A 72,089-nucleotide genomic window follows, 5' to 3' on the forward strand; every position below is an offset into this window, starting at 1 on the left:
AAAAATGCCAAAATTTCTGGTTTTCTCTACTCCAACTGATAAGCTCTATATATATTATCCAAGGTTCATTATTGCAGTTCTTAACACCAACAACTGAAAGATACACAAAGGCTTCTCATCTTCGTTCTTCATCATCTCCAACACAATTACACATAATCATTCTTGCGTTGAGGGTTAGTGATCGAGTTCGATAACGTCCATGGAACGGAATTGAAGATTCCTAGTGGGTGAAGATTTGTGGGGTTTTTGGTGAATAAAATCCGCGGGTTTTGTCCTCCAAGATAGGTATTTCTTGGGGGTTTTTATCAAGAGGTTTCATCGAGGATCAAGCTGAGTGTGAAGATTGAGGAACTAGGGTTCAAGCAATTCAAGACACTGCAGAAAGGATCAAAGTGAAGCTCTTGGAACACCTTGATCTGGCTCAAGATTAAGGGGAAAGAAGATTCAAAGGATCGACATAATTGGTTTATCGTTTATCGCTTTGTTAATCTTCTTTGTATAAACTGTTTTCATAGTAATGGAAAACTTCCCAATTCCCGTTTGGAATTGGGGGCAGATGTAGTCGTAGCGAGGACGATCGACGAACTGCCTCATCAAATATCGCGTTCTTATCGCCTTTATATTTCTGTTTATGTTTTGTTCATACTTGGTTATAATTGCAATTTGATAAACGATTCAGGTGTTAAAATTGTGCATTAAGAGTTTGTTTAAACATCACAATTCACCACACATTGAATCACCATCAATTGAGATTATCACCAAGTGTTTGTCGTTTTGCTTCAACCGTTATCAAAGCATTGCAAACAACGTATATCAAATTAAGAAGTTAATCGATTCTCACTAGAGCGACGTATTGATTCTATAGGGTATCCTTTTATCGCTAATCTCAAACTGTTTTGTGGTTTTTAACACATATACAATCTTTTCAATAGCGGTCCGGAATAGACGCGAGTCGATTCAGAACCGCTTTCGCTTAAAGTTCAAATAATTCCGAAAAACTCTGAGAGATCTATTCACCCCCCTCTAGATCCTTAGGCCAGCGTCTAACAGAAACCAGAAAAATACTTTCATAACGAATACGCTAATAGTGTTACTAAACCCATAAGTTATGTGATCTTACATACCGGTATAATTAATTTAGCCGGACATAGTATTAAATGTTAAACTAGAACAGAAATAGCAGATTAATAGCAATCGAAACATATATTCAACAAATCAAAGTAAGCAATAATTATGACTGAAAATAAAAACCTGGAATTAAATATGAAAATTGAAACGACAAATCTTCTAGTACCAAACGAATGTACTCCTCCACAGACTAGTAGGCTCTACTTTGATCCAGATGTAATACGGTGGGAGAACTGACTTTTTATATTTAAGCAAGCAATGTTGCGGTGAGCAAGAGTCGCCACCGACTTTTATTTTATCCAATTTATAGAAAGGCTAAAAGAACCGAAAAAAACCTTTTTAAAAGACTTTGAGTTCGGGGGGTAAGTTATACAAAGGGAAGGTTTAAAACATCCTTTGTATCCATGGTTATCCATGGGCTCTTAATTGCTCATCTCACTTTGTTTTCAAAATGTTTGAGAAGTTTGAGAAAAAGGATTTGAATAAGGACTTTAGCTTGTAAAATAAGCGTAGCCTTTTTGAAGGTTTTTGAAAGAGGAAAGTTGAATTTAAACCAGAGCAACCAATAATTAGTAGCAACTACCCTAAGTTTTGAAAAAATGTTCTTTTAGATTTTCAGGGCTATCCATACCATAGGAGGGTAGGAAGTCCTTTTATTGGATGTAAAGGGTCATTGAGGTTTATCGTTTGCCATAAGACTGACTCTGCCATAAAGAGGGCAGGTAGTCTAAGGGGAGGATATAATAGTCATTTGATCTTTTTAGGCAGCAGGCGAGGATACCTTAGCAATTGGGACAAATCATCATTTACCGAGGCAACATCGAGGGACAAATTGATGATGAATGAACTGAGGGCAACATTTGCTTTAGGTATCCTCGAAATCGAGGGACTTGACTATTTTGGAACAATAAGAGGCAACAAAGTAATAAGGCAATAAGGCAGCAAATCATAAGGCAACAGGCAACAAGAGGGGTTACCCAAAAGTGTGTGTGTGTGGCACAATTAGGTGGTTCAATTCGGTGATATTTATCTTATAAGTTAGTTATTCTAATTCAATTCAGGGTTGCACTCCCTAGGATTACTAACCACATCAATTAATATTAAGGCAAAATAAAAGGCGGAAAAAGAATAAAATCCTACGTTATTACAATAAACACCTGCGGGGAAGGGGATATCAAAAACAAAAAAATAATAATAAGGGCAAGAAAAATAAGAGGCAAATAAATGCCAATGCCTCGAGCCTTCATCGAATTCTTGATCAACCCTGAAAAATCAAGAATGAAGAAGAGAAAGGTTAGTGCATTTAAAGATCAACAACCCTAATTGATCGGGACAAACCAGGGTTAATACAATGAAAAATAAAATTTAATATTTAAAATGACCATTAAAGGGTAAAAACGAAGGTTCGATTAAATATAACAATTAAATAATTATTGGATTAAATCCTAATTATTTAATTGATTAAAAGTATATATTAAAATAAAATTGAATTTTTTATTAATATATAAAAAACAAATATTAATAGAATTATAAAAATCGAACTTTCGATAAAAAGTAAATAATTATAAATTTATTATGAAAAAACTAATTTATTAGAATAAATAAAAACAATTATAATAGTAAAAATAAAATAAATAAAAGCATTTATGTAATTAAAACTAAAAAAAATTGAAAAACTTAGCTTTTGATCCAGTGTGGCATGGCTGGAGGAGTCCATGGTACGCCAGCGCATTCTGGATTGTTGGATCAGCTTGGAAGATGATCTGAAGGTCACTGGTACGAGGGCGCACCGTATGCGCAAGGACGAGACACATTAAATCAGTCTTCGCCTCCAAACACGCGCGCCAAACAAAATTTTTGAACTGGGCCAATAGACGCGTGACACGTCTTCGTCTTCTCCAACCAGCCGTCGCCTTAGACTCTGGTTTCTACCTACGGAGATTTTTCGTCGCCATAGCCCCTGCCCATCTTGATCTTGCCATATAGCAACAATAAATTACCAAGGAGACCACGGTTCTACTCAATTTTTCGTCCTGAACCCAATGGTGGTCTCCTTTTAAGCCAATTTCTCCTGAAACATGAAATCCTAAAACAAAAACCCTAAAACCTATTATGGCAAGCTTCGATTCCGAGGGTTAAACACAAATTAAACAGCCCAGAAACATTCATATCATCATGGGGATTGTAAATATGCAACCAAGTTGTATGTAAGATGCGTAAACTAATAGGATTTGAATTCAAGTTTTAGAAAGCAAACCGTGAGTTCTTAGAGGTTGATTATGGTCTTGTTACTCAAATTTGAAGATCTGGATCGCTTCAGAACACCTTCAGGAATGTGTCAAGATCAACAAAACACCTTGAATTGGTTTGTACCTTGGAATCCGAATTTGACTTTTTCTTCAAATTTTAAGAACTCAATTAGGGTTCTTGTGGCCAGCCAAATCCTCTCTTTGCATCTGGAATGATTAGGTACTTGTAGATGAATAAAATAGGTCAACAAATGTGGAGAGAATCCACTTGAATCTTGATTTGCAAGTTATGAAAATTTGACTGAAATTTGGTTCCTAATCTTTCTATTTTTGTCCAATATTTGATTCAATTGTTCCAAATAAGATTCGACGGAATTTGATTGGTATTTTGGTGTGAATGGTGATTGGATTTGATTCCCATATGTTTCCAAATCAAATATTTGATTTTACACCATTTATATGAATTAATCATCATTTTTAATTGACTAATAATTCATAAAAAATCAAATAAAAATCAAAAATTCGTGGCAATAACATTTGGGAGTCTTGGGTAACTTGTGGATGAAGATTGGGCCAAGAAAGATTGGGTCCCTTTGCAAAAAGATTCATTTTGGAGCATTTTATTTCACATTTTTCTTCTCAAAATTGTCCGACTTTGACAAGGCATATCTCCCTCAATTCTTAAGATATGAAGGAGTTGTAGGACTTTTTGGAAACCTCAAGATGTCTTATACAAGCCACTTTGGAAGCTTTTTTCCATTTGATAATTTTATCTTGATGATATGGGCTTTAACAAAAAACTACTTTTGGTTGACTTTCAAAAAAGACCTATAATCTTTTGATCCATATCTCTCAAATGAAGCATTTCTAGCCTTGGCATGTGAGAGACAAAGTTGTAAGGAATTCAATTTCCTTAAAAATGAGCTTTGGATGGGAAATTTTTTATGTTCCATGTGAAAGTTATGGCTGTTCAAAGTTTAGTTGACTTTTAGGTCGAAAACCCTAATTTAGAAACTTTGAGTTTTGTTGATTTCTGAAATTTCCTTGATGAATCATGATCAATCCTTGATCAAATGAGGAATGATACTTCAAAATGAGGATGTTGACCAAAAATCAGGAATTTTGACTGTACTTTGACCATAGTTGACTTTTAGGTCAAACTAGTCGACTGTTGACTTTCTGAGCAATTGACTGAGCAATCCTTGGAATTGAAGCCTGAATTTTGTCATGGAGATAGTTTGAAACATCATAAGTCATCTGAAATCCATTGGGGACCTTGATTTATTAATTTTCTTCAGAGAAATCAAAACCCTAGTTTAGGAGGTCATTGTTTAGGAGAGTATGTCCTTAAGTCTTGAACCTTTGTCTGAGATTGAAAAGTGAAATGAGATGGGAAAATTTTGGGGTATGACAGATGCCCCTGTTCAATCTTCTTAAACCGGAAGATGTAGAGTGGTTTGTATGCCAATCGGTATCTGAAGGTGGAAGAGGATTGAACACTAGAGTACCCAGAAATTTGTACCATCGGGGGATGGGCTTGAAGATGCCATCTGGTTTTGATAATATGAGAGTCGGAATGAGTCGTCCATTAGACTATATCCGAGCTCAGAGTATTGAGAAGTGTTTGTTGGAGATGGGCTCAAAGATGTCATCCGGGCGTTGACAGAAAGTTTATCGGAGATGGGCTTATAGATGCCATCTGGATGTTGGGAGTATGAAGTGAATTGATTGTAGTGACTCTATTGTCATGACTCCATTGTCGTATTGTCGTGACTCGATGGTCATGACTCTATTGTTATGATCGTTTTTGAACTGAATACCGGGATTAGATATGTGACTCTATTGTCGTGACTCAGTTGTCGTGATTCCATTATCGTGACTCAGTTGTCGTGATTCCATTATCGTGACTCAGTTGTCGTGATTCCATTATCGTGACTCAGTTGTCGTGATTCCATTATCGTGACTCGGTTGTCGTGACTCCATTGTCGTGACTCAATTGTCGTGATTCTATTATCGTGACTCAGTTGTCGTAACTCCATTGTCGTGACTCAGTTGTCGTGATTCCATTATCGTAACTCAGTTGTCGTGATTAAGTTTGTCTCTTTCTTTGATCGTGTCAGCACCGTTCGTGGTGACCGAATTAGATCTTTAAATGTTGATTGGGTCAGTACCGTTCATGGTGACCGAATTAGATCTTGGAAGGATGATCGTGTCTACACCGTTTGTAATGATAGAATTAGATCTTTGAAGATTGATCGTGTCAGCACCGTTCGTAGTAACTGAATTAGATCTTGGAAAGATTATCGTGTCTACACCGTTCGTGATGATAGAATTAGATATTTGAAGGTTGATCGTGTCAGCACCGTTCGTGGTAACTGAATTAGATCTTGGAAGACGACCGTGTCTACACCGTTCGTGATGATAGAATTAGATCTTTGAAGGTCGATCGTGTCAGCACCGTTCATAGTAACTGAATTAGATCTTGGAAGATGATCGCGTCTACACCGTTCATGATGATAGAATTAGATCTTTTGAATGTTGATCGTGTCAGCACCGTTCGTAGTAACTGAATTAGATCTTGGAAAAATTTTGATTACTGCCAGGGGACTGATGTAGATATCATTGCCAGGGGACTAATATGATAATAGCCAACTGATCACTGCCAGGGGGATAACATGATGAGAAGGATTTTCATTACTGCCAGGGGACTGATGTAGACATATCATTGCCGGGGGACTAACACGATAGGGAGATAACTTAATACTGCTCGGAGACCAATGTAATAAGTTATAGTTGTATATCATCGCCAGGGGACTAACATGATAGGAGTAGTTTTTGGTTACTGCCAGGGGACTGGTGTAACATATCATTTCCAGGGGACTAATGTGATATTTCACTGCCAGGGGACTAATGTGATGAGAGTTTGATATGAATGATTATCAGAACGAATATTCGTCTATATTTCTTTTGGAGAAGAAAATTTGATTGTTAGAGTTGATAAGTTGTTTGATGATATTCGTCCGCTTGGGAGCTTACCTGAAAAACAAAGTTAGAAGCATGCAATGTCATGATGCATGGTATGTATTTGTGTAATGATTGATTATGAATGATGTATGTATGCAACATGTTATCGATGATGACAGTAGATCATAGAATAGTCTGGCGAGGAAAATAAATCTCTGACTGTTGTGAAGAATACAGAGTATAAGTCTTCTATTTTAGTAGGAACTCCCACTCCATGCTCGAGGATACTCAGCTGGGGATCTTTGACTTCTGCTTGGGGATGAAAGCAATTTGAATGATTGATCTGGACGTACCCTGACTGGTGTTGCACCCCAAAATTTGCCCATCCAATTTTTCTACTAACTGGCTTAAACATTGCATTCATCTGCATACCTCTATTAGGCCATAAACACATCATACATTCATTAAACAATGGTCTTGGAATTGGGATCGGGTATCTTGAATCAAATAGGATTTCTCCACTACTTTGAGATTCCTCATCTTCATCCAAGGACTATTTGAAGTGTTCATTGTCATCCGAATTTATCAAGAATAAAGATTAAGTTTATTCTCCTACAAAAGGATAAATAATCAATGTTTCTTATCTTTTGCGCTTAAATATGGCTAAAAGTTTTCCTCTAAAGATCATACGGTTAAGGCTACATCATTATGTCTCGAGCTCCTCATTCGCAAGGATTTCTAAAGGCGAATCGATTTTTGGCTCAGATTGTGAGAATTGAATTTAGAGACTCATTGAAAATGCGTTAAAAGTGGATTTGAAAATGGAAGCACAAGATAATGTGAGTTTTGTTCATCAGAGTCAGATTCTAATTGATCAACAGGGACCAATGTTTCAATGATCTAGTTATGGTTCGTGTAATTGTTTGTTGTAAGAATTGATCCAAGGGATTCATTCAATTGTTGCAATATGGAGAAATATTTGAGAATTTAAATAGATGCATATTGAAGAGAAAGGAAGACTTCAAATTGTACAGAAGGTCAACCATTTCAATTACAAAGATTCAAAGTTCAGTTTGATTACAAAAGAGGGATCCATTACATATTTCAAAGAAAACTATACAAAAAGATCCAACAACGAAATTGCTGCCCTGCAACATACTAAACCCATTGCAGCCCCATATCATACATACATAAGCACTCTAACCACATAATTATTACCAAAATCTCATTACAAAGTCAAACTATACAAAAATTGCTTCAGCCTATTGTTTGTTTCTAACCCTAAGCTGTCATCAATGATAGGTTTGCACCCTTTGATTCCATCTTCGTGACTGTGTGCCCTATGCCCGTACCCTATCTCTGGTCGAAAGACCTTTTCTTATCCTTCCTTTATTCCAGGTTTTCTGATATTCCTTTCCCTCTTTGGGATAAATATATTGGTGGCGACTCTGTTCACATTTCGCGAGCGTGCGACAGCTGGCGACTCTGCTGGGGATGTGATAGACCTGTGCTGGTCCATTCTTAGCGAGTCGATCCTAGCCTTTGTTTGTTTCTTTTCTTTGGGTGTTTTTATTTGTTTATTTATATGCTTACATCCTGTGTATATATGTTTCCGTATCATGTTTATTTCTGTTTGCATATCCTATTTACTTTCCGCATGCATCTGGACTATATTATGGGTCCCCGTGGGGACCACATATTTTCTCTGTTTGCAGGTTGGGTGGGATGATTCTATGAGGTAAAAGGCCCAATACCCAGGCCATGAGTGATACCTTAGGAACTAGGAATAGAGTGGCCATGACGGACAGAAGACGTATGTCTGATTGATCCGATCATGTATCCACGGACAGAGCTTGGTTGAAAGAGGCAATATCGTATGATTACGCCTACTTCAATCCTCTGTTGGCTTTTTGACCTACCTTATACTAGATCACACCTGTGAGAGGGGTTGGGAAATTTTGTTTTGTAGGAAAACATGCCTCCATCCTACCCTAAGCCATTCAGACTATCTATCATAATCAACGTCGAACCTCTGAATCTGGAGGTTTGACTTTATGTGACTTATGCAAAGGTTATCTATCAGAATCAACGTCGAACCTCTGAATCTGGAGGGTTCGACCATCTTTGACTTATGCACAAGCTATTTATCCAGAAAGCAACGTCGAACCTCTGAATCTGGAGGATTCGACCATATCTTTTGACCATGAGAAGTTATTATCACAAGAGGCCTCGATCCTTGATCCTGATTTATGATACATTTGCATCTTCATTAACATTTTTGCATTCATGCATATGCATCCATGGTTACCAAGACTCTTACCACTCTTCCTCTCCATCAGATCAATCAAGACGATTCCTCCACACCGATATCTGACAAGAGCTCACAGAAGAAGAATCATGGAGAACTATGAACAAGATCAAGCTGCCATTAGAGAAGAGATGGACCAAATGAAGGGCAAGGTTGATGCTATTTTGGAAGCCCTCCAAGCTTTGAGGAATGAAAGGATTCCTGTTGCACAAGAGATTCCTGTTGATGCTAATCAAGCTGCTGCTAGTCAACCTGATGTCATTCCACCTTCTACTAATCCACCTGAGTTCCAACCAAGGACTAATGCTACTCTTGGGATGCCATTTAGCTTCATGACTGCTGATACTCTTGGAGCTTCAAACCAAGGAGGGTCCATGCCCTTAACCTCTGGAGTGCCAACTATGAATGGGCCTGTTTTCCCATTTCCTACTCCACCTCCTCATTCAGAAGTTCCTCATCCTGCTTTTTGTGGTCCTCAGTTTGCTAATCCAGAAATGCATCCAATACCAACTGCTGAAAGAGCTCAACCTGTTGAGAGATCTGCTGAGAAGTATAGGATTCTTGAGGAAAGGATCCGAGCTATCGAAGGTTTTAGTGCCTATGGGATGAACGCTGAAGAAATGTGCTTGGTTCCTAATCTGGTTGTTCCTCCCAAGTTCAAGACTCCCGACTTTCAGAAATACAAGGGTTTAAGCTGTCCGAAGAGCCACATTATCATGTACTGTCGTAAGATGGCTTCTCACATTCACAATGAACCATTGCTCATCCATTGCTTTCAAGATAGCTTGTCTGGGGCATCTCTGAACTGGTATATGAATCTGGAGCGTAATAGGATCCGATCTTGGAAGGATTTGTATGATGCCTTTCTCAAGCAATACCAATACAACATCGACATGGCACCGACTAGGTTGCAACTTCAGAATCAAGCACAAAAGACCAATGAGACATTCAAAGAATATGCCCAAAGGTGGAGAGAAATGGCTGCTCAAGTTAATCCACCACTTTCTGAATCCGAGCTGGTTGATATGTTCATGAACACTCTTCAAGGACATTACTATGAAAGGATGGTGGGTAGTGTTTCTTCTGGCTTCTCCGATCTAGTTAGGATTGGTGAAAGAATTGAGAATGGCTTGAAAATTGGTAAGATTCAGAATCCCGCCAATGCTACTGCTGCTAATCCATATGGGTACAAAAAACCTCAAGGTAATTTCATCAAAAAGAAAGAAGGTGAGACTAGTGCTGCTTCTGCTCAAGATCAAGCTCCCTACTATCAAGTGAACGCCACCGCTCCTCAAGATTATGTGGCACCTGTTGGTCAACAACCTTGGGTTCCGTATCAGCAATATGTTCAACAACAACAACAAGGTCTCCAACAACAAGGTTATCAACAGAGACAAGGTCAACAGAGGCAGAATAGGCCAAAAAGGGTGTATGATCGTGTACCAATGACTTATAGCCAAGTTCTCGCTGCCTTGCTTGACCGCAAACTGATTCAATTAGCGGAAGCTAGGCCTCCTCCTGATCCCCTCCCTCCAAATTACAAGATTGATGCCAAGTGTGAATTCCACTCAGGAGGATCTGGTCACACTACTGAAGAGTGTAGAGTTCTAAAAGACAAGGTTCAGGATTTGCTTGATGCAAAAGAGATTACGTTTGCACCTGTGGCACCTAATGTGATCAACAATCCCATGCCACCTCACAATGGAGCTTCCACCAGTGGACCATGAAGACTTTATGTTTGTCAGAGAACATTTCATTTGCATTAGAATAAGGCCAAGCTTGCCATTGTATAGATTTCTTTAGTATTTTCAATTGTATTACTTTTGTTGTTATCAAGTACTTCTCATTGTAAGAAACTCATTCTGTTTGAATAAATAAAAATAATGTAATATACATGTTTTTCTCAAATCATTTCATCTTTGTCATTATGTTCATTGATACTTCACTCATTTGTCTTAAGCAACTAAAAAAAGGAGAATGATGAAAATCAAAAAAACACATGAACTACTAACCGTATGCTTTTGGAATAAAGATCCTGCTGATGATGTACAGGCATTGTTTCAATTCCTAAACACTGGAGTTATAAGGGAGTGAAACCTTCGTTAACCCCTTTGAGCCTAAGGAGTAGTAGTTCTTTTCAAAAAAATACAAAACCCTCAATCTTAACCAGGGGCAGGGTAGACTTCAGTTAGTGCGACCGAGCGCTCAATTTTCAGGTATTCCATCAGAGGATCAATCATATTCTATCTCTCACAACAAAGAAGAAGAGCACAATCCACAATGGATGTCTCTCATTCATTGAGAAAAAGGCAGTCACAACTTTTTCAACAAGTCAATCATCAAAGTCATACAACTTGTTCCCAAACGAGACAAAAAGAAAAAAAAGAAAGTTATGAATCATGATCAAAAGAAAAAAAGAAAGAAGCAATAGCCCGCTAAGTCAAAAAAAAACAACAACAAAGCTTTGAAGCAAATGACTTAGGCAAAAATTAGGGCATATCCCGCTGGACAACGAACACCAATATCAAAAGAAACTTTCTGTCCAGGCAAAAGTTAGGGAAAGCAAAAGGCAAAGCACAAGAAAGAAATCCTCCAAGGGACAAGTTGTTGTGACCATCAACAAAAGCATCAAAGGGTGGCTGCCACCTCCATCAAAGCCATAAAGGATCCTCATTCATTACAACCCTTCCTGAAAGGTGAACACTCGTGTCAAGCTAACTGAACGTAGGACTGGAGAACATCACGAAGAGGGGTGGGTTAAGTAGAATTTGAGCCTTTATCCTTTGTTTCTTAAACCGTGAACCCGGCCACGTTACAACCCTCAAAAGTCCTAATTGAAGCAGGGTTCGCTCCAAAAGCATGCAAACTGTAAAATCATGTCAAACTGACTCCTAATGTTGCTGTGTCATTTGTGTTAGTATCAGTACAACCTTGTGACAAATAAAACTCTTCTTTGAGATTAACATGTGCATTGCATTTCTCATTATCCTTTTTCAAAACAGAATTGTCTCTAACTTGAAAGTAAGTACTTGATACCAAGGAAAGTTCAACATTGAAGTTCCATCGAGTAATCTTACAAGGGCAAAGTTTGGTTATCCGCAAAGCAAATATCTGAAGAATCCATTTGGTGGAACAATTCCCTTCAATCTGAGGCAATCATTCCATGATCAACACTGGGGCAGACCATTACAAATCTCCATGATTCAAGCACATCAAAATTCCATCTCAAAAGATCATACAAGCTGGGGCAAGATAGAAACAAGTCATTTCTTCATCTTCAATCAAATGTCAGATATCGAGACAAGTGTCGAGGAGTCAAGCCAAACACCTCGCCTCCACAAGTTCTATCCTTCAAGCTATGATCCTTTCCGCAAGGGCATCCTCCATCCACTTATATCTTGGAAACAATCATTTCATTCATACATTCATCATACATGTCATTGCATCCTCATTGGCATTTATCCCTTAATAATCCAATCATCAATAAAGCAGGGGCATCCACCTCACCTTGATCCTCAAACAAAGTTTCAGAACTTCATCCAATCTATTCCCCACAAAAGCAGAAACCCTGACCATCCCATCAGTACACCGCATATAGAAATCATTGCATTGCATCTCTAGAAGTGCATAAAACAAATCAAACATTGCATGTGAAGCATAAGCTAAGTTACTCATCAGATGAGGTCCCTACAAGCGTTCAATCGATGTTCCACTGGATCACTCAGAGTTACCATTGTGGTGTCATCTCCCATAGTCAATCAGGTTCATCTTTCTTCAACCCAGAGTTGATGTTTTTGTGTTCAACCTAGAGTTGATGCTCCTTTCATCCTTTAACCCCGAGTTAATTATCGTTTCCCAATCAACCCGGGGTTGACGGTCATCACTTGCCTTCTCCCACTCAACCCAGAGTTGACGGTCATCCTTTGTTCAATTCAAAATTGACTTCTCTTTCATTTTCCCACTCAACCCAGAGTTGACGGTCATCCTTTGTTCAATCCAGAATTGATTTCTTCTTTCCCACTCAACCCAGAGTTGACGGTTATCTTTTACTCAATCCAAAATTGATTCCTTTTCCCACTCAACCTAGAGTTGACGGTTATCCTTTATCCTTTTTCCCACTCAACCCAGAGTTGACGGTTATCTTCTTTCTTTTTCCCACTCAACCCAGAGTTGACGGTTATCATTTGTTCAATCCAGAATTGATTTCTTCTTTTCCCACTCAACCTATAGTTGACGGTTGTCTCCTTGTCTTTTCCCACTCAACCCAGAGTTGACGGTCATCTCTTGTTCTTTCGCACTCAATCCAGCGTTGACGGTTACCCTTTCTCCTTCCCACTCAACCCAGAGTTGACGGTTATCTTTTCTCTTTTCCCACTCAACCCAGAGTTGACGGTTATCTTCTTTCTTTTTTCCACTCAACCCAGAGTTGACGGTTATCATTTGTTCAATCTAGAATTGATTTCTTCATTTCCCACTCAACCCAGAGTTGACGGTTATCTCTTTTTCAACCCAGAGTTGATGTTTTTGTGTTCAACCCAGAGTTGATTTTCCTCTCATCTTTTAACCCCGAGTTAATTATCTTTTCCCACTCAACCCAGAGTTGACGGTCATCCTTTATCCTTTTCCCACTCAACCCAGAGTTGACGGTTATCTTTTATTCAACCCAGAGTTGATCTTCTTCCCACTCAACCCAGAGTTGACGGCCATCCTTTATTCAATCCAGAATTGACTACCCCCTCTCAACCCAGAGTTGACGGTTATCTTTTATTCAACCCAGAGTTGATCATTTTCCCACTCAACCCAGAGTTGACGGTTATTTCTTATCACTTCCCACTCAACCCAGAGTTGACGGTTATCTTTTGTCCTTCCCACTCAACCCAGAGTTGACGGTTAATCCTTGTTAATTTCTTTTCCCTCTCACCCAGAGTTGACGGATATTTCTCTTGTCTTTCCCACTCAACCCAGAGTTGACGGTTATCTTTTCTTTTATTCAACCCAGAGTTGATCATTCCCTTTTCCCACTCAACCCAGAGTTGACGGTTGTCCCTTCTTCAATCCAGAATTGATTCCTCTTTCCCACTCAACCCAGAGTTGACGGTCATCCCTAATTGTTCATCTTTCCTCTTTCAACCCTTCCGTCCTCAACCCAGAGTTGAAATTTACCTCTTATTCAACCCAGAGTTGATCTCTTATTCTTTCCCTCTCAACCCAGAGTTGACAATCATCTTTCATTCAATCCAGAATTGATCCCTTTTCTCACTCAACCCAGAGTTGACGGTTATCTTTTCTCCTTTCCCATTCAACCCAGAGTTGACGGTTATCTCTTGTCTTTCCCACTCAACCCAGAGTTGACGGTTATCTTCTTTCTTTTTCCCACTCAACCCAGAGTTGACGGTTATCATTTGTCCAATCCAGAATTGATTTATTCTTTCTCCCACTCAACTCAGAGTTGACAGTTATCCTTTATTCAACCCAGAGTTGATTTTTCTCTTTCCACTCAACCCAGAGTTGACGGTCATCTTTTATTCGACCCAGAGTTGATTTTTTCTCCTTTCCCACTCAACCCAGAGTTGACGGCTACCTTTATTTCAACCCAGAGTTGATCATTTCCTTTTCCCACTCAACCCAGAGTTGACGTTTATCTTTTGTCTTTTCCCACTCAACCCAGAGTTGACGGTCACCTTTTTTCTTCCCACTCAACCCAGAGTTGACGGTTATTTCTAATTGTTCATCTTCCCACCTTCAACCCATAGTCATTATCCAATTGCTTTCTCTCAACCCAGAGTTGATCTTCTTTCCTTCCTTCGACCCAGAGTCGACCCACTTTTCTTTTTCAACCCAGAGTTGATATGTATTTCATTTCAAACCCAGAGTTAATTTGATCAATCCAGAATTGATACATTATTCCTCAGTGGAGTTGACACCATCTTTTCCCCAGTGGATCCTATCTCTCATCAAGCAAATTTTCAGGTTCACTTAGTATTTAACCTTCTTCTACCTCGAATTCTCGAAAGGCTAGCGCCAATCTCACCTTCAGGTTTAAGATGATTAAATAGGGGCAGCTGTTGCACCCCAAAATTTGCCCATCCAATTTTTCTACTAACTGGCTTAAACATTGCATTCATCTGCATACCTCTATTAGGCCATAAACACATCATACATTCATTAAACAATGGTCTTGGAATTGGGATCGGGTATCTTGAATCAAATAGGATTTCTCCACTACTTTGAGATTCCTCATCTTCATTCAAGGACTATTTGAAGTGTTCATTGTCATCCGAATTTATCAAGAATAAAGATTAAGTTTATTCTCCTACAAAAGGATAAATAATCAATGTTTCTTATCTTTTGCGCTTAAATATGGCTAAAAGTTTTCCTCTAAAGATCATACGGTTAAGGCTACATCATTATGTCTCGAGCTCCTCATTCGCAAGGATTTCTAAAGGCGAATCGATTTTTGGCTCAGATTGTGAGAATTGAATTTAGAGACTCATTGAAAATGCGTTAAAAGTGGATTTGAAAATGGAAGCACAAGATAATGTGAGTTTTGTTCATCAGAGTCAGATTCTAATTGATCAACAGGGACCAATGTTTCAATGATCTAGTTATGGTTCGTGTAATTGTTTGTTGTAAGAATTGATCCAAGGGATTCATTCAATTGTTGCAATATGGAGAAATATTTGAGAATTTAAATAGATGCATATTGAAGAGAAAGGAAGACTTCAAATTGTACAGAAGGTCAACCATTTCAATTACAAAGATTCAAAGTTCAGTTTGATTACAAAAGAGGGATCCATTACATATTTCAAAGAAAACTATACAAAAAGATCCAACAACGAAATTGCTGCCCTGCAACATACTAAACCCATTGCAGCCCCATATCATACATACATAAGCACTCTAACCACGTAATTATTACCAAAATCTCATTACAAAGTCAAACTATACAAAAATTGCTTCAGCCTATTGTTTGTTTCTAACCCTAAGCTGTCATCAATGATAGGTTTGCACCCTTTGATTCCATCTTCGTGACTGTGTGCCCTATGCCCGTACCCTATCTCTGGTCGAAAGACCTTTTCTTATCCTTCCTTTATTCCAGGTTTTCTGATATTCCTTTCCCTCTTTGGGATAAATATATTGGTGGCGACTCTGTTCACATTTCGCGAGCGTGCGACAACTGGGGATAAGAGAGATGAATAACCCTGTTTGGAGAAAAGAAAAGTATCGGGGAACCGGCAGTGTCGAAGATGTAAACACCGTTGGGGAGCTAAATCTCTGTTGGGAAGAGAACATTTGAAGATATCTTCTCGAGGACTACTCTGTGGGGATATGATCCTGTGAAACCGTCACTGTGGGAAGGCATGGATGCTTTGAACATTGCCCCTAGTATTATAGTAAGTGTCGTTCCTGGATTTGTAATGAATGTTGGTTGAAGTGTCAAACAGGTTTTGCACAACTTTGCCTCTACTAGTAGGGAATTTGAATAGATTCGCCTTGTGAGGACCTTATGAGATGTGTACTATGGGAGACCTGCCCCTAGTAATCATAAACTGAGGATGATGCCCCTGACTGATCGAGAGGTAGCTTTCAGACCCTCTTGGGTGCATGCCCCTGATTGATTTGTATTCTTTGAGAGATTCTCAGAATTTTGACCTGATTGCTCCAAATTTATTAGCATTCTTGAGACATTCTCAGAATCTTGACCTGATTGCCCCAGATTGATTGGATAAAACATGTCATACCCCTTGTATACGTAGGAAACATTGCTTCTGAAGTGATTTTGTTTGTCGGGATAACTTTCAGTCATTAGTTGTACCATGTGCAAATTCTTCCTGATGCTAACATTCGAAATTATGTAGCAAAATATGTTTAATAATGAATTCATGAGATGCAGTGCATATGTCTGTCTTGATTTTTTTGAAAGCATTAAAATAGAAGATGTAAAAAGCATGATGTTTATAAAACGTGATGTTTGTAAAAGAAGATATCAACTCAGCTTTTATGGCAAACCTTAAGGAGTCAGGATACCTTTTTGGTGACAGTATGCTTTCGAACTAACCATGCTTCAGTTAGGACTTTCAAGGGTTGTAACGTGGCTTGGTTCACGGTTTAAGAAACAAAGGATAATGGCTCAAAAATTTATTTATACCCATCCCAATCTTCGTGATGTTCTTCGATCCTATACTCAGTTAACTCTGCGTTTAAGCCTTAGCAAAGCTTGAAGTTGCAACATTGATATTTGATGATGGTTAAAGTACCGGAGGTTTATTTGGACAGGAAGTCATCCTTTTTTTGTAATTCTTTTTATTTTGTCGAGGATTTGTAGCAACCTCTTTTTTGTTATCCCTTATTTTTGCCTGAACTGTTTACTTTGAGGTTACAGTCAACGGGATGTCTCGATTTTTTGATAAGTCTCCTTCGTAGGTTTTGACTTAACAATTTTTTCTTTTTGGTGGATATTGACTGCCTGACTTAATGGTTGCGGGGACCCATCATTATTTGTGTAAACAACGGCTAGTATAATTGAGTTAACCGAGTTACTACCCTGTCCTAGGTGGTGATTAAGGGTTTAACTTGTATGAGAAAGAAACTTCTACTTCTTAGGCTCAAAGGGGTTAACGAGGGATTAACATCCTTATATCTCCACTGTTTAGGAATTGAAACAATGCCTGTACATCGTCAGCATAGTCTGTTCAAAAGCATTACTGTATGAGGTTGCGGTATCATTTTCGTCATCCTCCCTCAAAAGGCATACAACTTTAGTAGGAGTCGAGTATCACAAAACATATGCAAAGTAAATACACAATTTAAAATGAGTGATAGAGAAATAATTTATTCAAGACAAACATATGCAATGCACTGATGGTGATTATTAAAACAGATAATGTCTATCATAAGTCGAATGTTTAAACAAACAGAATAGAAATTGCGCATGAGAATAAGTCTAATGATTCAAGAGTTCATCCTTATAGGCATTAATCAGTCTTGTCATGACTAGACATGGGAGCGGTGATCACCACAGGAGTCTTAGGAGGATTGAACTCAATTTCACAAGCATCGACCATGTCTTGGATCTTAATCTTCAATACCCAGCAGCTATTGGTATCATGCTCGGGATTATCGGAATGGTAGGCACATCGTACGTTTGGACAGTGTTTAGTAAAGGAAGTGTTGATGTGTTGAGGAGGATCCCTCACAGTAATCCTTCCTGCCTTCAAGAGATATTGCAGCGCCTGATCTAATGACATGTTAATTTTGGTGAATTGACGCTTAGGTGCATCTGGCTTGCGTCGTTGTTGTGGAACTGTCCCAATAGATAGGTTGCGTTCATTATGATTTTTCTGGTTTTACACAACATTGACTTCATTCTTCCCATTTTGTGACTTTTTTGTAGCACCATATGAAGTAACCAATTGAATCTTACCGCTTCGGATTCCGCTTTCTACGCGCTCTCCAGTCAGTATCAGATCAGTATAACCAGATGATGAACTCCCCAGCAAATGACTATAGAAAGGACCAGTCAGTGTACTCATAAACATGTCGACCAACTCTCTGTCAGCTAAAGGAGGTTGCACTCTGCCAGCCAGGTCCCTCCATTTACGAGCGTACCCTTTGAAGATTTCTTTAGGGCCCATAGACATACTTTGAAGTTGCATGCGGGTTAGCGCGGGGTCAGCATTGTATTGGTGCTTGTAGAAAGCAGTTGCCAAATATTCACGTGTATGAATATTGGCATCATCCAATTGTAGTACCACTCTGTTGCACCCCAAAATTTGCCCTCCTAATTCTACTTCTAACTGGCTAATGTTTCTTATTCATCTGCATACTTCTATTAGGTCATTCGCATAGCATTGCATATTTCATTAGTATCTAAATCTAGCATGAAATCCTGAATTAGGTTTTGTCTCCCCATTTCATGTGATTTAAAAAAAGGGTCAAAGGGACTCAAAATGGAGCTTATTTATTCATCTATCCGTCATGAAAAAAAGAAGACGTTTATTGACACTTAGTAGACGGCTTTCATGGTTAACAACTAAATAACCAAGTAAAATTGGTGGCTTCAAGCTTGTTCCTCTAAATAATTGGCGAGCAATTGATTTATTGGATTTATCTTGTGGTCGGGTAATCAGATGTTCTCGCTTTTATGGATCGAAGAGTTTGTTCATTCTTTATGGACTTAAATTCATCCATTTGGCTGGATAATTCATTGGTGTTTTCATTTAAAACCTCACGGAATACAAATTAGGAAAAGAATTCTATTTGGGTGATCACATTTTCAAGAATCTAGAAATACACACAAGTTCAAGTCATATTACAAGGCCATGGCCACTACAAAGAACCACCACTGTAAACTATATGCATAAAGGTCCTGTTGTATTACATGAATTAACTGAGCCAAAGTCAAGAATCCCTTACAGGAAGGAAAAAGAAAAACACATACATTGCCAAATACAAACACCTTGAGATTTACATATTTACATAAAATACATTATGATCCAAAGTTCCTAAAACTAGTCCTTGATTTCTTAATCATGCCTTCCATCTTTTTTCCAATTCCAAGCCATCTGCACAAGAAATAAACACATATCAGTTCAGCCATGTGATCCTGTAGCTACAACAAGAAAACAGTCCCATGTTCAGCTGCTGCAAGCAAACCACAACCCTGCATAACTGACAGCTTCACCATCCCTAACCATATCCCCCTACAACATACATTGGATCACAGTTCAGTACACATATGGTTCCATTGTGGAGAAATTCAATGCAAAAAAAACAAGAGCTAAAGCATAGCAAAATTTATCTTGTCATCAAGTTCAGAATAATTCACAAGTTATGAACGTATACTCAATTCCAAGTTCAAGGTATTCAACAACACAAGGCAGTATCCATATACCTATAACCAATCTCTAATGATACAACTCAACTTCACCAACTGTCAAACAAAAACCACATAACAATTTCTCTAACTAACTATCCACCTTCAGTTTATCTAACTTCTAACAAGTTTCTAACAAGTCTTTAACTAATAATTTTCATATAACCATTAGCATACTAATTGTTCCTTTTGTCTAACAGATTCATAGCTTTTTTATCAACCAAAAACAACTCCTAACAGCCCCTTAACTGATTCATAACTAACTTATAAGGGTTTGTAACTGAATGTAACAACTTTTTCTAACTGTCCCATTTGTAACTCTAACCAATTATATAACTAACTACTACAAACTAACATAACTACCCTAGTTCAGTCCATAACAAGCCAACAGATTCCACAACCAACAAACCCTAACCTTCAGCATAACAGAATGAAACTGAAACCTAACAGATTATTCAAGAGAAAAAGAAGAGAAAATCAGAGATAGCTAACCTTTGAACCTCTATATAATCTTCAGCCACCACTTTGTTCAGCTTCTTCACGCCATTCCTCCACCATTTTCTTCAGAGATCAAACCATTCATCAACTGCAGATCAACTTCAACCTCTCTTCATTTCTTCAACCTTCCCTCTGAATCTTCATTCATTTTCTTCAACATTCCAATCCTTCAATTCACCATGTCACAACTTCACTGAATCACCACGATTCAATCTTCATGGAATTATCAACTTCATCAACAACTTCATCACATTCGCCATAACTTCAACGCAACAACAACATCTGTAATAACGACGCGTCAAGTATCATCACGTTACAACAATCACAAACGCATAAAGAAATCAAGAAGCAGAAGAGGATAGCGCAAGAAGTAGAAAGATAACGGAAGAGTACCTGAAGTGAAGACTTCCTCGCGTTTATTTCGCCAAGTCGACGCCGTCGAAGGAGCGTCGGACTGACTCCGGCAGGTAAACGCGAACTCCTCAAACTTTCTTCATCTCTTTACGCTATTTTTTTTGCCATACAGTAGATTATTGTCCTCTGATTATTTCCCCCATGATCTCGCTCCATGATTTGCAATCGTTGGCGTTTAATTTTGTTTTTCCTTAGATCTAGGGTTTATCTTTTACGTCGACTGAGAGGGTTTGCTTTAGAATCTGTAAAAACAAAGGGTAGGATTGGAGAGAGGGCACGGAGGCGAGTCTTTTGGTATGTTCATCGTGGGGTTTCGGTAAGCTCCGCCGCCTCCGGCGCGGCGGAGCGATTTCCGGTGAGGCGAGAACGAGAGTGAAGCGAGAGAGAGAGGTTTCAGTTCACGTAAAAGTTGAAACGGCACATGCTAAATCCTAATTCCCCTTTCTCTTTGTTTTATTTAATTTGTTTCTTAATTATTAGAATTAAGAGATTAATTGGTGATTAATTCTGATTAGAAGTCATGGTGTCTGAATTAATGTCGAAATCTCATAATTAAAATTTGATTAAAAATCTGAATGTGGATTATGGGTCAATCATCGGGCCTCGCTACGAATTCATTTCCTACACCTCCCACTGAGGCCCAAGCGCCATTTTTGGCATTTTACAAAGGAGAACACTCTGGGCCAAATTCTGTTGGGCCCTGCGCCCTTATTATTGCTCTATGCACCACAATTCAACTTCAAACCCCCTTTGACTTACCCTTTGTCTTTTTAGATTCAATAGTTTTCACTTGTTTTTTTCCTATTAATTTTTTAGGTTCCAAGACAATAAAATTATTAAAATCTTTTAGACTTTGATACATGAATTTTAGACATAGAAAATAATCAAAAAATATTAGTTTAGGCTATCTCTTTTGATTCTTTTTTTGGTTAATTAGAATTCAATTTCCTTCATAAAAACCATATAAAAATAATAGTATTTTACTTCATTTTTGTACTATATTTTGACTTGTTACTTCATGCTTGTGTGTAACTTTGTACCATTGTATCATTCTCAAATCTTTGCCTATAATTGTGACTTTATTTTCCATGTTTCTTTAATTCCTAACCTTAGGTAGAAACCATGATAACATTAGGATCTAGAAATTCCCTTTTAAACACTTAGGTTAGTTACTTCATTTTAGGCTAGTTTGCTTTTCCTTTTTCTTTTCGACTTTAAGACATTTAATAAAGGAAGAGGCGAATCACACTTCACTAAAAGTGGGAGAGAAATGAGTGGGATTTATTCCCTAATCTGTTTCTCAAACACTTAGTGGGAGAGAAATGAGTGGGATCCATTCCCTAATCTGTTTCTCGATCACTATGTAGAGAAATGAGTGGGATTCATTCCCTAATCTGTTTCTCTACCATTATGCACTCTTATGTGATTCAACTCGCAGATTAATCCCCTTTAAAATCATCAATAAAAAACATTTAAAATACTTAATAAAGGTTCAGACCTAAACAAAGTAATGAAATGGTGCGAAGCCTTGTATTGGGTTTTGTTCATCATGAAGTTACATAAAAAAACACAAACCAATCATCTTTACTCTCTCTCGCCTTCAGGGCATTCTTTCCCTTAATCAGACACGTTATTTCCGTTCCATTCCCAGCTTAAGGCTCCAGAGGTCGAGCAGCGGAGTGCGAATGTAACTGTTCAACTAAAAAACACAAAAACAAACTAAAACTAAAGAGTCGAACTACGACGCTCTGATTCCTGAAAAGGATACGTAGGCATTAGGTCGCGGGGCCTAAGCGAGCACAACTATTTATAAACCTTATTTTCCCCGTGTTTCCTTTTCTTTCTTTTGCATGCATTCCCTTAGCATTAAGCTTTAGATTTATAAGTAACACACCCTTTAGATAACAACAAACATAGGTGGATACCATCGAGTACGATGGGCGTGAGGGGTGCTAGTACCTTCCCCTTGCGTAACCGACTCCCGTACCCTATCTCTGGTCGAAAGACCTTTTCTTATCCTTTCTTTATTCCAGGTTTTCTGATATTCCTTTCCCTCAATGGGATAAATATATTAGTGGCGACTCTATTCACATTTTCGCGAGCGTGCGACACACTCTAGTTGAGTTCCAGATAAGCTCTCTTGAAAAAAGTGGATCCATAACATCTTGTCAGTAGTATGAGGTTGAATCTTCCTCACATAGGACTTTAAGTGCAGTTTAGAACAGGAGACTCCATCATACTTAGCAAAGGTCGGAGTCTTGAATTTCGGAGGAATGACAACCCCTGAGATGAGTCATAGCTCTTCAAAATCCAACCCAGGTACCTTCTGAATCTCCATGGCTTTCATACGTTCCTACAACAGTTTATATTTGTCATCAGGATGTTCGTCCTCATAGTAGTAGTCCTCTTCTTCTTCTTCAGAGGGCTTGACAGAATCGTGGTTACTCTTCGCGTCAGTTTTGATACTAGCATCATCATCTTGTTCATCGTCGTCCTCTTTAGAAACCTTAACTTCTTCAGCTTTCTTAAGTGGGCCTCGGAATATTCTTCCCATATTAAGGACACCCACAGATCTTCTGGACTTCTTCTCCTTCTTGGTCAGCATGGTTTTCAGCTCGTCTTGCCCCTTGGCCAAACTCAAAATCAAAGCTTGGAACTGGGTGTTCTGAGCCTGAAGGTCTTTGACTGATTGCTCGAGATCCATTTGTGCTGAAATACACAGCGAGGAAGAATGAGAAACCCGTCATAAGAAACCTGTTATGCAATGTTATGAATGCAGATGCAATGTTTTCAAGTATCTTTAAGAAAATTAGTTAGCAACGTCAGAAAATGATTTGGTCGCATCTTCGTTTGAAGAACTCTGATTCTTGGATGCTCTTCTATGGGAATCAAGCTCACCATATCCAGTGGGTCATAGCCTCTGATCCGGGATACCTCTGAATTTGAACGCATCTGGCTAGAGAAAAATAAATCCTCCTGCCCCTTGATAGGTGCTGGGCCTTTGAATTAGAAGGTATGTGGCTAGAGGAAAATAAATCCTCTTGCCCCTCGATTAGGAATTCAGTTCTTGATAAGAGTACCTGAAATTGTGCGCCCTAAATCCCAAACATCCTTGAAAGGGTTAGTTAACATGCAATGTTATGATGTCATGATGTCACGATGTTATGCGAATGCAATGCATCAGGCAAAACGTAAGGTAATAAGGACAAACAAGTCCTACAAGGAAAACCGGCAAGGAAACCAAAGGGTTAGTAACACACACAAGCAAGTCACACAAGTGTCCTTAGGTTTAAAGGATTGCATGGCGTCTGACCAGGTAACTACCCTTCCCCAAAGGTACTTCTATGGATAAAGATGAAATCAGCAACGGGTTCTACCAGTTACTCAGAATTGTGAGCCCCTCTGAAGCACCCTCGAACATGGTACATGCATACCACGCAATGATACTTTAAGAAGAAACCTATCTGAGTTGTAGTATCGGGTCGCGACCATAACTTGACATGCATCAAGAATAGCCCTCCCACTACGTTCCTAAAAGTCAAGATGGGTTAAAGGTGACTAAAGGTCCTTGAGCTCCGACGCACCCAAAGGTACATACGTAAACCTCTCTCATGCAAAAGAGGTACATAATAACCAGTGGAGGACTAACTCAAGCGCGAACTCTCATATTGACCAATCCCAAGCATGCACAAGGGAGGTCTCCATGACTATGCCGCTCTTATCTCAAGTGTACTTGAATCCGGGTATAGGATTCGTCCTTCATTTAATTCCCAAGCAACCTTTAAAATAAAGTAAGCAAAACAAACAATTGAAAACATTTAAGTGATCCTAAACTTTAAGGTAACCCCTCTTTTTATTCAAAATCCCAGCAGAGTCGCCAGTTCTGTAATACGGTGGGAGAATTGAATTTTTATATTTAAGCAAGCAATGTTGCGGTGAGCAAGAGTCGCCACCGACTTTAATTTTATCCAATTTATAGAAAGGCTAAAAGAACAGAAAAAAACCTTTTTAAAAGACTTTGAGTTCGGGGGTAAGTTATACAAAGGGAAGGTTTAAAGCATCCTTTGTATCCATGGTTATCCATGGGCTCTTAATTGCTCAGCTCACTTTGTTTTCAAAATGTTTGAGAAGTTTGAGAAAAAGGATTTGAATAAGGACTTTAGCTTGTAAAATAAGCGTAGCCTTTTTGAAGGTTTTTGAAAGAGGAAAGTTGAATTTAAACCAGAGCAACCAATTAGTAGCAACTACCCTAAGTTTTGAAAAAATGTTCTTTTAGCTTTTCAGGGCTATCCATACCATATGAGGGTAGGAAGTCCTTTTATTGGATGTAAAGGGTCATTGAGGTTTATCGTTCGCCATAAGACTGACCCTGCCATAAAGAGGGCAGGTAGTCTAAGGGAAGGATATAATAATCATTTGATCTTTTTAGGCAGCAGGCGAGGATACCTTAGCAATTGGGACAAATCATCATTTACTGAGGCAACATCGAGGGACAAATTAATGATGAATGAACTGAGGGCAACATTTGCTTTAGGTATCCTCAGAATCGAGGGACTTGACTATTTTGTAACAATAAGAGGCAACAAAGTAATAAGGCAATAAGGCAGCAAATCATAAGGCAACAGGCAACAAGAGGGGTTACCCAAAAGTGTGTGTGTGTGGCACAATCAGGTGGTTCAATTCGGTGATATTTATCTTATAAGTTAGTTATTCTAATTCAATTCAGGGTTGCACTCCCTAGGATTCCTAATCACGTCAATTAATATTAAGGCAAAATAAAAGGCGGAAAAAGAATAAAATCCTACGCTATTACAATAAACACCTGCGGGGAAGGGGACAGCAAAAACAGAAAAATAATAATAAGGGCCAGCAAAAACAGAAAAATAATAATAAGGGCAAGAAAAATAAGAGGCAAATAAATGTCAATGCCTCGAGCCTTCATCGAATTCTTGATCAACCCTGAAAAATCAATAATGAAGAAGAGAAAGGTTAGTGCATTTAAAGATCAACAACCCTAATTGATCGGGACAAACCAGGGTTAATACAATGAAAAATAAAATTTAATATTTAAAATGACCATTAAAGGGTAAAAACGAAGGTTCAATTAAATATAACAATTAAATAATTATTGGATTAAATCCTAATTATTTAATTGATTAAAAGTATATATTAAAATAAAATTGAATTTTTTATTAATATATAAAAAACAAATATTAATAGAATTATAAAAATCGAACTTTCGATAAAAAGTAAATAATTATAAATTTATTATGAAAAAACTAATTTATTAGAATAAATAAAAACAATTATAATAGTAAAAATAAAATAAATAAAAGTATTTATATAATTAAAACTAAAAAAAATTGAAAAACTTAGCTTTTGATCCAGTGTGGCATGGCTGAGGGAGTCCATGGTACGCCAGCGCATTCTAGATTGTTGGATCAGCTTGGAAGATGATCTGAAGGTCACTGGTACGAGGGCGCACCGTATGCGCAAGGACGAGACACACTAAATCAGTCTTCGCCTCCAAACACGCGCGCCAAACAAAATTTTTGAACTGGGCCAATAGACGCGTGACACGTCTTCGTCTTCTCCAACCAGCCGTTGCCTTAGACTCTGGTTTCTACCTACGGAGATTTTCCGTCGCCATAGCCCCTGCCCATCTTGATCTTGCCATATAGCAACAATAAATTACCAAGGAGACCACGGTTCTACTCAATTTTTCGTCCTGAACCCAATGGTGGTCTCCTTTTAAGCCAATTTCTCCTGAAACATGAAATCCTAAAACGAAAACCCTAAAACCTATTATGGCAAGCTTCGATTCCGAGGGTTAAACACAAATTAAACAGCCCAGAAACATTCATATCATCATGGGGATTGTAAATATGCAATCAAATTGTATGTAAGATGCGTAAACTAATAGGATTCGAATTCAAGTTTTAGAGAGCAAACCGCGAGTTCTTAGGAGGTTGATTCTGGGCTTGTTACTCAAATTTGAAGATCTGGATCGCTTCAGAACACCTTCAGGAATGTGTCAAGATCAACAAAACACCTTGAATTGGTTTGTACCTTGGAATCCGAATTTGACTTTTTCTTCAAATTTTAAGAACTCAATTAGGGTTCTTGTGGCCAGCCAAATCCTCTCTTTGCATCTGGAATGATTAGGTACTTATAGATGAATAAAATAGGTCAACAAATGTGGAGAGAATCCACTTGAATCTTGATTTGCAAGTTATGAAAATTTGATTGAAATTTGGTTCCTAATCTTTCTATTTTTGTCCAATATTTGATTCAATTGTTCCAAATAAGATGTGCACGAAATTTTATTGGTATTTTGGTGTGAATGGTGATTGGATTTGATTCCCATATGTTTCAAAAAATGAGCTATAATCTTTTGGTTGACTTTCAAAAAAGACCTATAATCTTTTGATCCATATCTCTCAAATGAAGCATTTCTAGCCTTGGCATGTGAGAGACAAAGTTGTAAGGAATTCAATTTCCTTAAAAATGATCTTTGGATGGGAAATTTCTGATGTTCCATGTGAAAGTTATGGCTGTTCAAAGTTCAGTTGACTTTTAGGTCGAAAACCCTATTTTAGAAACTTTGAGTTTTGTTGATTTCTGAAATTTCCTTGATGAATTATGATCAATCCTTGATCAAATGAGGAATGATACTTCAAAATGAGGATGTTGACCAAAAATCAGGAATTTTGACTGTACTTTGACCATAGTTGACTTTTAGGTCAAACTAGTCGACTGTTGACTTTCTGAGCAATTGACTGAGCAATCCTTGGAATTGAAGCCTGAATTTTGTCATGGAGATAGTTTGAAACATCATAAGTCATCTGAAATCCATTGGGGACCTTGATTTATTAATTTTCTTCAGAGAAATCAAAACCCTAGTTTAGGAGGTCATTGTTTAGGAGAGTATGTCCTTAAGGCTTGAACCTTTGTCTGAGATTGAAAAGTGAAATGAGATGGGAAAATTTTGGGGTATGACACCAGAAAACAAAACAGTTGCAGATAATAAATAAATGACTAAAACCCTAAAACAAAGTCTGAAGGCTAGGAAATAAACTAAGGGGCAATTGGTTTCCGGTGTAGAAAACTATTGCTAAATGGGTTGGGAAAAATAGAATGAAAACTTGTTGAAAGTAAATGCTGTAAAAATTGACGAAGAAGGAGAGAGCTTTTTTCTGATAAATGCAAAGTATTTATATTGCTTGTACACAGCTAGGTTGATAAAATGTAGGAGGAGTTTTCGTGGCTTCAATGTGGCTTTAGTCTCCGAGACTCAGTTCAAGGAGGGATTTAGGAAGGCTGGAAAATAGGAGAAGGAAATTAGGGTGTGATTGGCGTCGTGGGTGTGTGACTAACGTCACACGCTCTTTGGGCCTGTGACGGACGACAGGGGGGTGTGACGGACGTCACCCCTTGCTAAAGCGCTTTAGATCCAAATCTCTTCATTTCTTCACCCCCTTCTTGTCTTCTATATTTTGTATCTTTTTTATTCATTTTTCCTCCCTTTTGTTCCTTCACTCACGCAAGCCTTTAAATATTAAATACCTGACACATCGTAAAAATACCGGGATAATACCAACATAAATAAAATAAAATAGAAATATAATCTATGTAAATTAAGCCAAATATACGATACATTTTCGTGTTATCATCAATCAACTCTAACTCATGAACCATCATTGCTGACATTTGTAGAGATTTCTTACTCAAAGCATTTGTAACAACATTGGCCTTCCCAGGATGGTAACTCAAACTGAAATCATAGTCCTTCATAAATTCAAGAAATCTTCTTTGCCGCATATTCAATTCCTTATGATCGAATAGATACTTCAAACTCTTGTGATCATTGAACACTTCAAAGCGAGAACCAAACAGATAATGCTTCCAAATTTTCAACACGAACACCACTGCTGCCAACTCTAGATCATGCGTCAGATAATTCCTCTCATGAACTTTCAACTCTCTGAAAGCATAAGCCAAAACCTGATCATTCTGCATCAACACACAACCCAAGCTCATCTTCGAAGTATCACAATACAGAACAAAGGATTCACTTGGATTCAGCAAAATTAAAACTGAAGCAAATGTCAAATTCTTCTTGAGTTCTTGATAACTCCCTTCACATTTTACGTACCAAACATAAGCTTGATCTTTTCGAGTTAACTGAGTCAAAGGCAACACTAACTTTGAGAAGCCTTCAATGAACCTCCTGTAATAACCAGCCAAACCCAGAAAACTTTTGATCTTAAAAAGACTTCAGAGTCTCCCACTGCAACACAACATCAACCTTAGACGGATCAACAATAATACCACCCCTAGAAATCACATGCCTAAGGAAACTCACCTCCTTCAACCAGAACTCACACTTAGATAACTTCACACACAACTTGTTATCTTTCAACATCTGCAACACAACCCTCAGATGCTATGCATGATCCTAATATAATTTGGAATATATTAGAATTTCGTCAATGAAAACACCAACAAACTTATCTAAGTACCGATGGAATATTCTATTCATGTACTCCATGAGCACTCCGGGCGCATTAGACACACCAAACAACATCACTGAATACTCATGGTGACCATACATCATCCTGGATGGAGTCTTCGGAATATCCTCGGACTTCACCTGAATCTGATGATAACCCGACCGCAAATTGATCTTGCTAAATACACAAGCACCAACCAACTGATCCATCAACTCATCAATTATCTGAAGAGGATACTTATTCTTGGTAGTAACCTTGTTCAGTTGTTGATAATCAACACACAACCTCATACTACCATATTTCTTCTTGACCAACAATATTGGCGCCCCCATGGCGAAAAACTTGGTCATACAAACTTTTTCTCAAGTAGATCTTCTAATTGTTTCATTAGTTTACTCAGCATCAAAGCAGACATTCTATAAGGTGCCATCGACAGAGGACTAGTACTAGGTACTAAGTCTATGGCATACTCAATTTCATGCTTTGGAGGCAAGTCACAAATATCATATGGAAACACTTTTGGAAATTCACATATCATTGATAGTTCATCGATCACAACTTTGCTTTCAACCTTCATCGAGGCTAATATCATAAACACCCCAGCACCATTTATCAAAGATTCACCCACTTGTTTAGCTGACATGAACACATTTTCACTCACATCAAATTCTAGAAAGGACACTGACTTGTCAAAATAGTTGATATGAACATGGTTGAACTCCAACCAGTTCATTCCAAGGATGACATCTAACTTATTCTACGGCAGACTAGATCCATCCCAAAATTCTTATCATAAATAGTCAACGGAGAATTCAAGCAAACCCATGATGTCGTTATTGGACCTAGGGCTAGAGTATCAACAATCATACTCCCATTCATAGAAGATAATTTGAGGTTCAACCTCTCTACATAATCAAGCGAAATAAAAGAATATGTTGCACCCGTGTCAATAATAACAATCAAAAGAATACCATTAATATAACGCATACCTCGAATCAACCTGTCAGTACTAGTAGTCTTTGTCCCAGACAAGGGAAACATTTTCTCCCTAGACTGAGCTTTCTTTGGTTTATGGCAATTAGTACTACTATGACCAACCTCACCACAACTAAAACAAGTCGGACCATCATTCATGCACTCTGCCACACAGTGACTTGTATTTCCACATTTAAAGCATCTTAGAACATTGTTCTTGCACTCATTAGCATGGTGATCTGGCTTGCCACACTTGAAACACTTGACAGAAGCGGGAGTCTCTCTCCCACTTTGCCTTTTTGCATATGAAACCTTCTGCTTCCCATTGTCAGCTGGAGCACTGTACAGTTTCCCACAATTCTGAATTTTCCCTTTTTCCTCATTCAGTCTCTTAAAGTGAGCATATCGGGCTCTTTAATCCTCGTAATATATCATGCACTTATTCACCAACACAAAAAACCGATGAATCTCCTGATACCCGATACCTTGCTTGCTCTTAGGGTGTAAGCCGCTCTCAAATTTGATGCATTTACAATAGCCACACTATTATAGTGTGGATAAAACTTTACTAGCTCTTCAAACTTAGCAGCATATTCAACAACGGTCATATTCCCTTGCTTTAGCTCGAGGAACTCAATCTCATTCTTATTACGCACATCCTCTAAAATGTACCTCTATAGAAATCTAGCCTGGAACACAACCCAAATTACTATTGTATCTTCATCATTCATTCTCTGATGCGCATTATCCCACCAGTCTCCGACTTCCTCTGACAGCATATGAGTGCCGAAATACACTTTCTATTCATTGGTGCAAGCCATTACTTTGAAAATCTTTTCAATATCATGGAGCCATGTTTGTGCAACCTCTGAATAATGTCTTCCCTTGAACGTCGACAGATTGTTCCTGTAAAACTTCCCCAATCCCCGAAATTCATCAACAACTCCACCATTCTGATTGTTCTAATTATTCTAAGTCATTGCTTGAGCCAACAATTCCAAAACTTCAGCAATTGCATTGTCGTTCCTTCCTCCAGCCATACCTTTGCATATAGGCAAACAACATCATAAGGAACATTGCATCGACAATGTTGGCACACTCGTCACATACTAAGGAACATACAACATTACAAAAGCCTAGCCGGATGGACATACCTACTCTGATACCACTAATGTAACACCCTAAACCCCGAAACTCATATTTAAATAATTACTCGACAATTTAAGGTGTTACGACGACAACCCTTTAACAATTCAAAAACATATAGCAAGACGCAACAAAATGAAAAAAGAACATACAACACCTGTCATCACATGCTTGCCATACATTAGGCTCATTGCGGCGGAATCATCATCAAATCAAGTAATAACCACATAGCGACTCTAGAGATTTGTCTCATAACGATATAAATTTCATAACATAGTTAAAACGGAGTTGTAATGTTCAACTCTCAATAACTTCAAAACTCCAACAAACATGGTATAAAACATCAACGAGATCACAATAAGCAAAAGTAGACATTCCCAACCTCGTTGTTACATAATCAGAGCATAACTTATAGAATAATAATGAAAACTAAACGAAAATAACTCCAACGAGTTATCTTTCACTCACAACAATAACTTCTAATCCTGGTTATCTACAAGATGACCATGGTGGACAACATTAAAGCAAAGGGGGTGAAAATACACTTCTATGATTTAGCGGTGTAAACAAGCAAAGGTAGAATATCACATAACAACAAGTACACATGTTAATCATAACAATATCACCACATCAAGTATTCTCATCCAAACAACACATCACCAATGATAATTTACAATCGAAACACTAATGCAAAAACATAGAAACGTGTTTTCTACCATTAGAGACTTATGGAAGCTGCGATTTTTTATTTTTATAACCCAAATTAGTCCAAAAAATTAACTAAACAATCATACATCAATTACTACATGTTGTTTCACTTATTTAACACAGTCAGCATACAAATTCTTCATATCAAGATGATGCATAAACCTTCAAACATCAACAATGACATATTTTTATCAACAAGTCTAAAACATAATTTTTACACAGATAATGGTACACGAAATTACATTAAATTAGCATACAACAATAATTATAACAAGAAAAATCAGAATCATGTATTAGAACACCCAATCTTATTGGAGGTTAAGGATTCCTCATTCTAACCCTCACGCTTAAACACCCATTAAAGAAGAAATCTCCCCTTACCTGGTTCTCCTATTTGCAGTGCAATTTTTCTAGTTTAAATGTTCTTCCCTCACCCTCTAACCTTCAAGTTTTTCCTTATTCATTTGCCTCTGTAAACCAAATTTTCACGTATTGTCAAAAATACTTCCCTAAACCTAGATTATGTCTAACCTTAAATAGTTAGGGTATTAATTTATTTAAAATTGTAATTTCTCCCTTCACTTAATCCTCCCTCACTCCTTCCTCCTTTCTATTTCTCTTATTTTCTACTTTTGGCCCAATTTTTATATTTTCTCATTTTTAATTAAATAAATAAAATAAATTACTATTATTTTAATTATTAAAATAATTTCAAATTAATTCTCTCTCTCTCTCTCTCTCTCTCTCTCTCTCCACACTCATACCTTAAGGACACACACCCACAAGCTTCATATTCATTTAGTTATGACAACTCAATAATTAAATAAATCACATAAAAATCACAAATAAATAAAATAAAATAATTTAACAAAAACTGGGGTATTACAACATTTGCATCTCCTTTTCCAACTCCCACTTTAGTTCCAACAGACGTGGCCACCAAAGAGGCTGTAGGGGAAAGCAAGGAGTCGCCCGAGGGGCAAGTAAATGTGTTGGAACAAGGGCACTTATCCTCTGAGACCTAGAGTAAGAACTTGAACGACCAGTCTGCCTCTGCTGCCAAGGGAGAGTACAAAAAAGAGACCAAGACAAGAACTAAACTCAAGAAGGATCCCTTGTTAAAAAGCTCAAAACATCAATATATGTCACTTGAGGAATTTTCTTGGGCGACTACGAAACAAATCGTTCACCTTTCTACAGTTATGCTAGGGAATAAAAATTAATTGGTGAAACAGTGAGATGTGATATTAGATCGGTGAAGCAAGTTCCGATACGGCGGAGAGGGAACTTACCTACAACATTAACACTCCAACGTCTGAGTTAGTGTGAGAATAATGAATAAAGCTTGAATGTGAGTCAAGTTGAATCATATCTTTTTCTTCTCCTACGATACTTTATATATGAAATTTGGTTGAGGTGTCCATACTCCACTGCTTGAAATGTGAGAGACCATTAGATGATATCAATCGTTAATCAAGGATCCATGGCTTGGATTTGTGAGACTTTCTATTATTAGGCATTTGGCCGGTCTGAAAGATGTCTCATTAAATCACATGAATTTTAGATAAAATCAATATAATTGTACATACCAATAAAAGATTTTGTGATCTTATATTCTTATATAATTATTATTGTTAATAAAACATAAATCAACTAAAAAAATTATTTTCATTTTCAATAACATATATTATAAATGGTAAATGATATAATTAAACAATTAATTAATGTATTATTATAACTATTATGTGATAATTTATTCTGAATCTATTTTATAATTAAATCTTTTTATCAAAAATTTATAGTGAAAGTGGTGTCTCAGACTCTCAGTTTTGAGTTTTACTAATGAGATATAAAAAAATATTTAATATAATTGAAATAAATAAATAATAAGAAATAATAGATATTATAAAAAAAACATTAATATTCTATTAAATTTATAAAATAACTTTTAATATAAAAAATATTTTTACACGGGAAAAGTTTTAAATTTAGAATTGCCCGAAGAGTAATTTTTTTGAGAAAATTTAAAAGAATCTGATATATTTAATATTTAGATAAAAAATATGAATAATTATTAAAAAGATAAAAATTTATGAATTTATTTTTATAAATTGTGAATGTCAAATTATTTAATATTAGTTTTTAAAATTTCCATTTTGACCCCATTTATTTTTTAAATTTTCAAATTGATCCACAAAATTTTCAAAAAATTATAAATTAATGTTTAATAACTTGCAAATTGTAAATTAATTTCTATTTTTAAAATTTTCTTTTTTATCTAAAACTTTAAAAAATAATAAAATTAACACAATATTTTTAGTACTTTATCTAAACCAAAAAAACTAAAAGCTAAAAAATTTTAATCTAATTTTTCAATGTCATTTTCTTATCTGCAGCATAAATTGATCCAATTTTAAAATGAACTTATTTTGAAAATACTACTAGTAACATATGATAAATTGATAATGATTGTATGAAAAATTCTTACGTAGACACACATATAAGAAATTCTTTTACATATAATCAATCATAAAATTTTAATTAATTAAAAAATATATAAAATTTACTCTTTCCTTCATAAAAAATTGATAAATCACTAAGCATATTAAAACCATTGTTTAGCTATGTTATGTGTAAAACTGTTGTGGATTTAATTTTAAATATACCTTTGTTTAATATATAAACATAATGATGATGTTTAAGTCTAACATGTTGAATAACACTCCAACACACAGAAACAAAAGTAACTTGATAGACATACAATAGACCATAGCCAATTTGAAAGGACACGGAATATATAACACTTACTGAAACACTTACTAGAAGGTAAAATGTATATTTAGCTATCTTGTATTGAACAATACGGTCAGTGCCTGCAGAAGATGCCCATATTGGAGATCATTCCTGAAAAAACAAAACAAAATAAATAACCAAATATCTTATTACTTACGATTTTTCATCCCCAAATTTCCACTAATCAGGTTCATACCACTTTGATGTACGCCTCACAAGTAACTTCTGTACAGCCGCACGTACTTGCAGGTCGTTTCCGTTAAAAACGGCGAGATTGCAAAAATCACCCCCTCCCTTTAAGAATAAGTGAAAGTCAAACTGGCAAGCATTTAAACAAAGGATATTTGTCTGTCTACTTCTTCATTGTGGCATTTCAACAAACACCTTGTTTACAAAATTCACCTAAGTTTATACTCAATCTAACTTAAAATCATCTAATTTCAGAAATGAATAGGATGAGGACCAAGTGTATCTAGTCTCTAGAGAATACCTGAGTTGAAGTGTGAAGATGAAGAAGATGACAACGCTAGGCTCCGGCGAGGTTGCGGCAACAAAACACCGGCGAAGATGCGGTGATGCTACACAGCTATGGCGGTTGCGGCGAAGATGCGGTGATGCTACACAGCTATGGCGGTTCCGGCGAAGATGCGGTGATGCTACACAGCTATGGCGGTTCCGGCGAAGATGCGGTTCCGGCGAAGACCAATGAATTTTTAGGTTTTTGAATTGTGTTGAGCAAAGTAACGTTGTTGTAGGAACAATTTTGTTTAATTTGAAGAATAAAAATTAAAGTTAAACTAAATATAAAAACACCATAAATATAATTAACTAAAATACATTATAATTTAAAATTTGCATACCATTTATTTATTTTACTAAAAATTAACTAAAATACATTATAAAAATAATTAATAACATTGAAAAAATTAAGATTAAAAATAAAAATTAAACTAAATATAAAACACCATAAATATATTTAATAAAACAGAAAATATAATGACTAAATTTTTTTTATAAATATAAATAATGAAAAGTCAATCCGCAGGTAATTTCGCAGGAAACTTTCCTGCGGAATTACCTGCGAATTTTGTATTACAGTTTGATGTTTATAAAAGTTGATAATCGCAGGAAGATCCGCAGGAAAGTTTCCTGCGAAATTACCTGCGGATTTTATATTTTTGTTAGTTATTTGGTTTAAAATACATTTTCCGCAGTAAAATCCGCAGGTATTCCTGCGGAATTTACTGCCAAGGCTGGATCCGCAGGAAATTTATTTTATTTAATAAAGTCCCAGGAAAATCCGCAGGTATACCTGCGGAATATTTTTCGCAGGAAATTCCGCAGGTAATACGAGTATTTCTAGTAGTGCCATATATCCAAATAAAAAAGAAATCTATAATATAACTAAAATTGTTGTTCTGGAAATCACAAAAATACCCTTTTATTATCTTAGTTTAAATTAATAATTTGGGGGCAAAAAATGTCTTTTGTTGATTTTTTCCAACTCATTTTTCACTTTTTCACTTTTTATTACTCTATTATTATTATTATTATTATTATTATTATTATTATTATTTCTAATAAATTATTAATCAAAATATTCAAATAAATTATATTTTAATATAAAGATTATTATGATCATTTTAAATGATTGTTAATTTACATTTAAAATAGTATTTAATTTTTAAAAATTAACTTTAGTAATTGAATATTAATAACAAAGAAATGTAATTTGAATTAAGTTTAATTTATATGATTCAAAATATTATTATATTAATATATGTCATTAATGAAGTTTATACAGTTAAAATAATGTACCTTAGATTCCCAAATCACGAAACATTGTAACCTTTGATTCAGAAGAATTTCATAACCATCTGACAATGGGGAAAACGATTCAACCCGAGTCAGCTTTAATAGGGCGAGCCATTGATCGAAAGTGTTAAAGTGTTACTCTAATAAGAACACGATGAAATGATTAGAACGCATATATAATATTAAATGATTCAGCAGAACAACCAAACCAAATATATAACAACATAATGTTTGAACTACATCATTGTGGAATTGAAACAGAAACAGAGAAACCGTGAAGACATAGAATAAAGCCTTGAAGGATTTAACAATAATTTTTTTCAGCTTTGCACTTGAAGGTTGGAGATGTAGATGATCTGTGATATTGGAATGAAAAAGCATTCCCCTATTTGTAATGATGCACTTCGCTAATTGCATTAATCAAAGGAATATGGGAAGTTGTATTTGTGGTTATTGATGATTAATGATTTTTCACGTTTCAAACCCTATGCAATGAAACCCTATGCAATGAGCCTGGTATAAAGTGTTGCAATTAGGTTTAGGCATTTGAATTTCAAATTTATTATTAGTGGAACAATTAAAACTTAGTTGGAATAATAATAACATTACGATGTAATTAGTGGAACAACGGAACAATTAAAACTTAGTTGGAATAAACCAATCGTTAGTTGGTCCAGTGGTGATTGACGCTGGACTTGGTAGGGAGAACCACGGTTCGATCCTCCGCAACTGCGATCGGGAGGGGGATGGAACCACTTGATGCCAGAACTCGCCCCCGAACCGGACTAAACCGGTGGTATAAAGCCAAAAAAAAAAAAACTTAGTTGGAATAATAATAATAATTATATTATGATTTAAAATAAATCAAACCTGATATCAAAAGGGTATACATGGTTTTTCTAGATACCTTATAGATGTATACTATTTATAACGGTAATGTGTGACCCGTGCAAACGCACGAGTAGATGACTACTTATTTCCTTTATTTTCTTATAATAAAATAAATATTTTTGACATACCGAGACTATTTAATTTATATAGTTTTTATATACATTTTTTAACCATCACTATCCTTTCATTTATATATATATTTTTAATTAAATTAAAAATTTTAAACTAATAAAAATATTTAAAATTATTAATATATATGAACATATATATTAATTCACTACAGAAATTAATTTTTGCTCCATTGTTAATACTCTTACGGGTAAATGTGAACGTATTTATGAGATATCTGCGGTAGACTTTTAATTTTGAAGGTAGACTTTTAATTTTGAATGTTAATCCTTTTGTTTTATATAATTAAAGTTACAGAATCAAATGTAGCCATCAATGATTAAAAGTTGGAGCATATTATTAATCTATATTTGTAATTATTTGAATATTAACAAATTTACAAATGATAATTTAATAGATGTGTAATGTGAATCCGGACAGGATCCGTGCAACCGATTTGTTACTAGTTTGGCATAAAAAATGGAATAAAAAAATTGATCCTTGAGGGGACACGTGGAAATCAAAGCCATGGCTGACGACAATACGAAAATTCTAGCACACATATTGCGTGACTTTCGTCGGGTCCACAAGCAATACTTTTATTAACATTATCAATTATTATTTATTATTTATTTAATTAAATAAAACCAAAACGTTTTGTTGTGTACGTCCCTTTGCATTTGCATTGCGCCTCGTAGAAGCTGATACACAAAAATCCATTGTTCATTGAAGAAGACGCTTGCTTGTTCTTTCTTCTTCACAGGTAATCGATCAATTCTAAAAGCTTTGCCGAATTTTTCAATTCTCTTATCCAATTCCCTTTCATTGCACATTCGATATTTCTTTTGCTTCTGTATTTAACCTAATTTTAGTGCTTATCTCATGAAATTGGTCCATTTATGCAGGAAACTGAGTTGAAATCTTGTCAAAGTCTATCTGCAACAATACATCTCAATAGCGTATAAACTGTTTGTTGAATTGTATTTTCAAAGTCTGCAATTCTACTTGGCAGTCAATTTTGATAGAATAATGGCTTTTCCTGGTTCCTTGCAACTGTCCCATGGATTGGGCCTTTGCAGGAACCCAAACCCGAGCCCTAACAAAGATATGGTAATAGAATTTTTTTTCTTTCAGTTCTACGTTTTTGTGTAGGGTTTGGTTTGGTTTGGTTTTGTTTATTTCTCACTCTTTTTACCACTTTATGGTTTACAGAGGGTAACAGGGAGATGCAAGTTACAATTATTCAATGAATATCCCTCATGTTCAGTTTTGGTATGTTGTTGAGATATAGTCATGCGGCTATTAGATAATTCAACTTTTAATTGGTGTGCCAAAATATTTGTGGCGTTGTTGTGAAACTTTAGCATGGTGTTCAACTGTGCCCATTTTGTTTGATTGCATACTTCTTGGTACTGTTTTTTCTTTCTAACCTAGACAAATGTTAGTTAGTGATATATTTGTTTCCGCAGTTCGAACCCTGAACTTCTTGGTACTGTTTTTTTTACTTATATAGACTAATGTTACTTAGTAATATATTAGCTTCCACGGTTCGAACCCGAAACTTGTTAGTACTGATTGATTTTGATTATATGCTATTTTACCTTGGTACTGATTTATTTTTATTATGTTAGTTTCCTGGTTCGACCCCTGGACTTCTTAGTTTCCTGGGTTTCGAACCCAAGATTTCTTGGTACTGTTTTTTAAATCTTTTAATTTTGGTGGATGGCCCATTCAGCATTCCACCAGTATTTAGAATATTGTCAAGAGTAGTCAGTAGCGGCCAATAGCGGCATTATCCAGCTATAGCAGAGCAGAGTGGCCCGCTATGAGTAGAGCCCTAGTGGTGCAGAACACTATAGCAGCCGCTATAGCGTAAAAAGCGGGATAGCGGAGCAGAGCGGTTCCCGGCCCGGAGCGGTTTTTGGTCTGCTGTCCTTGCACCCTCTAAAAAACCGAAACTACCTCTTAAATTTACAATGTTTTAAGAATAATTTTGGATTTTTCAATCAAATTTGAATTGAGACTCAACCTTAACCTTTCTTCATACTTGTTTATGCACTTCAAGAGTCATGTGTAGTTTGATTTATGAATATTTCATGTGTTGAGCTATTTGTTTAATTTTACATTAAATATATGTTTATAATCGTTATATGTAATTTATCCAAAAAATGATCATATAGCGCGGTCGGCTCGCTATCCCATTTTCGGGATCGGCAACTCTGCGCCGCTTTCCGGAAATGACTACTCTGATATTGTCTGACAATAATGTTAATGTGCTATTTGTATACTGTATTTAATGATGGTTGAGTTTTGATAATTTATACTCCCTCCGTTCCTTTTTAAGTGTCATTCTAGCATAAAGCTCTTCAACCAAGATAGTGGATTATTAGAGCTACTTTTTCTATTATACCCTTATTTATTTTTCTCTTTCTAAATAAATTCAATTATACATTCTCTCTTTTCAATAACTAATTGAAAAATGTGAGGTGGAGTTATTGAAAAAATAAGGGTATAATTGACAAATTATAACATTAAATTATAAAACGACACTTAAATAGGAACAAAAAAATTCTCCTAAAACGACACTTAAAAAGGAACGGAGGGAGTACATTATTAATGATTAAATGAAAAGGTAATTCCTGTACAAGATTATTAAAATGGCATGACTATTATCTTTTCACTTGAAAGTAACAGTTATACTTTCCCTTGCAGTTCATGAAACAGGACTACAGGGGTCTTCAACACCTCCGTCATGTAAACAAGTCAACACGTAGATTGTCTTGCAAATCACGATCTTTTAAATGTCATTGTTTTTTAGTGTCAGGCCAACAAATTGTTCCTTCTACTAAGGTGGTTGCTACAGTACTGACAAGGTGAATTTTGTGATTTTGCATCCATCAAGCATACAAATTAAGTGCTTTATTTTTTTTATTGGTATAGACTAACAAACTTTTCTGCAGGTGCTGTAATGTGTTACAAAATAGTTCAGTCATTGTAAAGTTGATTCCTGCTATTGGCACTATCATTTTTGCAGTATGGGGTGTTGGCCCATTAATGTTTCAGACAAGGAAACTTTGTTTTCAGGTTATTTAAGAATTGTTTTATTATTCAGCTTTGCACTAACAGATTGAGTGCTATTGACACCTAAGTCTAACAGTAGACATTGTATCTTGCAGAAGAGTGATAATAGTTGGAAAAAAAGTACCACTCATTACATAGTAACTTCATACCTTCGACCACTACTATTATGGACTGGAGCCATACTTATTTGCAGGTTTCACTATTACAAAATAATAACTTTATCTGATGATGAATGTATTCTATCTTTTTCTGATGAACCTATTCTCCACATACTTAATTGATTTGCTAATTGCAGATCATTTGAGCCAGTAATTCTACCTACCGAAGCTAGCCAGGCTGTTAAGGAACGACTTTTGAGTTTCGTTAAATCATTGTCGACTGTAGTGGCTTTTGCCTATTGTTTATCAAGGTAATCCTATTTCCTTACTTCAGAATATCTCTTGGTATTGATGAATCATTTGGTCACTTAGTTGTGCTCCTATTTAATTTGTTTGTTTGAAATTTTCTTCCCACTTTAATGCGAAGCCTTGTCTGATTTTCTATTATTTTGACAATTTTTAACACATTCATATGTTTTATCTTACTAAATTTTTGTTTCTTTATTGAAAATTTCTACAAAAATTTTCAAGATACATCATTATTGTAGCATGCCTGAGAACTTTCCCCAGATCTTTGGATTCAATTGGCAGGCTTATAACTTTTGCTTCTATATACTAATTGTGTACTTCTTTTATCCAGTGCAATTCAACAGGCACAAAAATTTGTAACAGAGAATGCAGATGCAAGTGAGACAAGAAATGTTGGTACCTTTTCTCTATGTAAATGCAGCTAATTTTATAGTCTGATATGAAGTTTAAACAGTATATATATATAGTTAACTCCATCTATTACTTGATAACTGTCATATAGTTGCTATTATGACTCCACGGGATCTTATTTTTTCAATCAATTAGCTGGTAACAGAAGTTGGGAAATATAGTTACCCATCTATATGCTCCATCGGACATCAATTATAAGCTATAAAACTCTTTCAGTGATCCAAAATATAAGCAAATCTCAACTAATATCACCATAATTAGTGATGTCATTCCTTAAATTTCATTCAATTAATATAGATTTTATTTTTCAATATCAATTTTATTTCATGCAACAAGTTCTCATAAAAGGCAGTTTAAAAAATAGTTATTTTTTAGGCTTAATTGCAACTTTAGTCCCTCTATTTTGTCTTTTTCTTGATTTTGATCCCTCTATTTTAAATACCACTATTTTAGTCCCTTTTAAAGTTTTCTGTGCAATTTTCGTCCTCCTATTTTGCTTTTTTCTGCAATATTAGTCCCTACTTTTGTCCCTTTTTCAACGGAAATTCAAAAGGGGGACCAAAATCGTGATTTTAAAAATGGGAGGACCAAAATAAAAAAAAAAGACAAAATAGAGGGACAAAAATTGATAGAAACTAACAGAACAGAATTATAGAGACATGGAAATTGCAAGGAACTTGCGATTTTTCATTGACAAACAAAGAAAATACAATCTGAAAAAACTACAAGAGCAGTTTGCTCTCTCAGAAGATAACTTCTTCTGGCCTAATAACTTCCAAAATAACTTCTCACATCACATAAAAGACAACAAACAACAAACTTAAATACAATTCACAACATCAGCCAATAACCGCCGATAACTAACTATTTGAATTTAAACTAACACAATAATATTATATTACTTATTTATTTTATTTCTCCTTTGATAAACCCTCCAAATGACGGGTTTACCCCTCTCCTTAGCCTGTGCACTATCATTGTCGCCTCCAAGAGAAACAGCCTTGTCCTCAAGGCTGAAGGAAGGAAATTGAACAGTGTTGAAATCCCTATCTTCCCAAGTAGCTTCCTCAATAGGCCTGTTCTTCCAATGGATAAGCACTTGAGAAGTAGATATACCATGTCGGACCACTGTCCGTTGATCTAAAGCTGTCTCTGGTTCCCACATGGAATCTTCGTTAACCTCTAAACTAGCAGGGAGAGTTGGATTAACAACAGCATCGTCAACCGCTTTCTTAAGCAAGGAAACATGAAAAACAGGATGGATCCGAGATGTAGGAGGTAACTCCAACCTGTAAGCAACAGTCCCGACACGTTCAACCACCTTAAACGGACCAAAATACCTTGGAGACAACTTGGGACAGATTCTAGCCGCAACAGATTGTTGCACGTGAGGTCTGAGCTTCAAGAAAACCAAGTCACCAACTTCGAAAGAGCGTTCTTGACGATGTTTATCTGCCTGTGTCTTCATACGGTCACGAGCACGGGATAAATGATGCTTCAGTTGTCGCAAGCATTCATCACGATCAGCCAAGTCTCGTTGAACAACCTCCACCTTAACTTCGCCCGGTAAATAATTAGCGATTACCGGAAGGGAACGACCATACACCACTTCAAATGGAGTTGTACCTGTAGAAGCATGAAAAGTAGTGTTGTACCAATATTCTGCCCAAGAAAGCCACACGGCCCACGTCTTAGGTTGGTCAGCAATAAAACAGCGAAGAAAAGTCTCCAGACAACGGTTAACTACTTCTGTCTGCCCATCTGTCTGAGGGTGGTATGTCGTGCTGAGCTTCAAATATGTACCTTGTTGTTTAAAGAGTTCCTGCTAGAAATTACTAACAAATATGGGATCTCTATCACTCACAATAGATTCCGGAATTCCATGAAGTCGGACTACTTCTTTGGTGAAAGTTTTAGCCAAAGATCTTGCTAAATAGGGACGCTTAAGAAGGATGAAATGAGCATATTTGGACAGCCTGTCTACCACCACAAAAATAGCTTCGAATCCCTTGGACTTTGGAAGACCAGTAATGAATTCCATAGAAATATCTGCCCACACTTGATTCGGTATTGGAAGCGGATGAAGAAGACCACCTGGTGTTGAAGTTGCATACTTGTTGCATTGACATACAGTACATTTCTGCACGAAATTCTGGATATCCTTCTTCATACCAATCCAATACAAATTAGCAGTCAAACGACGATAAGTGCGATAAAACCCAGAATTCCCACCCTGAGGGGTACTGTGAAATTCCTTGAGAATTATCGGAACAAAAGTAGATGAAGCAGACATAACTAATCTGTCCTGATACAAAAGAACCCCATTCTGTAGTGCAAACCCAGGTTTGGTGGTTTCCCCCTTTTGCAAAGCTGAAATGATTGTCTGTAATGTTGGATCCTGTTGTACTTCTTCATGGACAGCCTTGAAATCTAACCACTCAGGACGGAATATCATAGAATGGAGTGTTGACCTGTCATCTGAATCAGCAAGGACCGCCATGGAGTTGTTTGGGGAAGTATCAAACTGACGGGACAACGCATCAGCACCTTTGTTCTCAAGACCAGGTTTATAAACTACATCAAATTGATATCCCAAAAGCTTAGCCACCCAATTTTGTTGATCTATTGTGGTTATACGTTGCTGCATTAATTGTTTCAAACTCTTTTGATCTGTACACACCGTGAACTTGTTCCCTATGAGATATGGGCGCCAATGTTGGATTGCGAGCGCCACAGCCATTAATTCTTTTTCATATGCTGATTTGTTTAAATTACGATCACTTAGACCCTTGCTGAAAAATGCGATAGGCTTCTTGTCTTGTATCAAGATAGCACCCAACCCATTCCCGGACGCATCACTCCCAATAAAGAATTCTTTGGTGAAGTCAGGCAATGCTAAAACTGGGGCTGAAGTTACCTTGTGCTTAAGTTCCTCAAAAGCTGCTTGTTCCTTGGCTCCCCACTTAAAACCCTCTTTCTTAGTCAATTCAGTTAATGGTCTTGCAATCTTGCCATAATCTCGAATGAACTTTCTATAATACCTGGTCAAACCCAAAAATCCTCTGATACCTTTGACATTCTTTGGCACAGGCCATTCTAACACACTGCTGATTTTTGATGGATCTATAGAAACCCCTTCATGAGAAATCACGTGACCCAAATACTCGACCGACAATTGGCCAAACGAACATTTCTTTTTATTGGCCACCAATTGTTGCTCAGCTAGCACACTTAAAACTGAATTTACATGCTGAATATGGTCTGCCCATGTCATGCTATACACCAAAATGTCGTCAAAAAATACTAACACATACCTCCGCAACATTGGCTTGAAAACTTCATTCATTAATGCTTGAAAGGTGGATGGAGCATTTATTAAACCAAAAGGCATCACTAAGAATTCATAATGACCCTCATGAGTGCGGAAAGCGGTTTTATGAATGTCTTCCTGTCGCATGCGTACTTGGTGGTAGCCAGACTTAAGATCAATTTTAGAAAAATATCGTGCACCATGTAACTCATCCAATAACTCATCAATGACGGGAATAGGGAATTTATCCGGAATAGTTACCTTATTCAAAGCACGCTAGTCAACACACATCCTCCAAGAGTCATCCTTCTTGACTAGAATAACCGGACTTGAAAAAGCACTCTGGCTAGGTCTGATCACACCGGACAGCAACAACTCCTTCACTTGTTTCTCAATTTCTGTCTTGTGGTGGTGAGGGTAGCGATACGGTCGAACGTTAACTGGGCCTTGGCCGGTCAACAAGTGTATAGCATGTTCGTGCTGTCGTTTAGGAGGCAATCCTTGTGGTTCCTTGAAAACTTTATCAAACCCTTGCAGTATTGGTTTCATCTCCAACTGTTGAGTTGGTGTCACCATACCTGATTGGATATCACAATGCAACTGGGCAAAATGGTTTTCATCAACATAGTTTTGTAATGGAGTGCACTCTCTAGTACGAACCCCGCTGATCTCAATCCATTCCTCCTGGTATGTGAAACACATTTTCTTCTCAATCCAATCAATGTATGTGCATCCAATCTGTGTTAGCCATGCCATCCCTAATACTAGATCATAACTGCCCAACTCAAACAGCACAACATCTATCTCCTATTTTACCCCTTGAACAGAAATAATAACACCTTGGCACTCTCCTAACGTCGGAGCCGCATAACCCTCACCCAATCTGATTTGTCTAGCAGGAGTTCCGATAATTCGTAAACCCAAAGCCAAAGCTAAACGCCTTGACATGAAGTTTTTGTTTGCCCCACTATCAACCAACATCAGCACCGGTACCGCTCCCACCGTCCCTTGCAACTTGATGCATTGAAGCTTATCTTGATAACACTCAGTTTGTTTATCAAAAGTCAATATATTTTCAAAAGTCAGCATATTCAATTGTAATTCTTCTGCACCTGTTTCAACATCTTCATCATTCAACACTCTGACTTCGTTTTCATCTTCAGAGTTATCCTCAAGCACCATAACACGCAGATTTTTATCAGGACATTGATGTCGAGGATGATACTGACCTCCACATTTAAAACAGAGCCCTTTTTGACGGCGATCAGCAATCTCCTGTGAAGACAGACTCCTCACAGTTCTGTCACGCCAATTTCCCGTGCTGGCAGTATGAGTTTTGTTTGGTCCGAAACCAGACATTCCACGCGGACCACCTGTTGATTTCCCCCCTGAAAAACGATCACGATTGTCTTTATTATTACCAATCATAACCCAATCGCCATTTCTGCCTTCATTCTGTGTGTCAATCTTATTACCAAAAACAGGTCGGGACACTGACCCATGTGACCTTCGCGGTGTCCAATCTCTTCGGCCTTCTTCCAATTCACGTTCTACTGCTCGAGCCACGTTCATTAACTTCGCTCTTGACATAGGACCCATAGCGATCATGCTGCGAACCTTTCCCTGATTTTTTCCTTCAAACCATGAACGAAATAACCCAAATATTGGTCATTGGGTAATCGAGGCAGTTGTGCTACCAACCTCTCAAAATCTTCTATGTATTCTTCAATTGTTCCTTCCTGTTGAAGCGCAGAAAGTTGTTCAAATACATTCCCATCACTTACACCACCATACCTCTCAAGAAGTGCATCTTTCAAATTCTCCCATGTTAATGTTTCATTCTCCTCCAATAGTCCTTTAAAAAAATGAATTGTAGGACCACCCATACATAATTGTGCCAAATTCACTTTGATTTCTGGTACAGTATTCTGCACACTGAAATAGACTTCTGCCCTAGCAATCCAACCAGCGGGATCGTCACCATTAAACATCGGTAATTCCACCTTCTTCACAGGTAGGCGAAATTCATCCAAAGCTTCCCCATGTAAACCAGAATTTTTCTTTTTGGTAGCAACTAACTCATGATTGTGCGGTGATTCTTCCATATCCTTCTGCTTATTCAAATTTAATAAAGAGATGATCTTCTCCTGATTGTCTTTATTTTGATTCTGCATTTCATGTAAAGAAACCTCCAAAGTTGCGATTTTCTCTTCAAGTGCAGTCACTTTGGCCTCCATCTTCTTCGGTGGCATCCGGTTTTAGAAATTCACTGACTCCGTCTCGAGAATCCGGTAGGTCGGACCAATTTGATAGAAACTAACAGAACAGAATTATAGAGAAAGGGAAATTGCAAGGAACTTGCGATTTTTCATTGACAAACAAAGAAAATACAATCTGAAAAAACTACAAGAGCAGTTTGCTCTCTCAGAAGATAACTTCTGGCCTTATAACTTCCAAAATAACTTCTCACATCACATAAAAGACAACAAACAACAAACTTAAATACAATCCACAACATCAGCCAATAACCGCCGATAACTAACTATTTGAATTTAAACTAACACAATAATATTATATTACTTATTTATTTTATTTCTCCTTTGATAAACCCTCCAAATGACGGGTTTACCCCTCTCCTTAGTCTGTGCACTATCAAAAATTAAGCCTATTTTTTATTACAATTTAAGATATTGAGTTGCAGTAACAAAGAAAAGATATTGAGTTGCAGTTAACTAAAAATTTTCATTAGCAAGTTGTTAGGCTTTGCTTATAATCAAGACCAATTGAGTACTGGTGTGTATTTGTTTCGGTTTCTAGATTTAACATTAACCCTTATCAATTTGTATTACAGATAGTGACTATTAGCAATTCACTAAATTAATTTTAATTTACAGAAAGAGAAGTATGTAGAACTGGAAGCATTTGAATATAATATATGGGTTAATTGCTTGGTTATTAGTTGTTGTTCAATTTCAAACGTATAATGAATTATCTATTTTTTTGTCAGATGGGGTTCCAATTTGCAGGAAAAGCTGTTTATTCTGCTGTATGGATTGCTGCTTTTTCATTGTTTATGGAATTGCTGGGCTTCTCTACCCAAAAATGGGTCACTGCAGGAGGTTTTGGGACAGTTTTGTTGACTCTTGCTGGTCGTGAGGTTTGAGATTTATTATTGCTTATAATCATCTCAATTCTCTTATATTTCACTATTTTTTTTTTTTGTAGCTATTGTGGAACCTATTAACATAACAGATAACATCTGTTTAGATATTTACAAACTTCCTTTCAAGCGCGATGATTCACGCAACTCGGCCTTTTGTTGTAAATGAATGGATTCAAACAAAGATTGAAGGATATGAAGTTTCTGGCACTGTTGAGGTGTGTTAAATTGCACTTTTTAACTATTGAATGTGGAAACTATATATAAACATACTACAGGTATCATGTTTTGTTTCTATAGTAATATAACAGAAATAAATTATACAATATGGTGTAGTGATTATGAGATCTGAGTTAGGCATAGATGTTTTCCTGCTATGCAGCATGTTGGCTGGTGGTCCCCAACAATTATACGAGGCGAAGATCGTGAAGCTGTACACATTCCAAACCACAAATTTACAGTGAATGTTGTGCGAAATCTCAGTCAAAAAACACATTGGAGAATCAAAACTCACCTAGCCATTAGTCATTTGGATGTAAATAAGATCAATGTAAGAAATCATTTTGTTGTTTATATTGAATTCACTTCACCAATATTGAACGTTTTATGATATTTTTCCCAATGACAAATGGCTTAATACTTCTGCAGAACATTGTTGCTGACATGCGGAAAGTATTAGCCAAAAATCCTCAAGTTGAGCAGCAGAAGTTGCACAGGAGAGTGTTTTTGGACAATATAAGCCCTGAAAATCAGGCCCTCATGGTATGTATGAACTGGTTAGACCGTTACTGTATGTTGCAATCAATGATTCTATGCTAATTGACTGGGGATCTTAAATAAAAATAATTATTTATTCCTCTTTTCTAAATTTGATCCATAAAACAACAAAGGAAATATTCTTTCTATTTATTAGATTGATGTAGCTCTTTCAGATAAAGACAGAACATGTGTTTATTTTAATATGCTGCCTATCTTTGACCGGGGGGCTTTCGTGTGCATTTTTAATCTGCTGCCTACCTTCTACTGGAGTGCTTTCTGTATTATGCTTTCAGTAATATATATCCCTAGATTTCATTAGTCAGCTATTGACTTCTCTTTGAAACTTTGGCTTTCTTCCACGTGTAATACTTTATACTTTTTAATGTTAATTCTATTTGAGGTTACGTTGTAAATGTCATGATTAAATGCTTAGAGTACTTAAGAAGATTAACTAATACTTAAGCCAAGTAAGTTGGTAATTTGTATAGTTTAGTGTCTAAAGCCATATTAAAGTAAAGGACTAATAGAGCATGTTTGAACACTTAATCCTATTCATACAATTGAGGAGCTTTAATAAACTTATCCTGCCTTGAATACATTACATCTATCTGCACTAGGTGCAGATTTGCAGCTGAATTGTTGCAGATGTTTCTTCTTTTTTGTTCTCAATCAAATTTGTGTACTTAACAAATCAAATTTGACAGCTTGGAAAATCCATTAGTCATGATCAAATCAAACTATTTATGTACTTACATATAAACATAATCTTTTTTTTCTTCTGATTTTCACAGATTCTGATTTCTTGTTTTGTCAAGACCTCACATTTTGAAGAATATTTGTGTGTTAAGGTAAGAATACTTCTTGTCCATATAGAATATGTACTACTTCTCTCATATAGTCATAGTTCAACTTGCAAATGTGAATTAAAGAGCTGTTGGAAACTGTTAGGATATATAATAAAAAGAAATTATAGTAGTTATGAATTGTCAGAGTAATTAGTTAGTTAATTGTTTAGTTAGGTTGTTTTTCTGTTTTAAGTTAGTTGCTTGTGATTCTTTGTCCTTTTCTCTTGTGTAGGAAGTCTATTAATAAAGACTTCCACTCCCTTAGAAATCATCTTTGTCTTAGATTTGATTGGTTTTATAACCCGTGTAGGAGAGCTCACTCTCGTTATTTCCTATTTTACAATAAAAAGTGTTCTTTCTTTGGAATCCAATTATTGGGTTCCTAACAGAAACACTATTATTTTTTTACTAGTTGTAAACAACTGATAGACAGGAAAGAATTGCATAAGTTTGAGAATTCTTACAAAATAGATTTGAAGAGAAACTCATGAATAATTAGGTGACAGGCCCTTCCAAGTGCCACTACTTGGAACCTTGCAATCAACTCTTTTAGTGTTGCATCTCGCTTGCTTGCTCTATTTTAGAGTATGGTAGTGTATCAGTAGAAGATGGATATGCCATGAAGAATATTTGTAGCTTGGATTTGCTCTTTTGAATGAGTTATAGCCATTGATAGAAAACTCGACCGATAAAATTGTGAGCATATGCATTGTTTTAGTTTTGATGGATCAAGATCGGGGATTCTAACCCAAAGTTACACTTATTATATGTTCAATATGGGGTGTTATTTATTTGCATTTGAACTGTGATTTAAGATATGATTCATTTGACAGTTGAAATCTTCTTAAATAATTTAAAACAGAAAGTTAGCAATAATGGATTATCTGTAAGTTGTTAGATGATGTATCTAAATTATCCTAATATCGGTGTACCAGTTTATTATGTTCTAAAAGCCTTTTCGTGTGTTGACTTGACATAATACTCCAAATATGATCCTAGTTCTGATCTTCAGTTTATATTGCTCAAGAATTAACCTGAATTTCTATCTATTTGATTTTTAAAACAGGAAACTATACTATTGGATCTTCTTAGAGTTATCAGCCATCACCGAGCCCGACTTGCAACACCAGTCCGTACCCTACTGAAAGTATATAGTGATGCCGACTTGGACAACATTCCATACGCAGATTCTGGAACAGTTTCTAACCGCCCATTATTAGTGATTGAATCGCCTTACAAAAACAATGCAGATGATAAAACAAAAAGTCGATCAACACGTGCAACTGTTGATCAAGATAACAAGACAACTGTGCAAACCAAACTTGATGCCAAGACAGACAAGGTTGGACCAATAGGAGCACCAGATACCAAAGTTAGAGAAACTCAAGATAACTCTGAGGTGGACACCAAAGTCATGGCATCTATCTCTGATGCAAATGAAAACTTTAAACTTGATTCTGAAGTGGGTGAAAACAAGCCACTGAGATCAAATTTAAACAAGGCAAATATAGAGGTGCCCGAAATGTCTCCTATTTCTTACTCCAAAGTAACTGGTTTAGAATTAGATAATTCATCCCAGAAGGACATCCATGTGAAACAATCTAAGGGTCAGACCATTAAAAACATCAAGGTGAAGGTTGACTCAGACAGTCTAGTTTCCTCATCGACAAACAATATTGACAAAGCCAATGGAAATGTGCCAACAAAACAGGAAGGAGAAAGGAAACCCGCTGCATCCAGGCCTGTTCTTGAAGAAAATATTGTACTCGGCGTTGCATTGGAGGGATCAAAGAGGACACTTCCTATCAATGAGGAGATTGACACAGTGACAACTCAAGAGAACAAGGAAATGGCTGCTTTCCAGGGTGGAAATGGATCTCCAAAGCCTTCAGATGGGAATGTAAAGTAAGATTGTAGTTGCTACTAGAGTAATATTTAGTTATCAGTGAGTTTAACTGGTTAGTTGTTTGAAAGCTTAGTCTTCCAGCTTTTAAGTACATACTGCTGAAAAATTTGAACCACATTCCCTTCCCAGAGAAGCTGTATATATTATTACTTTATGTAATTCATACACCCCTCAAAGTTCTTGAGCTTATATTGTTAACATCAATTCACTATTTTTGTTGTTTCAGCAATTCATTTATGATTCTACTATACTGTCAATAGACCGTCATGGATTTTTATTACTAGAAAAATAAGTTTGGTTCTTGCCTTGTTTCTTTAGTAACATGACACTGGCATGTCATGAAATATAATCATTCTCTTGTGTTTCTTATTATATGGCTTGTATATGGCATTATACAAGAGATGACTAATTTTTTTGCTTTTCAAATAGTCTGTTGGAGTCATCCTTTAAAGATGAACATGAACAAGTGAGATGTCATAGATTCGAACTTACATATTTCATCTGATGTCCCTGTACAGCTATCAACCGAGTTGATTTAACGGGATAAAGATAATTTTTCAAATATAGCATGAGATGCCATGGTTAAAAACAATGAGACTAATTTGAAGAACAAATATACTCCTCCCGTCCAAAATTATAAATTATAAAATGTCTCAAATTATAAAATGTTTTGGACATTTCACGGAATTTTAATTAATATTGCATGGGAAAGAGAAATTATGACAACAATATTATCCTTCATAAAAAGAGAAAATTAAAGAATTAAAGAAGAAAATAGTAATGGAGGGTTGTATTGAAATAGGAAATAGTAATAATCGTTAGAGTATATATAAAAAAAAAATTATCAATGTTGCATTATTATTTGTAAAAGTGATTTATAATTTATGACAATTTTTTTCTAAAGTGATTTATAATTTATGACGGGGTAACAATATATAACAAACAAATAATTTATATGTTTCACCGGGTCTTTAAAATTTATTTGATTTCTCTTGCATAAAATATAAACCAAAATGTAATATGAATTTATTGTTTTTGCCTCAAGTTGTGCAATATGATAATGAAAAATCTATTTTTTACTTTGAGAAATATTATTTTCACACACTAAATGTGACACTTACACCGTCAAAGATACACGGTTTTAATTTTTTAGAATGTTTAATAATTATATTTTCTTTTTTGTGACACATACTCTTATGAAAACTACCGTATAACGCAATTCATGCACACAAAAAACTTAGGAATGAAAGGATAAACAACAAAATGACTCATGTTATTGAATTATAAATAATATTGCTCCTGCTAAGAATGCCATCATCTCATACATACATCTCTCACACACAAGACACCTACTGGCTACTACTATACTATTATATCAAGCACTCTTACCAAGAGCATCATAGACAAACCCTCATGAATAAGCTAGTGATAATGCTTTTATTAACCAGATTCAAATCTCAAATAATAAGACTGAATCATAAAATATAGAGGCTACTAATCTGACAGCAATCTATTAAGCTTGGCACATGCAATCAGGAACAGGGTATGTGTAAATGGATTGTTTAGGCCTTCTAACCCTGAGTTGACCTTGTCTATTTTCATGACCTTCAACCACTGCATGCTCAAACTCTGACCACTCCATCGATTTATTCAAGAACAGTTGACCCATCAATGCCATGTTTGGCCTTATAGTCTTTAAGTTCAAGTAAGTCCTGTGTCCAACCTATCATCAACAAAGCATTCATTGTCATTTATAAATTATATTCAACTCTTTCAACAACCTTGTTCTGCTTCATAAATATATGCCACTACCCCCTGTCCCTTAGTATAGGGACCATTGTCTAAATGGTGAAAATCACACTTGATACAAAAATTTACTACCCTGGTCCTATATTTAAAGACATTATTAAATGAGAAACTCATAAAAGTCCTTAGATGATAGGAATTCTCTTTGCCTGACCAAAAGCATCTCATAATAAATATGAACATTCAAAATTCACTGTCCTCAACATGGTTAAGTCATTATTATTCTAGAATAGTTACTCACTTACATTGACAATGCAGTGTAGTCTGTCATCTATAAGGTAAAGGTAATAAATATCTAGGGGAAAAACTCACCAACGCATTATGCATATTCCCCGGGGAAGCAGAAATGAAGATGTCACTATGGATACTAATGTAGTAGTCAAGTGCGGCTAATAGAGAAGCTTTTCCCTTTATCTGAGTACGCTCAAAAGGCGAAGTAAGGCTCTTTTTATCTTCCATCAGAGGAAACAATTGCTTCAAAGTAGCAATCCTGGCTCCTCCACCATAGACCTGGAAAAGAGAAGAAGACATTTTAGAAAAAATATAATCATTTTAAAACAAGCACTAATTAAAATTAATGGATCTCCAATGTGTCAAAGTGAGTAACATGATTAAACCTTGTGAGAGGCAAGATATAAACGAGTGCTGTTGTCGAATCCCAAAGCTGCTAGCAACAATCCAACTTCTTCGGGAGTCATTGGGCATCGGCCCTGACTCCTTAACTCTTCATCAGTGAATTGGGAATTAAGAACCCTTCCCTGCCAAATAACCTGTCTATACTTTGCAAGGGCCAATTTTTCAGCTTTTCCACCACCAAAATCACAGGCTGAATGGGCAGCCATATCCTAATATACAAAATTATATAAACTTACTCAATTAACTGCTAGATGGACGTAACTAAAGAGTGGAGAGTGAATATTGAACAAACGAAAGGAAAATTAAATACGAATAGATGAAGCAAATAACCCCACCAGCATAAATACCTTATCAAATCGGAGGTGCAGAACAACGAATTTCCCTGCATTTTTATTATCATCTGCATCTGTGACCTCTTGAAGGTAATTGGAGCCCATTTCTTCAGTAGAGTGCTGAGGATTGCGAAGGCGACTGATAAGGGCATCTCCAAGTGTTCTGATATGGGGAACAAATACTAAAGCTTGAAAGTTGACTTTACAGCGCAGGTGTTGGATATCCATAGGCAAGTTGTCAAAAGTCAGGCGGTGAGAAAATGGAGAAATTGCAGCAATACCAAAACTGCATTAAACAAAACACACCAAGATGTTAGAAGATCATATTGCATAGAATTAGAAAATCTTCAAAACAATTGTAATTGCAATTGCAATTGTGAATAAAAATATCTAACGACGAACCTTTGTAGGACAGGCAAAACATTCTCCAGATACCAATTGGCTGTTGCATGAACGGGTGCAGCCTTGATTCTGGTATCTCTAATAGCCAACGCATAGTACTCCCTTGAACTCCATGAGTACTCTTCAGGAAGCTCTTTAACAATAGTAACATCATCCTTCAATACATCGATGAAATGATCCACGTCAAATATATCCTCGAATGAGCTGCAGAGGAGCATAAGCAACCTCGATTAGTACATTACATCGCACACAATTTACGGAACCGAAAAAACAACAAATTGTTATTTTAGTTTCTGCATTACCTTGAATCCTTCCATACAGGATTTAATTCAAGGTATGGGATCACAAGAGTTGCATTCAGTATCTTGGCAACAGCAACTGCATCACATATCTAAAAAAAGAATTATATACCGAATACAAATTATAAATCTTTTGCATACGAAAGAAAAGTTAGATCTAATTGAAAGGCTTTTAAATACATACCCCCATCCTTTGCTGGTTCAGACCTCCATCAAGAAATACCTGGATGTATCCTTCAGACTTCTCCGGTAATGCTGCTTCAATTCAAGTTCCAGTCACAAAAAGATTAGATTAAGCAATGTACATTACCAAACATAATGTTTTCTAAAAGATAAAAAATAAAATAACGAAAATGATATTATGATATCGCTTTCACTCACTTGGCTTGTTTCTCACTTCATTGCAAGGTTTCCAACCTTGGTTTTCCAGAGGCGTCCATATTTCAGAAAGCTGCGATGTCGGCTTCACATGGAAAAAAAGAAAAAAAAAACTATCAAACATAATAAAACGAACATTCACTGCTAACACAAACTAAAAAAAAAAACATTTATAGAAAGCCTTTGTTGCTCAATTAACTCTTACAGTTTCACGTTGCACAGCGCTCTTGAGAAGGCGTGAATGTCTCGGTTTTATAGGATTCAATTCCTACATAAAACAAGTCCCAAGTTATAAGACATGCAAATAAACTTAAAACATAACAAGGCATCAATACACTATAAATAAAACTAGGAACTAAACTGCACAAACATAATGAACACGATGATTTACTGGGTTCTAATAGACATTAAGCTTGTTTAGATCGACTTATTTGAGCTTATCTACTATGCTAAGTCCTCGGTTTGGAACAACTTACAGAAACAACTTATGACATTTTCATAAATTTTCTAAGGTAGCTTATGAAAGCATGCTATAGCTTATAAAATAGTTTTCCTTTGATTTATCTCTTGTTAAAAAAAAAAGCCACATATAAACACTTATATGATAAGCACTTAATTAAATTGTCATAAAAAATAGGAATCAAGTGACTTTCACAAGGCAAGCAAGCAAGGACCATGAGAATAAAACGCAATATTGATTCCCATACAAGGACCATAATCCAACCAAACAAACCCTTATGAAATATATTCATTATCATAACAAACCTCCCATCTCTATAATTCAAATTGAAAGTTATACTTTACCAAATCTTCTTAATTATAAACAAGTAACAACAATAAATCTCACCCACCACACCAAAATGAGTAAAAGTGTATCATGAAGAACCATGTGATCCACAATTAATAATCTGTTAAATTAATTGCACAAATTTATCTAACCCAGCAAACACAATCAAATTCATAAAACCTTTATGTGCATATTATTTTCAAGCTGTCAAATTCAATATATTCACCATCACAAATAAAATCCATAATTTCTTCTACAACAATAAAAAAACCCAAACCCCTATAGTTTCTTTCAATTTCAGTTTCTAAATTTTCCTAAAAAAAACTTCAACACGCAACTGAGTAGATTTTCTGATAATAAAATAAAACCGACTAAAAAAAACAGATAAAAATAAAATACACAAAGCTGAACTTTCAATATCACAAAAAATCAATCAAACAAACACACGTAAAATAAAATAGTACTACAAGAAAAAAAAACAATTACTGAAAATGAAAAAAAAACCATAACGGTAAAATCAGTGTTCCGCCAAAATTAGAAAAACTAAAAAATAATAAATAAATAAATAAATTATACAAAGAAGAAAAAACTCACGGAGTAAATAGAAGAAGAGGCACTAAAAGTGGAGAAGAGAATCAAAACGGAAAGAGAAACAACAAGTGTTTTGCAATGGAAGCCAAGCTCCATGGTGATGGAAAGTGGAGCTTAACGACGGATCTAGAAAATGACCGTTTTGACCCTTCAGAAGAAGTTTTTGGAATGTGAATGAAGTAATGTAGAAGAAGAAGATGAAGATGAAGGAGAAGAAGAGAATCACATCATGAATTTAATCATGTTTTTTTATATATATAGTATTTTCTTTGGAGCTTTATGGCTGAAAGATTTATTATTTAATTTTTTTGTGAAAGTAAATTTTGTGTAGAGAATTCACATGGGACACCTGGCTTTAGTCACCGAATTGAATAATGAGGGAAGGTTTGCGTCTTTATAATATTTGACCCCACTTAAATAAATAAACACCATATATTTAATTTTTTTTATAAATAAGGGTCCTGCTAACCAGTGCCCCGGGGGCACTGGATAAGAAGTGATAAGAAGTAATAAATGACAATTAATCAAGTTTTATTCTTTTTGTAATAAATGAAAATTACATATATTTAATTACTAAATTAACTTATTCACTCTCTCTTTTATTTACTACGTAATTTATATGCTTGAACCAAATAAAATTCGGAATTTGAATTTCATAACTTCATTTCAATGTTATTATCATTTTAATACAAGAACATGATTTATTATAAACAAAATAAACTAAAAAAATATTAAAAATTCTTTAAAAATTAACAATAAAATATTGAATTTTTTAATAAAAAATTTTTATATTCAATTTAAATATTTAAATGTTTTGATAAATTTAAGAAAAAAACATTAAATTAAAAAGTAGTTGCTATTGAAAATGAAATATGAAAAAACAATAATAGGTAATAAATGAAAATGAAAAAAATTGTAACGTCTTATATTTTTTCTTTATGGTTTTAAAATTTTCAATTTTTTTTTCTTAAATAACACTATTAATAAACTCTCTTTTTAAAAATATTAATGAATCTATCACGTAATTAATGATCCTTAACCAGTGCCCCGGGGGCACTGGTTAGCATTGCCCTATAAATAATTATCATCTGTGTGTAACTATCGGACTAATCTTTCGACAAAAATAAAACCATGCAATACTAACTTCTTTTATATAAAAGATATTTTTTATTTTTTTATTCGTTAAATAATAAATGTATCTGATATAAGAATATAAGAATGAATTTGAACTATTAGATTTTAAAATAAATGGTAGAGATTATGTATTTTTTTTTGTCTTTCTTCATCTTTTATTTAATAAGTGAGGAGAGAGAAAAAAGATTCACACATAATCTTCACCATTTATTTTAAAATCTAATAGTTCAGATTTATTCTCATATTCTCACATAAAAATGTCATTCTCATATGATATGTTTTCTTATTTAATAAATCTAAAAAAAAAATAATTATAAAAATGTGGTATTTACTAATTTTAATTTGCGCGAGAAAAATATCTAATTTTTATTATGATGAAAATTGTGAAAAATGAGAATGATGAAGAGGGTCACAGGTGTTGAAAGGTGGAGCATTTTGTATTTAGGTTAGGGGTGGTGGTGGATTAGACCGTTGGCATATAGTAGTGTTGGTGTGAATGTGGAAGTGCTTTTTTTTTTAATCACTCACTCACGAGTTTACAACGACATCACCTTTAGTTTGTTGTTTTGTGTGACCACCGACACATGAAAGATGGTAAATTGAGCAATATCTTTCTACGTTCAACAACCAAGAATGAGAATCTAACCTTTTGCAATGAATAGCCACTGTTTCTGTAGTTATGTAGATGGTGCCATTGGATGATTGGTTAGTAGTTGAATTTTAATGACCACTAGATTTCACTTCTTTTTTAACTTGATATGGATTTAATAATTGGGATATTTTAGTATATAATAGAGATTTATAAACTGAGATGTTTTGGAATAGTTAGAAGATTATAATACAGAGGAATTCGGATATTTTTTCACTAATTAGAGTGTATTACAAAATTCCTTAATATAATATCTGATAGATAGTGCCGACATATGCTTCTTTTCATACAAAGACTGAAGTGTCTCTCAAGTTAGTGATTATATGAGTTGAATCTCACTTATATTTATGTGGTTTAGTTTAATATATCTTTGTTGTTGAATATCGATCGTTCGTAAATTTAAAGATTATTTTAATAATTAAATAAAGTTGATTTTTTTAGTGATAATATTTTATATATAACACTTTTACTTTTATTCTATAAGATGAATTAATATAATATTAGACATCTATATTCGCAATATAAAATAGATAATGCACTAACAATGTAGAATAATTTTACACTTTCAACCAATCACAACCATGTATTCAATTATACCACACTTTTATTTTAAATAAGTTTTAATGACATGGCAGATTGCTTGTTTTCTATTGGATGACAGTGTAAAACTATTTTACACTGTCAGGCATATCCATTAAATTCTATTTACAAAAGGAAAATATATTTTATTAAAAATTTAATTGGTATGCAATAACAATTTAAAGTAATTTTACACCGTCAATAAATTGTGACCATTATAAATACTTATTGAAATTTAACTTTTATTTTAATTATTTATAAAATAATATTTGTAAATGGTTGTGATGCATTGACTGTGTAAAGAATTTACACTAACATTGCATGATAATTAATGTCTTTTACTAAATTAATATTGATAATTAATATAATTTTGAAAAATATTTTTATAATATATTAATGTTAATTTTTTTTACATTAATTATATTTTTATGAAAATATTAACAATAATATAATAATTTATATCTTATAAAAATAATAATATACATTTTTAACACGATTAAAAAAATCAGATAGTAAAATTTGCACAGAGTAAAAGTAATGTCTTTATTATTTGTTGGTATAGATAAAAGAATTCATATACTTATCTTTTATAATTATTTGGTTATACAAGTACATAATAAAATTAAAAATCATAATTAAGTATTATAAATAAAATCTTTTAGTGAAAATTTCATTTTTAATAAGCTATTGTCCTCGACACGTGAGTTAATTATTCATCGAATGATGCAGATCATCTTATCTTACATATTATTTTAACATAGTATGTGATATTGTTTCTGAATAAATAAAATTTTAATATGTATGCATATATTTTGTTTTAAATTAGTGGATGATAAAATATTATATTTAAATAATGTCATTAATTTTTTTTATGATATACTATAATAATTTTTTAACATTTTAAAACTAATATTTACAATCACATGATAATCAACTACGTACCATCACCCACGTGAATTGACAAATATTTTTCTAGTCATAAGAATTGTAATATTATTTGTTTAAGAAGTTTAAACTAAATAATACTAGTTCTGTGAAAGGAGATTATGTTGTACATAAGCTATTTTTAATATAATTCTAAAAAACATCACCAAATAAGAATCATCAAATGATCATTAGATTCATATTGTTACACGCATTAGGAAACTACGTTTAGAAATGAAAAATATCATTGTGTAACATCATAATAAACCACAATAGTTAAATTGATTCCACTTTCTTTTTTTGTTAAAAACTCTAACAATCTACACGAGTTTCCCAAAAAAAACTTTATCTAGTTCAACATCATGGAAGTTATTGTTTTCCAAAGTACCAACACGAGATATTGTTAAACTTTGTATACTTTTGGTTGAATTATTGTTTTGATGAAAAGCTCAACGTATCGATAAGGGTTACATAAATTTATTTTATTATAATAGTACACTTTAACATGTTTCAATAAAAGTAAATCGAATATATCATTACTTGACAAACTCTACTTTTTTTAATAAAAGAGTTAGAAAAAGAAAGAGAAATGTAAGCACTTTTATTTTACAAAAGAACATGTCTATAATCATAAAATAGAGTTTGTAGATTTGATATCTACACCCTATCAAATTTAACACTTGATACGTTAATCAATTTGCAATTATAACCAGAAATAAGCGAACAAAAAAACGAAAAGATAAAAGCAATAAGAACACGATATTTGTTCAGGCAGTTCGTCGATCGTCCTCGCTACGACTACATCTGCCCCCAATTCCAAACGGGAATTGAGATGTCTTTCATTATGATTGAAAAGAGTTTATACAAAGAAGATAACAAAGCAATAACGATAAACCAAATATGTTGATTCTTTGTATCTTCTTCCCCTTGATCTTGAGTCAGATCAAGTATCCTCCAAGAGCTTATCGTTGATTCCCTTTCTGCAGTGTTGTGAATTGCTCGAACCTTTGTTCTTCAATCTTCACACTCAGCTGAATCCTTGATGAAGCCTCTTGACAAAAACCCCCAAAATTCACCAATCTTGGAGGACAAAATCCGCAGATTTTATTCACCAAAACCCCCACAAATCTTCACCCACTGGGAACCTTCAATTCCTTTCCATGGACGTTATCGATCTTGATCACAAACCCTCACCACAAGAATTGTTGTGTGTAATTGTGTTGGAGTTGAGAAGAAGAAAGAAGATGAGAAGCCTTTGTGTATCTTTCAATTGTTGGTGTTAGAATTGAATAATTAACAGAAAAAGATATATAAAGGTGCTAGGACAGCTAACACAGAGCAAGCACATAATTTGGCAAGTTTTGAGGAGATAGGTCGACCTACTTCATTGATTGGGTCGACCTAAATAGAGCAGATTCAGCAAAATCATATTTGTTGCCAGTTGGGTCGACCTGTTGGGGCTCTGGGTCGACCTAAAATCAGTTAGATTTGGTTCTTGTGGTTTTTCTTCAGTTTAGGTCGACCTAGGCACTTGGTTGAGTCGACCTAAATGGGACAGAGGTGAGTCTTCTTTATTTACTTCAGTTTGAGTCGACCTAAGGGTTGAGTGGGTCGACCTATATGAGACAATTCCTTATGCTGAGTGAATGAAGCCTTCTAGGTCGACCTGGGCTTGTGGTGAGTCGACCTAAAATGCCTTAGATAGCCAAAATCCTACTTTTCCTTATGTCATTCACTTGTGGCTTGATATTTGTTTAGCTATGATGTTTGCCATGAATCGAAAACTTCTTGATGAGTGTAGGCTTGTACTTACATACTCCCCCCTTTTGATGATGGCAAACATTGGTTGAATGACGTAAGCTCCCCCGTACTTGAATGCGTAAGCTCCCCCGTACTTGAATGCGTAAGCTCCCCCGTACTCATACTCTCTCATATACTCCCCCTTTGACAAGATCAAAAAATGAAACAAAGAAGGTAATAGGAGAAAAAACACACCGAATAATTATAACAAGATAACAATTTACATACCACAACAGTAGAATAAACATAAGATCCAAGTTTAAAACATGTTATGATTACAAACAAAACTGAAAGTCATATGATAAAAGAAGCATAAACATGAAATGATATGGAATGCAGTGCTATGAACTAATGAAATGCAATGTCCTCTAACGTCTTCCGCGCCTTCCTCTCTGAAAACCTTGAGGTCTATCCTCGTCAACCTGCTCAAGTAGATCAAGAACGGTTCTGTTGAGTATGTTGAAGCTTTGACTCAGACTAGCATGCCTGTTGGTTGCTGTTTCTTCAAAACGGTTCTGTCTTTTAGTGAGATTTGAGGCAAAGGTCTCAAAATCACTTTTGTGCTCTTGAGCCAAGCGATGCAGATTTTCATACTGAAATTGTTGCTCATTGTAGCGTTCCTGTTGAACTTGTTGCATATTCTGAAACTGGAGCTGTTGTGCCTCAAAGTGTTGTTGTTGAAGAAGCTGTATGTTTTCTAGCATGGAAATGATATTTGATTGATCCGGTTGCGGCGGAGCTGTGTATCCCCAAGGAATTTCCTCTTCTTGAGGAGGTACATATTGCCAATTTGAGTCTGCATCATGAGGAACATCTTTTATGACGTGATCATCATCAATAGGCATTTCAAGTTCATGTTCTTCTTCTTCATTTCCTCCATGGGGACCAAATTCAGCAGGATCATCATAGTTATAGATGATTTTTCCAGTCCCCTTTTGGATGAGGTAGTATGCTTGCCTATTTGGATCCCAATGATAGGCCATGAGAGTCAAAGTGGTTTGAGAAAACTCTTGAGGATGTTTGATCCTGGTGTAAGTCAGCCCATCAATCGTTATACCGAAGTGGTTCACAATTTTCTGAATAATCGATCCATAGCATAGAGCGGTAGTTTTCTGCTTGACCTCATAGAATTTGGTGGCTAGAAAGTAAGGCCAGTGCACACGAGTCTTGTTTTACAGTAAGTACATCAACACAATCTCATTCCGTTCAATCCTAGAGTATCCACCCGATCGTGGTCGAATGATTCGGGAGATAATCCAATTCAATAGCCTAGGATTTCTCTTTAGGTGCCCAGCTGTGATGGTTTCATTTGGTTTATCAAGAACGGTGGGGTCCTTGAGAATTGATCTCATGTAGGCCAGGTGATCATAGTTTGCCGGAACATCACCATCTTCTATACGAAATTCATCACCTTCGAGGGTAAGGCCAAAAATGCTCGCCCAAACTTGTTCATTAACAAAGTGTGAGCGTGACCCCATCTTAAACCGAAAATAACATCCACCACCCTTTTGTAAACCCGCATAGAAGGCACGAACAATATCCTCATTATATGGAGTATCGCACTCCAATAGTGGATGGATATTTTGATGTTTAACAAGACTAGTAATTTCAGGAATGTTCATACGGTCGGCTACCTTAGGGTTGTACACATGTTGCTTAATAATTTTCCGTTTCATGTGCCACTTTTCAAAACCAGCCTTACAATCTGGATGAACGAGAGCGAGAGCACTTACCGATCGAGATGAGGATCCGGTCGCGATTTCCTTTCCTTTTCTGGACTTTGGAGGCATTGTTGAGGAAGAATTTGGTGAAGATGCTGAGGATTTGAGAGATTTGGTGCTTGGAATATTAGGGTTGCCATAGAGAGGTTATGTTTGAGATGGAGGAAAACAGAAAATGAATGAATGTATATGAAAGAAACATGGGCCGGGTCGACCTAAAAGCCCAAATTTGGGAATTAAGGTCGCAGTAGGTCGACCTAATTATAAGCTGCATCGACCTAAAAGGAGCAGTGGCTGTGGGTTTTTAAAAGAAACAGAAATCATGATGTAAGGTAGAGTATGTTCCTTTTGTCAATGTAGCACGATCCTTGACTGGTTGCGTACTACCTTCACACTAAGAGAGATGTTAGCTTGAACATAATCAATAGATAGAGTTAAAATAATTAGATAAACAAAACCATATTTAGCTCAAATTAGAGATATCCAATATCCCTAATTCTCTGCGAATGTTGAAGAAAGGCTCGGTTGCAAGAGGTTTGGTGAAGATGTACGCTAATTGCTTCTTGCTCTCAACATGCTCAAACACAACTTCTCCTTTTTCTACATGGTCTCTTAAGAAGTGATGCCTTATTTCGATATGCTTGGTTCGTGAATGTAGTACAGGATTTTTGCTTAGGTTGATGGCGCTTGTGTTTTCACACATGATTGGTATGCGATCAAGTTTGATGCCAAAATCAATAAGCTGCTGTTTGAGCCACAATATCTGAGCACAACAACTTCCGGCAGCTACATATTCTGCTTCAGCTATAGATAATGCGACTGATACTTGTTTCTTGCTGTGCCAACTAATTAATGAATTTGAGAATAGATGACATATGCCACTGGTGCTTTTTCTGTCAGATTTGCATCCAGCAAAGTCGGAGTCGGAGAATCCCACCAAATAGCATTCATTTCCCTTAGGATACCATACACCATATGTAGTAATTCCACTGAGATATCGTAGAATTCTAGTTACAGCCTTTAGATGTGATTCCTTTGGGCACGATTGGTATCTCGCGCACATACATACGCTAAACATAATGTCCGGTCTTGAAGCCGTGAGATACAATAGTGAGCCTATCATGCCTCGGTACAATTTCACATCAACCTCTTTACCGTTTTCATCCTTTTCTAGGTTGCTATTGGTTTCCATAGGTGTGTCAATCTCCTTTGCCTCACTCATTCCAAATCTCTTTAGCAATTCTATGCAATACTTAGTTTGGCTAACGAAAGTTCCATGATTGAGCTGCTTGATTTGTAGACCAAGGAAGAAGTTCAATTCTCCCATGAGGCTCATCTCAAATTCACTCTGCATAAGCTTAGAAAATTCTTTGACAAGTTTTGCATTAGTTGACCTAAATATTATATCATCTACATAAACTTGAACCAAAATTATATATTTATCTTTTATTTTAATGAAGAGAGTAGTGTCAACTTTACCCCTAAAGTATCCTTGACTAAGTAGAAATTTGCTTAAACGTTCATACCAAGCCCTAGGGGCTTGTTTGAGACCGTATAAAGCACGTTTCAACTTGTAAACATGTGTTGGATACTTGTAATTTTCAAAACCGGGTGGTTGAGCCACATAGACCTCTTCATTAATATATCCATTTAGAAAGGCACTTTTAACGTCCATTTGAAAAAGCTTAAAGTCTTTTGAGCAAGCATAAGCAAGTAAGAGACGAATTGCTTCAAGACGTGCTACGGGAGCGTACTAATCAATACCTTCCTCTTGATTTTAGCCTTGAGCTACTAATCTAGCTTTGTTTCTAGTAATAACTCCGTTTTCATCAAGTTTGTTACGAAAAACCCATCTAGTACCGATTACTTGATGTTCTCCCGGATGAGGGACAAGGTCCCATACATCATTCCTCTTAAATTGGTTTAATTCTTCTTACATGGCCATTAGCCAATGCTCATCAAGTAATGCGTGTTTTGCGTTTTTCGGCTCAACTTGTGAAACAAAAGCAAAATGATGACAAAAGTTACTTATCTTGGAGCGTGTTGTAACGCCCTTTGAGATGTCACCTAGTATGTTGTCAATTGGATGATCTTTTACGTTTGTCCAGGCCTTAGGAAGTTCTTCATTGTTTGTGATGCTTTCTTTTTCTACACTATCATGAGATTCATCTTTCTCTTCCTTAGCATCTTCCTTTTTGATAATCTCACTTTCTTCTTCCTTTTCTTTGACAATATCTTCAGTAGATGGGCCTGCACTATCAAAAGATACACCTTTCTCGACACATTTTGAGTAAGATTCATCAAATGAAACATGAACTGACTCTTCAACTATAAGTAGCCTTTTGTTGCAAATCCTATATGCTTTACTAGATTGAGAGTAACCAAGAAATATGCCTTCGTCTGCTTTAGCATCAAATTTACCAAGGTTATCTTTACCGTTATTTAACACAAAACATTTGCAACTGAATACGTGGAGGTGTGACTGTTTACGGTGATTTCCGGTAAACAACCGCTAGTCTTCCAAACTATAATAAATATGATTTGGTTACTCGCAGGATCGACTAGATTGATCCTAGGACATAGTCAAAAAGATTGTTATTCGATCCATGTTTATGATTTGTCTTGAAAATAAGAATTACTCAATCGAAATAATAAAGGTTAGCAATCACTTAGTTATACGCGTTGTGGACCTCCGTTTTTTAATTCCGGGCCATACCTCTGTTCTGGAGAGATACGTGAACTGACTCTTTTTTATCGCTTAATGCTTTCGCATTTTTGAAAATTCACAGAGTCGCCACCGACCTTTTATTTTATCCAATTAAGGAAAGGTTTATAAAAGAAACAGAAAAAAGACCTTTAAGAAATTCTGGGTAAGGGGGTAGGTTATACAAAGGGAAGGTGTTAGCACCCTTTGTATCCATGGTTATCCATGGGCTCTTAAGTTTGCTTAGCTCACTTGTTTTTCGATTACTTTTCAATTGCTTTAGAATGCTCATATGTGGTTTCAAATACTTTTGTAAATTGAATTTTGTAATGATCCGTGTGTGGATGTATACAAAATGCTTGTTTATCTTTCGAAAGATGTTTTGAAAAGAACGTTAACTTTGTAATAATCCGTGTTTGGATGTATACAAAGTATTGTCTTTTTGGAAAGTTTTGTTTTGAAAAACAACAGTGTATGAGAATTTTGTTTGTTTTGATTTGAGCAAGCAAACTAGGAGGTCTACCCTGAGTTGTAAGGTCTTTATCCCATTTCCTTTAAAAATCTATCCTTTCACCGGATACAAACAAAAGGTTCGATTTTGTACTCGAAACAGTAGAATTTTGACTTTGATTTTGAAAAGAATGAGAAGGGATTACCTTAAGAAGTGCAAATGTGATTTGTGTTTGGATTCAGATATTTTATCTTTGAAGTTAGTGATCTAACGGTTCAATTTTATCTTTGACATACACGCAGTTTATATTTGCTGGAAATTAAAATGCGGAAATGTAAAGTGCGGAAAGTAAATCTACGCTATTACATCGATTGTGCAGGAAATGTAAACTAGCCTATTTACATGAATTTGACATCCTATACATTTATCTAGGAATTTAAATTGCAAGAAAAATAAAAGGCATATTTTTGGATTTTTTATGATTTATTTTAATTATGATTAATGCATGATTAATTAAATTAAAATGAAGAAAGAAAGATGAAAATAGATTTAAACCTAGAAATTAAGTTTAAAATATGTACAAAATATTTGTCAATTAATTTTAAAACAAAACTAATTTTTTTGGAATTTTTGGAATTTGATTTGAAATTGATTTAAGCTAATTAAAACATAATTATACAAATAATTATACAAATAATTAAAACTTAGAGAGAAAATTATTCAAAATATGTACAAAATTAGTTTATAATATATAAACAATATTTTATATAAAGAACAATTTTTTTTATGATTTTTTGATTGGTTAGAATAATTAAAAAGCAAATATATAAATATATACTAATTAATTATGCAAAATATTGAAATTTTGAAAGAAAATAAAATATTTTTATTTCAGAAAATAATATATTATTTTAGAAGTCTAAAAATATTTTTTGTGTATTTTTTGGATTTTTAAAACTATTTTTAATTAATTTTGCAAAGAAAATTAAAATAAAATAGAAAATAAAAGGATACATGATCAGGTGTGGTGGATAAGTGTGGTCTATGGTGTGGATCACTTGTCTGGTGCGTTGGATGAGCTGGCTAGCAGATCTGATGGTCACCAGCATGAGGGACCATACCACGTGATGTACCTGCAAAACACAGAATCCAAGATTAATTCAAAAAACACGCGCGCGCCCTCCAGCCAATCAGAGGACGCCACGCATCGTCTTCTTCCTCAGGATGGGCTTTTACACCTTTCATTTGCAGGTGGTGTAAAAACTCCAACCTTTTACACCTGTTGAAAATAGCGAATACTAGCAAACACTAATATAAATCTGGCGCGATACCATGGTTCAGTTCGTATTGTTCATGCGATTCTAATGGTACCATTTAGAGTTCATAATTTTGCATGGATAGTAAAACCCCAAATTTAAAGGTTCGAACCCTAAAATGGTGATCCTACGTATAGGCGTCCAAACTTCAATTAAGTTTCCAGAAATGATTAGGACCTCAAACCAAACACAAATACATGTCTACATCTTGTTAAACATGCATGAATGACCAGATACGAGTTGATTTAGATTTGAACAAATTATGACCTGTATAGCTCGATTTAGTGAGCTTCAAGGCTTGCAATTGATTGGAATACGTTCAATGATATTTGAGGATTGTATTTGAGTGTTTAATTTGAACTGAAACAAGATAGAAATTAAAATTCGAATTTTGAATTTCTTTGAAAAATTTCAAGTGATTACAAGTGTGTTATCAGCAAGGCTTTGTTTCTGAACTTGTCCCCTTTCATTACTGAAGTATGCTAGCCTATATATAAGCATTGAGTGCTTAGAATTGAAGCTAAGAAGCATCTAGTTGCCTTTGTAGAATTCTTGAATTTTTTATATTAAAAAGCTTTGAATTATTGACCAAGTCTTCTTGTCTTCAATGCTCTTGCCTTGCTCTTCAATTCTCTGCAGAAAAATGAAGATTCCTTGGGTGAGTCATGCTTAAGATTTAAGCCATCCATTATCCTTTCATTTTTCTTTTTAATTTAATCTTAAAATAAGATAAAATTATGCAAAAAATGAAATAAAAATGGTGTGGGCTTAGTCTTGGTCGTGGGAGGCCCATAATATCATGGAAATGATGTTTGAACCATGAAAACTTGGCCCCATTTGGAAAAAAAAATGCATTTTTGAGCAATGTTGGTTTTATGCATTTTCCAAAATTTAGCCAACTTCAACAAGGTGTAAATCCCTCAATTTTTGTCATATGAAGGAGATCTTGCACTTTTTGGAACCCTCAAAGAGTCCTCTAACCAATGCCTTTGGTCTCATGTCAAAATGATTTTTGATGCTCTTTGTGTGTCCTTTTGAAAAAAGTGTCTTTTTGTTGACTTTGAAAATGACCTGTAATGTCTTTGATCATATTTTTCAAATGGTGAATCCAATGACCATGGGATCAATGGCATTTGAAAGATAATTGAATTTCCTTCAAAATGAGCTTTGGTTTGAATTTTTTGGATGAAGGATGAGAGAGTTATGATCAGTCAAAGTTGAGTTGACTTTTCAGGCAAAAACCCTAATTTTGAATCTTAGGGTTTTGTTGATTTTTGATCTTTCCTTGATGAATTATGATCATCCAATGATCAAATGATGAATCCTTTGACAAAATATGGACTTTGACAAAAAATTTCATTTTTGACTGTCTGTTGACTTTTTTGGTCAAACGGGTCGTCTGTTGACTGTTTGAGCTGCTGACGGTGCGTCTGAGTGAATTGAAGTTTGAAAATTTGTATGATGGTACTTTGAGATATATGGATGTGTATGAAATCCATTTGAGCTCTCAAAAACTTGTTTCTCCTGTAAAAACAAGAAAACCCTAGTCAGGGACTATTTATGTAGGAGACAGTTAAGCGTACCTGATTTTTGTGCAGTGTTGAGTCTCTGCTAATCGCGTGATATTCAGAAGACTTCTAGAACAAAAATCTTGGAATTTTGAATTGTGAAAGATTGATTTGATTGATGGTACAAAACACTGAGAATTGTACTGCCAGCAGTTTGGCTGTCGACTGACTGTTCAGGTATTGACGTAGCAGTTAGAGTGAAAAATCAACAGTCAAAGTTAATTTTCTTTTTTGTTGTTTTTGTTTTATGTGAAAAATGAAAGTTATTTACATGACTTGTTAAAAACACAGACATGATAAATAACTAATATTTACTGTTACCAGTACAGTATGAGTTTACTGATTCTGCGCCTGCAAAAGATTTAACTCTGTACCAATTGTGTCAGTACTATTTATCTGTAAATAAATAAATAGCATGTGTGAAGTAATAAACAGTATTTGGCGTTTGCGTAAGAATAAATTCAACTGCAAGCCAAATTACTGTATAAGAAAAATTCTAAAAACTAAGTATTTCATATGTCAGGATATTTGTTGAAATAAAAATCCATGATTATATGAGACTCTTAATTTTCAGATTGGAGTTTTCTTAAAAAAAGATGCGGGCAAATTTTGGGGTATAACTGTTGCCCCTATTCAATCTTCTTAAACCTGAAGAGATTGTCTGAAATCTGAAGGTAGAAGATGATTGAATATTTAGATGCCCTGAAAATTTGCACTTACCATGATCAGAAGAGATGTTGGAAGTTGCATTTGAATGTCGTCTGCGAAATGTTGTTGGCAGATTGGAACATTACCTGAGATGGGCTTTCAGATGCCACCTGGTAAATGGGTTGAGGGTCTGTTCATCAGAATGAATCCATTGATTATATCTGATGAAGGATTTGAAAGTCTTTGTGTTGACTGTTTCGGAACCGTCCAAGGTTACCGCTTTAAGTCTTGGAAGATAATCGTTACGGAACTTGTCCAAAGTTTTTCCGATTTAGATTTTGGAAGTTGATCATTGTGGAACCGTCTGAGGTATCGCTTTAGATCTGCAATGTTAGATCGTTCTGGAACCGTCTGAGGTATCGCTTTAGATCTTTGATGCTAGATCGTTTTGGAACCGTCTGAGGTATCGCTTTAGATCTTTGACGTTAGATCGTTCTGGAACCGTCTGAGGTATCGCTTTAGATCTGCAATATTAGATTGTTCTGGAACCGTCTGAGGTATCGCTTTAGATCTGTGATGCTAGATCGTTCTGGAACCGTCTGAGGTATCAACTTTAGATCTGTGATGCTAGATCGTTCTGGAACCGTCTGAGGTATCAACTTTAGATTTGTGATGTCTGTTTTTGAGTTGGTAAGTGATCAGAATGAATCTTCGGCTTGATTATATCTGAGAGAACCGTTCATGGAATTCAGGTGAACACTGCATGTGATTGAGAACATCTTTGTTGAAGATATCCGTCTACCTGAAAAATCAAGTTAGTGATATGCAATGTTTATGATGCATGTAAATGTGAGATATTCCCGGAGAAATATGCATGTGATGTTGTGTATGAATATGCGCATGATGCATGATGTATGATGTATGATGTATGAATATGAATATGTGATGTATGAATGTGAGATGTCGAGCTTCTATTTGGGAAAATAAATTTCCGCCAGTCATCTGGATATAACTATATCGTGATCGTTGATGATCTTTTGTCTTGTTTGAGTACCCTCGGCTGGGGAAATTCTTTGAGAACCCTGGTACTCTGTTGAAGGATCTTTGAATATCTCTTGAGAATGAAAGGTAGCTGGAAGTTCTGATGCCCTTTCAAATGGGAATGAGGAATATGCATAATCCTCCGATGCACTATCTGACCAAGTCCGGGTGCGGGGATCACACCTTCTGAAGATAGTAATCTGGAACAACCCTGCTGGGGGATAAGACTTCTTTTGAAGAGAAAATCTTTTTGAGGAATTTGCTGAGAAATGCGTTTCTCTTGGGGATTTTCTTCTGATGGGATGATGTCCAGATAATTGGGACATTTCCTGAATGCTATTCCTGTTTTTCCTGGTAAACATCAATCATATTCAAATGCACATGTTCATTCAAAATTATCATTGGGACGCTTACGTATTTAAACAGAACAAGTGAAAATGGTGATTTTTGAGCCTAAGCTGCATTGATTTTTGAAAAAGAGCCATGATAGGCTGGTTAGCACAGAGAGACAACAATCCTAGAAGTAGGAATTGTTAGAACAAGATTTGTTCTTATCAATTATCTTAGTTTTGATGATAACAATAATATGAATTTTGCTTAAGATAATATGGTACTCTAATCCAATGCAATTTCCCTTTCAGGAAATATATAAAGAGTACGCATAATTCAGCGCTCAGAAGATGTGTCTCAAATGGTTCAGCATGCAACATCAGAACATGGTCTGGCAAGACATCAGAAGATGGTCGAAGCAGAATCAGAACATGGGTCTATGGAAGCATCAGAAGAACATGAGATCAGAAGCACTGAAGATCAGAAGATGGTATTACGCAACAGAAGCACTTCAAGATCAGAAGATCAGAAGATGCTGTGCACCAAGCTGTTTGACTCTGATGATATTTAAACGTCGTATTCACAAACATCAGATCAGAAGGAAGTACACGTGGCAGACTACGCTGACTGACAAAAGGAACGTTAAAGCTACTAAAGGCTACGTCAGTAGACACAGCGTGAACAAGGCTCGAGGTAGTTGACAAAAGCGTATAACATTAAATGCAATG

At 35.6% G+C, this 72,089-nt stretch overlaps 3 protein-coding genes and 1 long non-coding RNA gene across 5 annotated transcripts; 1 reads left to right on the plus strand and 3 right to left on the minus strand.

Moving 5' to 3' along the window:
* Window positions 1-29,296: 29,296 nt before the first annotated feature.
* On the minus strand, window positions 29,297-30,533 carry LOC131648959 (uncharacterized). The gene is made up of 3 exons (XM_058918695.1): window positions 30,411-30,533; window positions 29,703-30,315; window positions 29,297-29,586 (listed from the first exon to the last, which is right to left on the minus strand). Exons 1-3 carry the CDS (start codon window positions 30,531-30,533, stop codon window positions 29,297-29,299), a joined length of 1,026 nt encoding a protein of 341 aa, XP_058774678.1.
* A 3,897-nt stretch (window positions 30,534-34,430) lies between these two features.
* LOC131646124 (uncharacterized) lies at window positions 34,431-35,315 on the minus strand. Its single transcript, XR_009297298.1, has 3 exons — window positions 35,063-35,315; window positions 34,769-34,866; window positions 34,431-34,683 (listed from the first exon to the last, which is right to left on the minus strand). It is a non-coding gene; the product is annotated as an uncharacterized LOC131646124 (long non-coding RNA).
* Window positions 35,316-38,014: 2,699 nt separating this feature from the next.
* On the plus strand, window positions 38,015-51,452 carry LOC131650321 (mechanosensitive ion channel protein 2, chloroplastic-like). The gene is made up of 14 exons (XM_058920033.1): window positions 38,015-38,149; window positions 38,292-38,496; window positions 38,599-38,658; window positions 40,099-40,259; window positions 40,347-40,470; window positions 40,563-40,660; window positions 40,763-40,876; window positions 41,206-41,266; window positions 47,603-47,752; window positions 47,863-47,973; window positions 48,138-48,305; window positions 48,404-48,517; window positions 49,306-49,362; window positions 50,426-51,452. Exons 2-14 carry the CDS (start codon window positions 38,416-38,418, stop codon window positions 51,266-51,268), a joined length of 2,142 nt encoding a protein of 713 aa, XP_058776016.1. The 5' UTR covers window positions 38,015-38,149; window positions 38,292-38,415; the 3' UTR covers window positions 51,269-51,452.
* A 1,065-nt stretch (window positions 51,453-52,517) lies between these two features.
* LOC131650322 (O-fucosyltransferase 39) lies at window positions 52,518-56,788 on the minus strand. 2 transcript variants are annotated; one of them, XM_058920034.1, is made up of 10 exons: window positions 56,500-56,788; window positions 55,324-55,386; window positions 55,122-55,203; window positions 54,925-54,998; window positions 54,744-54,832; window positions 54,442-54,645; window positions 54,055-54,325; window positions 53,689-53,916; window positions 53,384-53,581; window positions 52,518-52,988 (listed from the first exon to the last, which is right to left on the minus strand). In XM_058920034.1, exons 1-10 carry the CDS (start codon window positions 56,590-56,592, stop codon window positions 52,779-52,781), a joined length of 1,512 nt encoding a protein of 503 aa, XP_058776017.1. In that variant the 5' UTR covers window positions 56,593-56,788; the 3' UTR covers window positions 52,518-52,778. The 2 variants fall into 2 exon arrangements, with proteins under 2 accessions (XP_058776017.1, XP_058776018.1); XM_058920035.1 differs by having other exon boundaries at window positions 54,925-54,995; window positions 56,500-56,785.
* Between the last annotated feature and the right edge of the window lie 15,301 nt (window positions 56,789-72,089).

The sequence above is a fragment of the Vicia villosa genome, linkage group LG2 (genome assembly GCF_029867415.1).
Source record: "Vicia villosa cultivar HV-30 ecotype Madison, WI linkage group LG2, Vvil1.0, whole genome shotgun sequence".
Classification (NCBI taxonomy): Eukaryota; Viridiplantae; Streptophyta; class Magnoliopsida; order Fabales; family Fabaceae; genus Vicia; species Vicia villosa.

Coding starts and splice junctions, on each gene's coding strand:
- LOC131650322 (XM_058920034.1), bottom strand. CDS start 56,592: ATGGAGCTTGGCTTCCATTGCAAAACACTTGTTGTTTCTCTTTCCGTT. Junction 55,204..55,323: donor GCGCTGTGCAACGTGAAACT/GTAAGAGTTAAT, acceptor TTCCATGTGAAG/CCGACATCGCAGCTTTCTGA. Junction 53,582..53,688: donor TATATCTTGCCTCTCACAAG/GTTTAATCATGT, acceptor TCTCTTTTCCAG/GTCTATGGTGGAGGAGCCAG.
- LOC131650321 (XM_058920033.1), top strand. CDS start 38,416: ATGGCTTTTCCTGGTTCCTTGCAACTGTCCCATGGATTGGGCCTTTGC. Junction 40,661..40,762: donor GGAGCCATACTTATTTGCAG/GTTTCACTATTA, acceptor TGCTAATTGCAG/ATCATTTGAGCCAGTAATTC. Junction 40,877..41,205: donor TTTGCCTATTGTTTATCAAG/GTAATCCTATTT, acceptor TCTTTTATCCAG/TGCAATTCAACAGGCACAAA.
- LOC131648959 (XM_058918695.1), bottom strand. CDS start 30,533: ATGACCGTTGTTGAATATGCTGCTAAGTTTGAAGAGCTAGTAAAGTTT. Junction 30,316..30,410: donor ACACCCTAAGAGCAAGCAAG/GTATCGGGTATC, acceptor GCTCACTTTAAG/AGACTGAATGAGGAAAAAGG. Junction 29,587..29,702: donor TCTAGTCTGCCGTAGAATAA/GTTAGATGTCAT, acceptor TGTTCATGTCAG/CTAAACAAGTGGGTGAATCT.